General features: G+C 38.5%; 5 protein-coding genes across 5 annotated transcripts; 3 read left to right on the plus strand and 2 right to left on the minus strand.

Moving 5' to 3' along the window:
* Positions 1–9301: 9301 nt before the first annotated feature.
* On the minus strand, positions 9302–15361 carry LOC139117022 (large ribosomal subunit protein bL32m-like). Its single transcript, XM_070679825.1, has 3 exons — positions 15250–15361; positions 11126–11357; positions 9302–9731 (listed from the first exon to the last, which is right to left on the minus strand). Exons 1-3 carry the CDS (start codon positions 15341–15343, stop codon positions 9527–9529), a joined length of 531 nt encoding a protein of 176 aa, XP_070535926.1. The 5' UTR covers positions 15344–15361; the 3' UTR covers positions 9302–9526.
* Positions 15362–15543: 182 nt separating this feature from the next.
* LOC139117023 (proteasome subunit alpha type-2) lies at positions 15544–23645 on the plus strand. Its single transcript, XM_070679826.1, has 5 exons — positions 15544–15682; positions 16428–16637; positions 19039–19161; positions 19615–19834; positions 22989–23645. The coding sequence occupies exons 1-5, from the start codon at positions 15645–15647 to the stop codon at positions 23103–23105; spliced, it is 708 nt and encodes a 235-aa protein (XP_070535927.1). The 5' UTR covers positions 15544–15644; the 3' UTR covers positions 23106–23645.
* A 2402-nt stretch (positions 23646–26047) lies between these two features.
* Positions 26048–29632, plus strand: LOC139117026 (sperm microtubule associated protein 1-like). Its single transcript, XM_070679830.1, has 4 exons — positions 26048–26270; positions 26402–26656; positions 28045–28144; positions 28395–29632. Exons 1-4 carry the CDS (start codon positions 26172–26174, stop codon positions 28550–28552), a joined length of 612 nt encoding a protein of 203 aa, XP_070535931.1. The 5' UTR covers positions 26048–26171; the 3' UTR covers positions 28553–29632.
* Positions 29633–31431: 1799 nt separating this feature from the next.
* On the minus strand, positions 31432–44110 carry LOC139117025 (MKI67 FHA domain-interacting nucleolar phosphoprotein-like). The gene is made up of 5 exons (XM_070679828.1): positions 43952–44110; positions 37794–37931; positions 34518–34626; positions 33404–33624; positions 31432–31845 (listed from the first exon to the last, which is right to left on the minus strand). Exons 1-5 carry the CDS (start codon positions 44081–44083, stop codon positions 31498–31500), a joined length of 948 nt encoding a protein of 315 aa, XP_070535929.1. The 5' UTR covers positions 44084–44110; the 3' UTR covers positions 31432–31497.
* LOC139117024 (putative malate dehydrogenase 1B) lies at positions 44070–48823 on the plus strand. The gene is made up of 4 exons (XM_070679827.1): positions 44070–44214; positions 44509–44621; positions 45481–46579; positions 47609–48823. Exons 1-4 carry the CDS (start codon positions 44193–44195, stop codon positions 48067–48069), a joined length of 1695 nt encoding a protein of 564 aa, XP_070535928.1. The 5' UTR covers positions 44070–44192; the 3' UTR covers positions 48070–48823.
* Positions 48824–72089: the final 23266 nt, after the last annotated feature.

A 72089-nucleotide genomic window follows, 5' to 3' on the forward strand; every position in this document is an offset into this window, starting at 1 on the left:
GGCAAGAGTTTTAACAACCCCTGCTCCCATTGCACCATTGTGATCTATGGTTCAACTCATCCAGTGGCTCTTCACATTCCATCATTTAAATCAAGAAAAAGGGGGCACATAGTTTGCTTCAAACTTTAAGAAAGTGCCAACCATATTGTGGACCCAACATGTGAGTCAATTTGTGCCTCTGGTGAAACTTTTGAACACTGAGAAATGACTCTTTAAAAGAAAGATTCACGAGGCTGTGCATTCAGAAGTCCTGTTAATTCTACTTATACTGAGAAACTATTTGAGTGACCTGAAACTATGGCTATGGATGCAGTTAAAAAATTGAAGAAACAGATTGGGAGCACTGACAGTGCTCTTGACAAGCCTGCATTTGAGGAGCAGTATACTGCAATATGCATTTTGCAACTCCTTGAAGAAACTTGAACCATGATAGCAAAGCTGAAATACTGGATGCAATTCTTCTCGGACTTTATGATAGTCATCCTGATGTCACATTGCGAACTGCCAAGACCTTAGACAGACATAGTATCACCAGTAATTCATTGGGATTTTCAATATACACTGGTGATGCATATTTTATAGATTTTGAAATCATCTTCAAAGTTTTCTTGTTTAAGCGACATTTGACTGTCCATATAAAGAAAACTGAAATGAAACTTTTAAATTAAAAAAAAAAGAGGAAGTTCTTTCATGAAAAGTATCTGTGAATGACATTTACTTCCGAAACTAGAATTTTCTGATATTTGTTGCTACTTTTAGAATAGTATTTTTATGGTTCTGCATTTTTCTGGTTTCTGTTTCGCTGCCTTTTGCACTAAACTTTGATGCTCTTCATGGTTACTATTACATGTACTTAATTGACAAAAAATTCAACAATCCTGAATTTTAAGTGAAATCTCTGTTCTATTTTTTTTTGTGATTCTAGAAGCCTGTTGGTACTTAAACTGTTGCAAAACACAAACTAGAATTTTAAGTGAATGCCTATATTACAATACATCCAATCCATCCTCGTGCAAAAGAAACCATTCCATTGATCTGGCCATATATGTAATGTATTTGAAGTTAGTCTTTCTATATGTAACATATTTTGATGGAGAAATTTATATTTCCTAAGTTAAGTGATTTTAAAGTAGTAAATAATTGAACAAAATTATGGGCATTAATGTTACCCCAGTCTTTGAGTGGTTCTCAAAGCTGGAAAATATTTTTGATATGGGCAAACAATGTAAGGTTATTTTGTACCAGTACTGAACTATTTCATGATACATTTTGTTCTTAACGTCCACTACAACCACAGAAAAAATTTCCTGTCTTCAATTCTGATATTTGACTTCAGTAAAGATACTCTTGATGTTCAACAATTTCTGAAATAATATGATTGCTGCTTCATGGATAGTCAAGTGTTCAGTTTTAATTAATGTCTGCCTTTTCAGAAGGTATGGTAAAACGTGCTATATTTTAAGGATTATTCACAAAAGACAGTCTTGTGCAGACAAGGGGTTCGTCTGCGGTACATTAGACAAGCCACAAAAGAGTCACATGGTACCAGTTCATAAATGGCCATATTATATGAATAGCCCTACTGTTAAAAACCTCGTGTTTGTGAAAATCAGATGCCAAGAGGTTTTTGGTAAAAATGAGTCGCATTTTCAAAGTAAGGCTGGATCATATCAATTCATGAAGCTACAAGGAGATTGACATGCTTTACAAATTAACGTAAAATTGCTACAAAACTTCTCATACAAAAAATAAATTACAATCAATCAGTTGGCACTATTTCAAGATGTGTTTTGCCACAACAAATATTAATTATATGGTCATCAGTTGATTTCAGGTGACATTAGCAGCAGCACCCAGTACATCACTATAGTTGATATTGCATAGAAAAGTTTTCATTGTTGGAAACGTGTTTTCATAGTGTTGAAAGTGTTCATAGCAAACTTTCAGAGCTATTATGTAAATTTTAAAATGGTTTTTACCCTTGTCCATAAATACAGTTGAGATAAAACTTTACACAACGAAACTGAATATTGTCATTTGAGATAGGGTCATCCATCATAAAGGCTGACGCACTAGAAACATAATTCTTTAATTTTGGTGTCAACCCCTTTTAGTTGAGTCCACACGTTTAAAATCGTATACAAATACTTGTCCTGTTTTTGTATTGTAATCCTTTCTCTTCCGCCGAGTTTCTCTCTTCCGTCCTGATTTCATGTGTTGTGCTTAAAATATCGTATTTATTATGGTATCACGGTCTGATTCTTTTTTTGTTACAGCATAATCCTTATTGCGATTTTGTCACATCCAAATCAAATTTTGGTCTTACCCTTCCCCTAAACTTAAGGAACAATGCTTCTAGTGTATCAGTTTTTAATATCGACAACCCCTTATTTGGACCCACATTACAACCTAACCTGATTTAGCAAGGTTTTAACTAAATCAAGTTTTGTACAGAATTTGTTGCACAATTCTCTTGTGAGAGATTTCTCTCCTTTTAATGATGTGTTTGATCTACAGGAGTCTTGTTCAGTCCATTTCTTTATGAAACAATTTGTGAATTACATGAGTGGCATGAACAATTATACTGTAGACAATTTGATGCCTTCAGCTCAGGGGCACACTTCAAATCGTGGCAGTGCTCTAAGAAAAGTGTTCTAAATTTCTACCTCAGGTGGAAAAATTTTACCTAAAATCAGAAAATTGACCCAGATAGATAGATTATTGTATTTCTAGGCCTCCGGCCCCTATACAAAGGAGTTACATTCCAGATGAAATAACTACAAATGAACATTTTCAAATAATTATGGAAAAAACCCGCCAATATGCCAGGAACAAAACAAGATTAATTTACATAACATATCACTTCTTTACGTAACTGAAAAGCCTTATAAATATATGTGTATATCTGACGTAATAATTCTTTATCAGATGTGCGTAAAAGGCGATAAAATGTACAAAGATTAGGATGATAATAAAGTCACTGGAAGATATCTTATTCGTAAATCTGTGTAAGCAGGGCATTCAAATAAAAATGGTATTCATCTTCAACCTTGTTTGATTTACAAATTTTACAAAATCTGACACTACATTGAGTACCACTTCGTCTGCCTTCTTCAACGTTTAATGGCAGACACGCACACGAAAACATGCAAAAATTTGGCGGAATTTGAAGTTACAATTCATAAACAATATTTTTCAGGTTCTAAAGCACTCTTAAAACAAGTATACGAACGCATTTTTTGTTTTCTATTCAAATTTGCCCACCATTGCTGTTTAGCAACATCTTGGACTCTAGTAAAAAATTCATACAAAAACCTTTCCTTGTTACCCACTTCCTGGGCTAGCCATACGTAACCAAAACCGTATGAATACAAAATATGTTTTATTGAAGTTGCCCAGTTCTGCTTGCCAAGAGAATTTAAATTATAAAGCATGACGTAGCTTGGCGTGGCAACCTAGTTGGTGGCAGTTCAGTTAACTTAAGCCAAAATTTCACACAGCGTTGCAGAGTTCTGACAAAAATGGGTAATCTACCACATTCTCCAAGCACTGCTTCATTCGTTGCACTGGAAGGCAGACCCAAAAATAACCTACACCATTTACGTTGTACCTTCTCAGCTTTGTCATAGTATTGATAACCCCATATTCTGACCCATACATTAAAATGGGGAGAATCATTGAATCAAATAACTGAAAATGAATTTTAAAAGGAAAACCATTCAACTTTTTGGAAGAAGCATATAATGCCGTTAACGCTTTGTTGGCTTGGTCAGTAAGTGTCGATACTGCTTTCCCCCAAGTATTTCTAGATGAAAGTAACAAACCCAGATACTTATAATAACTTACAACATCTAACATTTGACCGTTTAAAAACCACTTTTCAGAACGTGCTCTATGGCCACCTCTGCGGAAAACCATAACTTTGGTCTTATCAATGTTTACTTTCATTTCCCATTTTTTACAGAAAAGACTTAAAACATCAATTAACTTTTGTAGATTTACAACACTGTCTGCAAAAATGGCAACATCGTCAGCAAATAACAGAGCAAATAAATTATAAATGTCTTGTGTTAACTGAATCCCCAAATTACCAGAATTTACTAGCATGTCGTTCAGTTCTTCAAAAAAAAGGTAAAAAGTATCGGGCTCAGCATACAGCCTTGCCTAACCCCTACAGGACAATCAAAATACTGTGATACATAAGACCCTGATTTAACACAAGACTTGACATTTGAATACATAGAATGTAAGATATACAACATTTTACCTGATACACACCAAGAAGTGACAATTATACAATAGCAAGGAATGATTCACTCTATCAAAAGCCTTTGAAAAATCTACAAAAAGGCAATATAATTTTCCACCAGGTCTACCAAGGTATTTTTGGGTAATCGCATGTAGAACAAAAATGTTATCGACAGTGCTGTGGTTCTTACGAAAGCCTGCCTGACAGTCAGACCTTATGTTATTGGACTCTGCCCAGATAGATAATCTTTCGTTTAAAATTGATGTAAAAATTTTTTCCAAAAACATTAAGCAGTGAGATTCCTCTGTAATTGTTAACTTCGTTTTATTCCCTTTTTGAAAGAGGGATAATGACACCTATAGCCCAGTCCTCAGGAAAATCTCCTGAGTCAAAGATACTATTAAATAAAATGAGAAGGAAAGGAGTAATAACAGCGGATGAAAATTTGAAAAATTCACCCGGGATTCCGTCAACTCCTGGAGATTTAGCAGATTTTAATCTTTTTAAACTTAACAGTATTTCATCTTCTGTAATACATTTATTTAGTTCTCCATCCTCGGCTTGATTCGGAGAAGGCGGTGAAAGTAAATTACTTATAGCATCTTCGACAGTTTCACGAAAAGACTGGTCACTTACATCAGTGTCACTACATTGTACATAAAGGTTTTTAAAATAATCATACCATTCATTTAAACTGATGACATTTAAAGTATGGCTTTTACGGTTCATACAAGTCTTCAAAATCTGCCATATGTCTGAAGAACCACCTTCCTTGAAAGCTTGTAACAATTTCTCCTTAATGGCATCTTGATAGTTTGTTTTTTTAACTCTACAAGTCGCTTTAAAAACTTTCTTTGCTGTCAAATACTCTTTAAGTGAAGAATATGAGCTTGTTTTCCGAAAGTCTTTCAACTTATCGTACATAAGTCTTTTTTTGAAATAACATGAATCGTCAAACCAACCTTGTATTTTACGACTATTTCTGTTACAATCTGAAACTTTCATACCTTCACCTGCAAACTGCAATGCACTGGTAAATTTACGAATAGCTGTATTTACATCAGCTAAGCTGGCAATAGCATCTTTGAAAGAATTTGATGTTTCAACAGAAGTGACATTTTCTAAATACCTAGATTTACTATTTTCTGACCAACGGTAACGAACAAGCTTTGCGCATTGGCCATCACCACTTGTTGTAGAGACAATGTCATGCGTGGTACTTGACAGTAAATTACAAGATAATGCAAAGTGGTCAGATTCAGTACGAGGTATAATGTCAAAGTCGTTCACACACTCAAATAAATCGGCAGACATGATCATGTAATCCACAACGCTGGCTCCCAAGGCTGTTGCACAAGTAAAATTCCCAACACTATCACTGCCAGCCCTGCCATTCAAAAAATGTATGTCCATTCCTTTACATAAATCAATCAATACCTTGCCAGCAGGTGTAACCACGTCATCCTTTGACCGACGTGGACTGTCAAAAACACTTGGGATATAATTTACATTTCCAATACCGGAATGTGTGCTACTGAATCGTCGGTTATATAATCGTCAAGTCTACCTGTTCTGGCGTTGAAATCTCCTGCCAAAATAATATTATTACCGTCACACACATTAACCAGATAATCATCTAGTTTAACTATATCTTCTAAAGAGTTGTCAGGACGTAAATAGCAACAACAAAAAGTAACATTTTTATCAGAAGAAAACAAAGAATTTTCAAACTGTAGGAAAACACAATTTTCTATAATGTCAGTTTTACAACTTATAATTTTGTTGAAAATCCACTTTTTGACATAAACCGCAACACCGCCGCTGGGACGCCCTTTTTTTGAGCGTTTGACAGCAGGATATAAGAATACTTTATAATCAGAAAGAAAATTTACTTTATCGTCTTTTACACAAAATGTCTCTAGTAAGCAAACAATATCATATTTCGCACACAAGGAAGAAAATTCTGGATTACCATATTCCTTTTAAGTCCTCTGATGTTCCATACCAACAGAGAAAGTGACCTGACATCTCTACAGTATGGGCCTTGACCACATCCCTATTCAGTGCTTTCACCTCGAAAGTTGTACGTACGTTCCGATATCTGCCCAGACTCTTCGTTGACACGAAACACGCGTTTACAGTGCGCTTCCTTTACGACAAGTTTGTCATATTGTAGATAAGCTTTCACGTCTTTATTAGCTTTGACAAGAGAACGGCGGAGATCTGATAGCTTGCCACGTATGTCACGTATTCTTTTTGTATAGTCTTCACTGATAGAAATGTTCGTGTGCTTCAACTTGTAAGCCTTACGAAGAGCCTTTTCCTTGTCTTTGTAATTTCTGAACATGGCAACGACAGGTTTTGACCCGCGAACAGATGGTGCGTTTGGAATTCTATGCACGCGTTCGAACTCCACGATGTCTTCCATCCCAAGATTATCATGAATAATTCGCTTTACTTGTTCTTCTGATTCGGCCCACGTTTCACTGTCCCCATTCTGTGACACACCAAAAAACACCAAATTGTTTCGCCGACTTCTGTTTTCTTGATCATCTTTCTCCTTCCTTATTTCGTTAATTGACTTTTTCATTTCGTCAAGCGTTGTTTTCAACCAGGTCGTAGGACTTGCTTGTGAATCTGAGTCAACAGAAACACTTGACTTTCTTTTCAAACATCTATGTCAGATTTTAACTTTTCAATTTCATTCAATTTCTCCGACTCTTCTTTCATTTGCTCTTTGATATCATTAATATCTTCTTCAACATTGTCAATCCTGGTTTGAAGTAGTGCGAAGTTACTGTTCATGGCTTTCGTATCAGCTATATGGGGTCTAATTTTTCATGTAAAGCAGTAATATCTTCTTTGGTTATTGCTTCTGAATCGGCACTTCTCAACTTTGGTGGACCGGGATTCCGTTCAATGTTACCAGAAATGACCAGTAAACCAAACAAGCACAACTTGACAGCGAGTGCCATATCCACATTGGTATGCACAGAGTCGCCATCTTTGGCAGTTTGCTTTGCCTCAATGGGTTGCCACCAGCAAAACATCCAATTCTACGCCTAAATGTTTCCAAATCCGTTCCCATTTTTCAAAATCCACGTCTATATACCTTACCAAATTTGCTTGCAAACTTCTCTAGGCTGTAGTACCAGTCACCCATCGAAAATTCGTCGAAAATAGCGGAGCTCAGATATTGAACATGCTGCTACGTGTCTGCTTACGTAACTCCCCGAAAATTGACCCAGGGCAAATTTCATCACAATGTGGAGAAATCTGAATGATTTCATCCATAGGAATCTACAAACCAAATATGATAGTGACCTGACAAGTGATTAATGCTTACAGTCTTACAGAGATATTAAGTTTTGACTAAAATGGAGCAAAAGTAGCAACAAACAATTTCATAGTCATTTGAACATCTTGTGAATGAGGTCATCTTTACAAAGACATCCCAATAGTTAATGCCACAGATTTCGGCAGCTGAATACCATTATTTGACCTAAATTGATCAAAATTCCAAAACTAAAGAAATATGATCTTGCAAAGTTTCAGCGTAAACTCTTGAAAGGTTAGAAATGAGAACTATAATAAGCCCCTGCTATTGACAGCAGTCTTCAATATTTGTTTTTAATATGCTAGGCCTTTATTTTATGGCCAAATTTCTCATATAAATCATAGTCTCCTAAAGGTATACTGTCACCTGTTCCAATTTTGCCACAGTTACCATGGAAAGAGAAAATCCATCTAATCACAGATTTTAAGCAGATGGCCGCTTTTTAAAAACGGAGCCCTCACATGGGCATTTTGAATACCAAGGAACGCCTCTTATTGTAGCCAATGGGCATATTTAGATTACAGGTGACTGTATACCTTTAAAGATGGCATTAGCCATCAATTATCACAGAAAATACTGTGAAGGTTTTCCAAACCCAGTAGGAAATTATCAATTTTGTCGTTCAACTTTCAATGGGAAATGAATAATGGAACTACCAGTAGTGCTTACATTATTTTTGGTGAATTACTTGTATGTGTCAAAAGTTACCTTTTTTCATGTGTCAACTATTAGTATTATACTAACACTGCTCTTTTATAATAGCTGACTGAGGTAACTATCATTCGGGTTCCAAACTTGGCAACAATTATACATTCAATGGCAGATATTTAATTCTAAGGTGCCAAATCCTCTACCTCTGGATAGACCTCATAATAAATTTATTTCTTAACCCAATTACCTAATATATCTAAGTATAGAGTGAAAGTAATCACAATGAAAACGCATTGTAGGAAACGCTTTGTGAGTGCCTTTGGCAGTCACTGCTCATGCTTCAATCTGGGCACCCAGTCAACTGCATGAATTAGAAAAGAACGTCCTAGCAATTGGTTTTCAGTCCTGTGAATCTTGTACAGCCTCTTACCAATGGTTACCTGTCTAATGACAACAATTTCTAGAAATACTTGCTGTATTGGCTAGAAGAAAATCGTGTATTCAAGTTTTTCATGGATTTGTCTTTCAGTCATTATGTGAAGTGTATTTAGTTGTCATATCACCATTAATTTTCAAATGAGCACATAGAATCCTAACCTTCATCAGGACAGCCATTTCTGACATTGGTCCCAACAGTTATCTTTTGTCATTATTGCATTCAAGAACTTAAGAGTCAGCCATGACGTACATACACTACTTCACATCATTCAATTACAGTGTCTGTCAATATTGTTTGCCCTATCTATCTACAGTAATCAAAATAATCAAAATCGAGTTTGAGAATGCAGTGATTTTTTTCAATATTCAACAACTATGACTCTACAAAACACTTTATGAAAAATTTATCATCAACATACAGTGGTTTCGGGCAAAGAGCAAGTGGCCATTTGCCAATCCACCATTTTCTACCCAAGTTTTGAGTTTGAAATGGCTGATAGATAATACTAAAATTTGCCCATGAGCAAACTTCCTTGAATGCCATTAAACAACTGGAATATTTTGGCATTCCAGAGAGCCGTGTCTAAAGACAAGAGTGCCATCAATAAAAGAAGACACAAAAATCATGACTGTAATTTGATTTTATTTCTGAGGAAAAGACAAAAACTTGACGATCTGCTGTGTTTGTATGATATAATGTTGATGTGAGCAGGATATACAGATTTCACTCATCTTGCAGATAGCAAAGCTGCGATTATCTCTACCATTGGTAGTCAGAAGTTCAAGGTCTTTGACATTCATGTCCAGGTTGTCACCTTCCATTTCACTCCAGTGGTTTTATTCATTCTCACTCACTGTCTCTGAAACAAGTCTTTACTGAACCATGACGGTCTTTTCTTTTTAACCTCAACAATGTGTTTCTTTTTGTCACTTTCATTGGCTCTCTCTCCTTCATACAAAACTACAGTCTCTGTTTGCGGAGTGTTCCAGTTCCATTCGTCTCCAAGTTTCTCCCTGATCAGCTCTGTTTCAGCTCTCACTTTCTCAATACAATGGCTGAAAAGACAATCGCAAAAGTAATATTTGTGAATCAGAGAGAAAGACAACATTTTCTTGCAGCTTTTCAACATGACAGCGCCTGATCATACACCAAGTATAAAAAATTTTCATTATTAGCACATCAGGGATTCAAGTTTTTGAGAAAATCCACGTCATAAGCCGTCCCCAAGTTTTTACTTCTTGGTACTACTAAACTTTGAGTCCAACAGAGAAAGCAGAAATATCGTGAGTTGTAATGTCATGTGGGGGCTGACATTGACTTTTGAGGTCACAATGTAATTACCATAACCTTGCAATGGGAGATAGACCTGCATTGTACTTGCTTTTGCAATTCATCATTGATTACCAGAAATTGATGATCATCACAAAAGAAGCATAAGCATTCATTAGGCAGAAGTGTCACTAGGTTCTGATAGCAAATAAAAGAAAATTATGGAAACATTGCTTGGAATCTGATGAAAAGTAAACTCAAAATTCAGGGATATGGAACTTTTTCCGACACATGCTTTTTTAAAACCCTTTGAGCACTGCAATTTTTCCCACCAAAATTTTAGTCAACATTCTTTTAACTTTTATAAATTTTGCTGAAATTGTTTTGATAACTTTTGACCACATGTATATTACATTTCATTGGCAACACTTTTTTATCAAAATTTTGGTAAAAATCTCAAAAGTATTGACAGTGATACATTTTATAAAGGCGACAAAAATTGACTTTGGCGCTCAAAGGTTTAATTTGAGAAGGCATCATGGAGCAGTGGCCAGGATAAGGGATTCACAATTGCAGGATGGCGAGGGTTAGAGGCAGTAAGTCAAGAGCAACACACTATCATAGGATGGTGAGTGAAACTTAAACAGGAACTTCCCCTATAAAAGCCGGATAATCGTAAATCTATGCAAATGTAAAACAGCCACGCTACTGATTGGACGTGCCGTGTTTGGTCCCAGAATCCCATAATTTTGCCATGTTTCAGGCGTTCATTGTCATTGAATCTTGCATATGACGTCTGTGAATACATAGCGACTTGAGTTGACTCAAAAAAAATTTCCATTTTTGTTGGAGAACGCATATGTATCAAAATGTGTCCCTGTACAACCATTTAACCCCTCTTTGCATATGTCAAGAAAGTGCCCATCATGATTATTCAAATTTATCATCAGAGCGATGCTGTGAAAATTCAAAAACTCCCGCCCAGTGTATGCAAATGACCGTGTCATCAGAAATGCCCCTATTGTGCGCCCACGGTCCTGTAACTTCCCGTTTCAGTGGGATTTTGCCCTTAAGCAAGGCACTTTTCTCCTCATTGTTTCATTGGGTGATGGGTAGTGGGTACCTCGTCCTGTTTTTGGGCGTTCACCTGCTGGATGATGAAATGATTTAAAATCCTTACCCACACAAGTGATATAACAATCTAGGATAGCCACAACTTTCACATGCTACTATGTCTTCTCTTGGGTGAATTCTCTTTTCAATTGCTCTTCTGCGTGTTCTTCTTCTTTCAAGTGATCTTTTAGACTTTGGAACAGCAAAAAGGATTCCACTCCACAACTCTTTCATGTCTATTCCCCTACTGCTTTGTGGTTTGTAATCAGAAGACAGGCTATTTGTAGCCAAAGCAGGTGCTGTAAGATATAACATGTAAAAATTCAGACATTACAACTAGGGTGATACAAACCTTTAGTCTTTTCTTCATATCATTTTTCAAAACAGCCCATTCATTCATTCAATGTCAATGCTCATGTATCCAAAGCTTGCATAAATAACACCTTCCTCCTATTTTGATCAGAATTTATACTATTACAACGTAAGTGACACTGCCATCTGAGGTATGGGTGGTACCACAGCAATCGATTCCAACAGGAAACATAACCGATAAGGCAACCATAACACTATGTAAGTTTGTCACAACCTGCAGTTCTATAGCCAAAATTTTCCTCTGCAAATTTTGGTGCTAGGACAGCGCCCCCACCCACCACCACCACCACCAACATTTGTGGACTACGGAAACAGCAGCAATCTTAGGGAGAGCTACTCTGTCCCGGGGGGGTGTACTCCCATAGAAAGGTGAACAGGTATGTGCCGCCCAAATGGGTCACTTTTTCGCGGAAAAATCCCTAAATATGGGTCGACTTTTCATTGGAAAAATCCCTAAACATGGGTCGCAAACACAGCGAACGTCCCTAAATTTTTTACATGGATTAGAATAACGGTATAAAATCCTCAAGACCCATCCCTCGGGCTGGCCGCGCCGACCGTGATAGGCGATGCGCGTATGCGGTGATGTGGTGACGCGACTCTCGATCGAGGACCTTCTCTCTGCAGTGACGTGACCCAGGTTGACCCCACTGAAAGACTGTTACTTAGCAACCAATGTCGTCAGTTCCTGTGCGTCTGATCCTTGGAAGTCATCTGTCATGGCGGCTTTTGGTGTTTAAGGTGTCGCGGGAGGTTTTGCTAGTGGCATTCACACATTTGAGGTTAGGATTCCAGTTTTTTTTTCAGAAAATCCCCATAGTTTAAGTTATAATAAACCCCAGGAAATAAACCTCGATCTTTTATTCAAATGTTACAAAACAGTACAAAGCTGTGAAAGATATCGGGATTTGATTTCATTCATATGTTGTCACCTGCATGGCTTCCTTGGCATGGCTTCCAGTCACATATAGCCGGAAAGATGAAATGTGCTGTGCCGAGCGAGCTCAGAGGATATACTGTGCAGTTATTGTGATTTTGCATATTCTCAAAAATGATTCAGGCTACACAGTGAAAATCCATTTCTGTTTTTTGATGACTGGTGGAAATGTGGGCTTATATAGAACAGTGGCAGTAAAGACATTGCATGCATGATAATTAAGGGACTGGTCAGTTTCTTCGGCCTATGGGGCGGGGGGGGGGGCGTGGATTCATGGGGGTCACCCTGTTTTTGATTTGGTGATAGGGGTCACCATGTTATTGAAATGCCAAATAGGGGTCAGTGTGTTTTGGATTTTGACACAGCCTCATAACTGCATAAAATGCATCACGTCAGCCACAAATTTCATCATTCAGTAATTTGTTGCAGTTTTCGGCACTCCCTTCAGGCGCATAACTTTAATAATCAGAAACATAATTTTCAGCACACGCAACTTAAATATATCAGACATACATATATCAGAGATATATCATATCTGTATGTTCAATACCCGGGTTCAATATTTTTCAGTGGGCTCTTTGAGCGCATTACTTTATTAATCTATCAGACATTTTTCACGCCCTTCCAGCTGATGACTTAAATATATAAGACATATATATCAGAGATATCAGGATGTTTCATATTTTTCGGTGCGCCCTTCGGGCGCCATACTTTAATAAATCAGAGATATATGTCAGAGATATCTTGATGTTTGCTAAGTGAAAGTGTACCATTATGAAATCTGCAGTTCATATGAAAAGCATGACAAATTCATGACAAATTCTTTTGTTTTGTTGTATGTGAGCCACGTCTAAGACACAACAAAAGTACTGTTTAAGTCTCAGCTAAATGTTCAATGAATTAGTCAGATGTCACCTCAGATGCCACCAGAGAACACCATTTCCACTCAAAAATTTCATTTTTCGCCTTGCGAGAGGGGGGACACCCCCCTCTCGCACTCTCCCCCTCGGTCGCTTCGCTCCCTCGCTGTCCACCCGTCTACTTTCTTAAATTACCTGGCTACTTTTAAATATAAGGACAACACTTTCTGAGTGTAAGTTACATGAACCTCTGAATGTAAGCACATATGTAAGTTTTAAACAGATAAATGATTAAGTGGTGCCACACCCAAATGTGGCCGCCCCATGTGAATTTTCAAACAGACAGTGAAACCAGTGCATAAACCTATAAGAATTTTACAGACCAACGTGTTTCCATCCAATAGATCTCATGGGAAGGAATATACTTCACTGAGACAAGGTATTCTCTATTTTCATTGTAATATGTGAAGTATTGGAAAATTGCGGGAAATTTAAGATTAACTTATTAGACTATGTAAAAATTCCTGGCTGTTTTGTAACAAATTATTGTTTTCATGACAGTGCAAGGTAATATCACTTTATTGGTAGAAATCAAATAATATCTGAAATTATTGGCAATATTTGAACTTGAACAAATTCAATGACATTGCAGCTCACGGCCCTTTAATACATTTGTTTGCTAGTATTCTACTTGACAACTGGTCGGCTTATTTTCTTTTTTGATCGCTGCATTTTCCATAATTATGGGTCTGATTTTGACAAAAAGTCCCTAACAGTGGGTCTATTTTTGACAATACACATGGGTAGATGTTTTAAACTTCGGCTGCACATCCCCGTATGAAAATATTGAGAGTACGGGGTCCAGACACTTCGCACCAAAACCACTTCGCACCATACCATCTCGTCCCATACCATTTCGCACCAAAAACCTTCGCACCAAAACAACCTCATACCAAAACCACTTCGCCCCAAAAGTCATGTCCCCCAAACCACTTTGCCCGAAACTTATCGCTAACTGGTAAAGCTGAAAATAACCACCTTCGTGTCATCCTGGGACTGAAATCTTGAAAGTGTACGCATTTCGCGAAATTGACATCGTGCAATTCCGCGCACGGCACCTGAGTTGTAGCATTTGCGTGTTTCTTTTTTCTTATTCTATGTTTATGGTTTCATGCAACAATAAATGGTTCGTGGTAGCCAAAATGTCCTAACACATTAATGCTTCTAAGTTGTAGGTAAAAACAATCTTATGATACGTCGTATATCGTTGTTTCAGACGAGTTGACGGTACTATACTTTGGGCGAAGTGGTTTTAGTACGATGTGGTACTTGGGGCGAAGTGGGGTTGGGGAAGTAGTACTTGGGACGAAATGGTTTTGGTACGAAATGGTTTTGGACGAAGTTGTGTGGGGCGAACTGGTTTTGGTGCGAAGTGTCTGGGAACCGAGAGTACACCCCCCCCCCCCCCCCCCCCCCCCCCCCCAGTACTCTGTACATAGCTGTGGTCTTTTCAGACGGGATTCCTGCCCGGAGAGGCAGAAATCCCGTCTGAAAATACCACAGCTATGAACCCACAGCTACTCTGTACACAGTGTAGCCCTGCGTACGATGCTGTGTGTTCCCGGCGTTATACGGCAAGTTAAACGCCGGGAACACACAGCATCGTACGCAGTCGCAGGGCTCAACACAGTGCAGCTATCGCCATCCTCCATGCTTGCTGCAGTTTCGTAGCCCCGCAACTCCCCTTGATGATTTTTTGTGTGGGGACCCCACCTCCCCCACACAAAAAATCTTCCAGGAGAGTTGCGGAGCTTAGCTGCAGTACCGTACCTCGAGGTTTTGCCTGGATATTTGGGTCGGACGGCAAGCCTCGAGCTTCTCTGCTGCAGCTATGCGGGGCTACGAAACTGCAGCAACATCCATGCATGTCACGCTCCCTTTGATGGATCGTTGATGCACTGAACCTTGTTGTCATTGCTGATCAGTAAACGCGTCAAAAGTCAAAGTTAAATAGGCACATACCTAGTGGCGGGTTAAAACTAAACATATCATGAACCTTTGCTTCAAAACACTGCAAGGAAAGTCGGAGACGTGCGAGGAGCCTGTACGCCGCCATTTTGTGGAGGGAGCTGAGCTTTTATACCATTATACAAAGGGTATACAATACATGCAATAGGAGCAAACAGCTTAGATTATCGAAATTTTTATCTTTGCATTACAAATCTATTGATGTGTAGTGAACTGAAATAAAATTAATAATTATTGTGGTCATATGGGTACTGATTTTCAATCTATAAGCTTCGGATGCAACTTAGCGGTGAAAAGCGTTGTCTTTCTCAATCCCTCTCGAATGCTTCTCTCCCCGAGTACAAAAATAGAACATACCATTCCTTTTTACCCATAATGCACATTTCAAGATGTCGGAACGGTACAGCTTCTCCCTCACTACCTTCAGGTAAATTACTTATCACGTTCTATTTCATCGTAGCCATATCACAGAAATTACATTTTGAGCGTTTTTAAATTTAGTACATTTTTCCCCAAACCTAGGCACAGCCAAATAGTGTAGAAGCTTCTCCATCCCATAGGTCAGCTGACGACTCGCAAGCATGTTTTGAATTTGCAAACTCACTATGTATTGTACAGCATGATGGACAGACTAGACACCGGTCGTCTAATACACGTTTTTTGGAAACCCAAATCAGAAAATAGATCATGCTCACTATTCGACCGATTTCAGTTATAGTGTTCGGTACGTTGTCGTGATCATTTCAAAGTTGTGTCTCTCTTCTAGCTCCTTGGTAAAAGTTGTATCGCATGCGGCCATGATGCGACAAAAGAGTATTAACCGCAGACTATAGACCTTCGAGGTTTTTCTCGAAGGCCTATTGGATTGCACAGACAGAAAGGCAGCAATCTTCCGCTCTATATCAATGGCTGTCTTATGAAAGTATAAGCGAGAACATGGAAGTGTCATCGAGACCTCTACCGCTTTACTAATCCCATGTAAGCTTGTGATCTTTGAGTTTGGGTCATGAGTTAAAATTCATCTCAGCAGTAGCAAGCTGATGAAGACAATTTACTGATGAAGTTTGGCTCATAAACTGCGACAAAGGTATTACCTTTCTGTGAATTTTTTTGTTTCATGATTTATTCATATGTCTTTGTATTTGTGTTTTTCAATCACTTATGGATGACAGCCCCTCAGGTAAATTGGTACAAATAGAGTATGCTTTGAATGCCGTAGCTGCTGGTGCACCAAGTGTTGGTATTAAAGCATCAAATGGAGTTGTCGTGGCAACAGAGAAGAAGCAAAAGTCTGTTTTGTATGATGAGCATAGTGTTCATAAAGTTGAAAGTATAACAAAGAATATTGGGATGATATACAGTGGCATGGGCCCAGACTACAGGTGAGTTATAAAACTTTACCACAGGTATTAGAATAGGAAGCCTTGGTAATTAAAGTTGGGCCAGACAACAGACTTAGTTAAATACTTGACCATCACAGTTTCACTGCATCAGAATACTTGAGTTGCAAAAGTACTAAGTAGTGTTAAGTGACTTGATTGCATACATACTAATGCATGTATTGGTTTCCTAAATTGTGTGAATCAGGAATTTTAGAGTGACATTATAGTGTGGCAAGATTAATTTCAATTGGAATTTAGTCTTCTTTCTCAAAAGGAGTTGAATTAGCTGAAAGGCTGCCATATTTGCTCACACTTTAGTTCAAACTGCCTTCCACTATATTTAAGCAATAATGCACCCCCTCCCGGCTCATAATGGACGAAAGCAAACTTTGCACGACATAATGTACGAGGCGAAGCCGAGTACATTATGGAGTGCAAAGTTTGCTTGAGTCCATTATGGGCCGGGAGGGGGTGCATTATTGCTATTATTTTATAGTTTTGGCAATGCCAGTGAATTTGTAGTTGTAGAAAACGAATAAAAAAGGAAATTTTAACTGAGTTTGAAGCCAGTGAGCGTTGTCCAGCATGATCGGCCCTGACTCTGTACATATTACATGCACTCCACACTGCACAGTGCACTGCACTGAACACGCACGTTCAGCACAAAAAATGACCAGCACTTTCACGGTTCATTTTGAATTGAAAAACGATGTATTTTCGAGGGAAATGAAAAGTAACTGCATCCCTACCGTCTATATCAAACTTGAAACATCACCTTTAAATATCATGCCATTCAAAAATCGACACGGTGAAATGCCAGAGATGAAGAAAACCGAATGTTAATGCATCGACATCAGCATGATCAGCGAGCTGCATGCCATGGTATCAGCTGATCAATACGATCATTATTATGTCGCTAGTAGTACAGCATTCATTGCAAACGATATCAACAGAGTTCAACATTGTTATTCAAATGTTTATATTTCAATAATAACTGTGTCTATAAATTTAATTTTCGATGGCTCCTTGAGAAGAGCTATTTTATTTCGGCGAACGACAGAACTTGACGTAAACGGGTGCTTGAAAGGTACAGTTGACAAACATACTAGAGGGTTTCGGTACCGTCGCGATATCGAGAACAAGGCAAGGTAAAATCACAGACATGGAGAAAAAAACGATGAATGAAAGTTGTCTCCGATTACAGTCAGTGCATCAGAATTAGGTGGCCGAGATGTTAGATCAACGGAGAGTCCACGGTCGTCATGATTGTTGGTAGTAGCTGACCTTGGACCGAGACTTTGAATGGCTCCGTAGTAATTTCCGTAGACACTTCCGGTCAAGGTTGATGACAGCAAGCTGCCGTTGTTGGCCCGTTTACGGCTGGTTCGAGTAGCCTTTCACGCTTGCATCGTTTACATGGCCACTGACATACATAATATGCCATGTGTCAAACCCAGTATCGTCTAGGAGTTTGCAAACATACTGAGTTCTGTTTCACCTATACGGCAACAAGCGAACCATGTTGTAAACAAACGTAGTAGTACAACCAGCATCGGACGGGGACTGCATGCTGAGCGCCAGACAGACGGCAAGTGCGTGCGTGAGGACTCAAAAAATGTAATAAATCGTACAGCAAGACATTATTATCAATATTGTGAACCATTGTCAAGATTTATAGTTTTGTGTATTACATGGTTTATCCGATATTTTCCCTCCTTTTAAACGCGCAGTCCTATTTTCGTTTTCCAAAAAAAACTTGCTCGCTATGGGGCCGCAGTGCTGAATAATGGAATACATTATCAGTAATAATGTATGGATATGACGTCACAAAATTCACTGGTATTGACAAAGCTATAATATAATATCTGATATGACAAGTCATGTTTCCCATAAATTAAAATAATACACATGTGAATGTTTTTTGTTTTATTCTTTGTATTCAAATCATGCTCATTAGTTATGTCTTTAACTTGAATAATTTGCAATGTTGGCCAAAAGATGAAAATGTAAGAAGTTCCAATTTTAGGAGAAATTTCTCATGATTGTTTGATATTTTTGAAATAATTTCCAGAGTTTTGAATTCACTAGTCTATCAAAAAAAATGACAACAGGAAGAGCTATCAATATCATCATTCAACATTTTCCTGTAGCATTCGGTTGATATATGCATGTCAGCCCAAAAAGTTAGATAAAATCCGGGTCTGATGGAAAAATTTACTCTATCTACCTCTTGCAATGGGCAAAGGGAATGACAGATTTCTATGCGACTGTGTTCCAATGATCTTTTTTCTTCATTTCTGGTTTATAAATTAAAAAACAATGGAGAAAAAAGTGAAAACAAAAATCCAGTTTCCATATGCAATGGTAATTTCTTTATTTTATTTTCTCATGGTAATCACAGGATTTTAGTGGCGAAGGCAAGAAAATTAGCACAACAATATTTCCTAACTTACCAAGAGCAGATTCCCACATCACAGCTTGTACAAAGAATAGCATCAGTAATGCAGGAGTACACTCAATCAGGGTAAGCTGAAGAATTTCTGATGATGAGAAATTGCACAAGACATTTGTTTTAAAAAACAGAAAATGTTCACAGACGTTACAATTTCAAATTATGAGCTGGTTTAGGTCTTTTTGGTCATTTGACAAAAAATATGTTGTAGTTCTTCAAACATTGACACCCTTATGAAACACTGAGAAAAAATCTTATCAGTTATCTGTTTACCATGTGTTGTTGCAGTATTTTGAAACGTTATTACAGCAAGAGAAATAATTTGCAGGTTCTTTTACTAAGGAAGGAAATGTATATCTTGACTGTAACACTGATATTTTTTATCAAAATAGAAATATGCTTGAATGTCAAAGTTATGAAGCCCTCCACACACACTTCAGATGAAGCACAGCTATTTAATTTTATCGATGCATTTGTTCACAGTTGTCTCATTAATCATGCAAAATTTAAACATTTTGTCCACAGAGGAGTGCGTCCATTCGGTGTATCATTATTGGTAGTTGGTTGGGATGAAGATGAGAAAAGGCCATATTTATTCCAGTGTGATCCGTCAGGAGCTTACTTTGCGTGGAAAGCCACAGCAATGGGTAAAAATCATGTCAATGGTAAAACCTTCCTAGAAAAAAGATACAATGAAGATCTTGAACTGGAAGATGCTGTCCACACAGCTATACTCACACTCAAGGTTAGTCAAGTGTCTTTTGTAATGAAGCAGTAACAAATGAAATCTGTATATTCAAAAATACAAACGCCATCATCTCTTTGTTGAGATACTTAGCCTGTTCACCCCATTTCCTAGTAGATAGATCCACATTCAGCAAGTAAAACAATAGAGTTTGGCCAAACCATTGTGGTGAAAGTGTTAAAGACAGGTGACAATGTTGCATTCTGAACACTTTTCATGAAATATCATTCAATGAACGAAGTGACTTTGTAATGGTGTAAAATTTTGATGCTATGCATGGTCAGCTGATTAAGTTTTGAACTACATCACTTTGCAATATGTTAAGGTGGTATGCGCCTTGAAAGTGAAAAACTTCAACTTTTGCTAAAACTTTCCTGAATGAAACTTTCAACCATTCTCTTACAAAATCAACAATAAAATTCAGGGTCACCGTGCAAAGTTTGGAACTAGCGAAACAAATTACCCAACGTTTTGCGATATTTGAAATTCAAAATGCCCACCATTCCTGTGTTAAATCTATGGCGAAAAATTAAACTTTGGATTTTCAAAAAAACTATGATGGTGACAGTGTTTCTTTCTCCAAGAGCTTCAAAATGAACCCCCACAAGTGGTAGATTTGAAAAGAATTGTAGAAATTTATGAGTCCAACTATCTGTCCCCGAGGCGCATTCTACCTTAACAAAAGAACCCGTATGGAGTGGCCTTTTGGTGATAGTTTCCACCAAAGAACTTATTGTTGAAATTAAACAAAAGTTTCTGAAATGGATTTTGCTCACAAACTCATCTGAATATCTGTCAGTAGTTTATTTTGTTCAGACTTAATTGATGAAATGATTTGTAGTTACAGAAATCAACCCAATGACATATGCAGTTACAGAAATCAAGCCAGTCATATTTGCAGTGACAGAAATCAACCCAATCATATTTGCAGTTACAGAAATCAACCAAACTATATTCGCAGTTACAGAAATCATTCCAATCATATTTGCAGTTACAGAAATCAACCCAATCATATTTGCAGTTACAGAAATCAACCCAATCACATTTGCAGTCACAGAAATCAACCAATCATATTTGCAGTTACAGAAATCAACCCAATCATATTTGCAGTTACAGAAATCAATCCCAATCACATTTGCAGTTACAGAAATCAACCCAATCATATTTGCAGTTACAGAAATCAACCCAACCATATTTGCAGTTACAGAAATCAATCCAATCACATTTGCAGTTACAGAAATCAACCAATCATATTTGCAGTTAAAGAAATCAACCCAATCACATTTGCAGTTACAGAAATCAACCCAGTCATATTTGCAGTTACAGAAATCAACCGAATCACATTTGCAGTTACAGAAATCAATCCAATCACATTTGCAGTTACAGAAATCAACCCAACCATATTTGCAGTTACAGAAATCAATCCAATCACATTTGCAGTTACAGAAATCAACCCAATCATATTTGCAGTTAAAGAAATCAACCCAATCACATTTGCAGTTACAGAAATCAACCCAGTCATATTTGCAGTTACAGAAATCAACCGAATCATATTTGCAGTTACAGAAATCAATCCAATCACATTTGCAGTTACAGAAATCAACCCAATCATATTTGCAGTTACAGAAATCAACCCAATCACATTTGCAGTTACAGAAATCAACCCAGTCACATTTGCAGTTACAGAAATTAACCCAGTCATATTTGCAGTTACAGAAATCAACCCAATCACATTTGCAGTTACAGAAATCAACCCAATCATATTTGCAGTTACAGAAATCAACCCAATCATATTTGCAGTTACAGAAATCACCCAATCACATTTGCAGTTACAGAAATCAACCAGTCACATTTGCAGTTACAGAAATTAACCCAGTCATATTTGCAGTTACAGAAATCACCCAATCACATTTGCAGTTACAGAAATCAATCCAATCACATTTGCAGTTACAGAAATCAACCCAATCATATTTGCAGTTACAGAAATCAACCCAATCACATTTGCAGTTACAGAAATCAATCCAATCACATTTGCAGTTACAGAAATCAACCCAATCATATTTGCAGTTACAGAAATCAACCCAATCACATTTGCAGTTACAGAAATCAACCCAGTCACATTTGCAGTTACAGAAATTAACCCAGTCATATTTGCAGTTACAGAAATCAACCCAATCACATTTGCAGTTACAGAAATCAATCCAATCACATTTGCAGTTACAGAAATCAACCCAATCATATTTGCAGTTACAGAAATCAACCCAATCACATTTGCAGTTACAGAAATCAACCCAGTCACATTTGCAGTTACAGAAATTAACCCAGTCATATTTGCAGTTACAGAAATCAACCCAATCACATTTGCAGTTACAGAAATCAACCCAATCATATTTGCAGTTACAGAAATCAACCCAATCACATTTGCAGTTACAGAAATCAACCCAATCATATTTGCAGTTACAGAAATCAACCCAATCATATTTGCAGTTAAAGAAATCAACCCAATCACATTTGCAGTTACAGAAATTAACCCAGTCATATTTGCAGTTACAGAAATCAACCCAATCATATTTGCAGTTACAGAAATCAACCCAATCATATTTGCAGTTACAGAAATCAACCCAATCATATTTGCAGTTACAGAAATCAATCCAATCACATTTGCAGTTACAGAAATCAACCCAATCATATTTGCAGTTACAGAAATCAACCCAATCACATTTGCAGCTTCAGAAATCAACCCAATCACATTTGCAATAACAGAAATCTACCCAATCACATTTGTAGTTACAGGAATCAACCCAATTATACTTCTTGGTAAAGAAATTAGTTCTGTAACCAACATTCCATTTTATGCATCTCAAAGCTTTGTGTATCATGTGTTAAGTTCTAGTAATGTCATTTCAGTTCAGAAGCTGCATAACTTTTGTTGACAAGAAAATTTAGGCCTGTATCAATTTGTAGCAGATGAATCCAGCTAGATTTGTACATTAATATTCAAAAAATGTAAGAACAAGAACAAAAGACTTAGAAATGTCCAGTTATGCATCCACATATATTTTACAACTTTTTTAACCTGCAAACAGCAGTTGCAATAAGTTCTACATGTTCATGCACACCTAACTCTCCACTTGTGTGTTACTTTATTGCACAGGAGAGTTTTGAAGGACAGATGACAGAAGACAACATAGAGATAGGCATTTGTAACGAAAATGGATTCCGTCGACTAACACCTGCAGAAGTCAAAGACTACCTGGCGTCCATAGCATAGATTTAGAACACCACAGAAATGTTCCACACATGGTTTTGTATGAAGGAGGGGCCAAAAGGTGCCTGGGAAAAAGACTCTGTATGCTTTCAATAGTCTTGAAATTTCCATTGCATCAGAAAACACGACTTACCAGCTGTATCAAAGTTGCCTGTTACAAATTAAAATATCAAAATACCAGTGTAATGGTATTGCCATGTATTGTATCTGTAGTTGAAAAATAGACAAACGTTTCATCTGAAAGTCCATAATCATTTGATATGTTCTGTAGAAGTTTCCTAATTTGGTGACCAATATGAACCTCCCTGGACTGCAAATGGCCTTTTAGATAACACAAAACTGAGAGAAATGTAATGGAAGGTGTTAAGTGTTGTGACTGGCTCCAAGGTTATGCTATATCAAGTTTCAATCAATGAGTTGTGCACCGAACACCAATGTACAAAATCTCAAAACATCCTTATTCATGCATCTGTCTTTTCCTTTTTGCCACATTAGTACGATGTACTGATTAAGTTTTGTATCCTAATAAAATGCCTTTAAACACTGCTTGCCATGTTTTCTTTTAATTGCTGTATTATTATAATCTCTATTTTCACAAAACTGATAATTTTCTAAAGACAATAAAATTGCCTAATTACAGTGATATACATGTTAATATGAGCTTTTGAACTTTTGCATATACTTTGCTTTCCTTTTGTTCCCTGTTTGGAGATCTCAGCAAGCTGTCATAAGACAAGTACTTAGGGAAAATTTACATAGAAGCCCTTGCAATGTGCAGTGTCTCAGCAGAATATAGTTGATTGGTCCCATGAATATTATTGTCAATATTGAATCATGTCAATGCAGCCAATCAGCAACTTAATAGCTTTAGTTACCAACTTAAGTTAGTACCGTATGTGCCTCGAAAGTGAGACTTGAACTCGCTTAAATTTTCCTTATGGAATCTTTCAACCGTTCTTCTTTCAAAATCAAGAATAAAAGTCTGGGTCACCGTGCAAATGTTGGTACTAGAGAAACAATTAACCCAAGATTTCCAGATATTTAAAATTTAAAATGGCGCCCTCCCTGAGTTAACTCTGTGGAGAAAAATTAAATTTTCGAATTTCAAAAAACTAAGCCAGTGAAAAGTTTTCTTACACCAAGAGCTTTAAAATGAACCCCCACAAGTAGTATATCAGAAGATAATTGTAAAAGTTTGAGAGTCCGAATGTCTGTCCCCGAGGTGTATTCTACGTGAAGTTGCTGTAAATGATTAAACTATACCGATCTGATATAACCTTCCAATCCTTTGGTGACCTGCGTCAGTGGATTCAAAGTGCTCTCATTATCCAGCTGTGAAACTCAGACAAAAGGAGTTAATTTGAACAGCTCTTTAGTGTGTAGACCCTTGAGAAAACTGGACTTGTTTTCTCGAGGGTGTATGGTTAATAGTGATAAACAATGTTAATGATCATGCTCAATGCCTGGGATTGAGAAATGCCTCTTTTTCCTGTTCACACAACCGTCCATCGACAGAAGTGTCTCCACACTCAATATACCCTGCAAATATGTCAACAGTTGTTGCACATAACCATGCAAGTGCAGAATACAAATTAGTGGTCACAATGCAAAGTTTTAGATCTGAGTAAATTCCAAATGTACCGACGCTTTAATTTAATGATTTCCACCATCCTCTGTCTTGACCGATTTTAAATTTTACATAAAAAATGACCGTGTAATTATAAGTCTATGCTTCAAAGTGCATCAACACTTGTAATTTGTAGACCAGTTTTAAAAGACTATGACCCTGAATATCTCCCCCCCCCCCTCCATTGTGCCTTGGTACAAAGACAAGGTGATGTTCCTCAAATTGAAGATTAATAAATGTCCTTTTCATAAAAACAAGTAAATTGTACTGAATGAAAAACATATGGAATGAATTTCATGAAATGTTCAAAGCCAAAGCCTGTCGAGTTACTGCAATAATTGTCCTCTCCTGTCCACTAGTTTTCCCAACTTCCCACAGGGAAACTGCCATGCTGGTCCGCTTTTCCATTTTATTTGAGACATAGATTTATTCATCAATAAAATGGAAAGCCAAATCTTCATAGCTGTGAATATGTAAAGCACAAAGGATCTGACTGGAAAGATGAAAAAAATATCGATTAAGTATTCAATATCATCATAGAAATGCGACAATATTTTTAAAACAGTGTCGCTGCTCTCACGCAAAGTGTGCCACCGGTGGCTGGGCGCCTGCGAGGTCTTTCTTTCCGCATCGCAAGCGGCGCACTTTACCACGCGCTGACTTCAAATGACTTGAAGAGACCAGGTTGGGAAAGCGAGTTCCTCTCCCCATTTAAGCTCCGCACTGTCCTCCCCAATTTTCATGAATGCCCATCTCCACATCCCGCCAACGACTGAAACCCACTACTGCAGTATATATAGGTGTATGATTGGGCGCCCCGAAGACTGGTGTCTGTACCCGTTTAATAAATGAGTTTCCCAGTACCATGCATAAAGGAGCTCAACCCATATGAAACACCAAAAACGATTTTATTGATAATATTAACATTCCATAATTTTGATATAACACCATATTTCTAGACTATATATTCCTACTTCGCGTGCGTTTATCTTGGGCCATTTAGCCCACAAATAAATTTACGAGACCGATAATGTTTTCTCTGGCCTAGAAAGGGGCCTGATCGTAATATGACTTTGTTTAGGAATCTGGGCGACTCCGAATGTGACCACTTATTTAACCGACACGGAGCGTTGTATAAATATTGGTCGTGTTTTGACCAGGTGCACCGATGAATAGAAATATGTGGTTCTTCAACATACAACGGGAAGCAACATGTACAGGGGCCTGCACCGCAGCAAATCAAAATAAACAAATGAACATCTCAACACACCTGAGAGCGCCATCGCAACGGCATGTATAATAGAGTCGCATGCATAATTAACTGGCCGTTACTATGGCTCGTCGGCAACCTGTTTGTATTCCGAACCGCCGCCACTGCCTGCTGTGCTTAGAGCCCATTCCAGTCATAATCGCAGTGATCCTTGGTGCTTGACCGACTCAAAATGGAAGAGGAGAACGAAAACAGACCAGAAGATCAAGAACAGGACGAAGATCAGGCAGAACAGGACGCCAAAGAGGAAAAGAAAGAAGACGAGAAAAAGGTGCCCAGTTTATTTTCTTTTCTGTGTACCTTGTGTGGTGTATGTGCATGGTGGCAGACATGTCATTTTGACCACCTGTTTTGGTTGTTGTAGTCTGAACAGTTATACAAGCTATTTATTCTTCTCCCCAGGAAAAGAGTAAGAAGTCAGAAAAGAAGAAAAAGCCACACAGGGGTCCCCCGACTCCAACACCCGAAGACCTTCGAGAATTAGAACAGGGCTTCATACTTGACAACATAGCAGTTAATTCAATCGCTAAAGATTACTCCCATACACAGCCAAAACTTGGACCAGCAATACCTCCATACAATTCTCAAAAAGACAAACACGTCAAGGAATACTTTAAGTTTATACAAGTGGACGGTACACTGGAAAAAACGGAACAGGTAGGATATTATTTAGGTCATAAAAGGTGTTTTGACATTTCTTTACGCTGTGAATGGCGGGGTAGCGTTGGGTCAGATTTGTAAAGTCGGGCTATTGCTCGCTTGTCAAAAGGCCTATTCATTGTAAGTCCCGCTGACCTATTAAAGTCGCCAAACATCACCCATAAGACAGAATTCGAAAATGAAAGTGCGGGATACATGGTTGTTTGGCTGATTTGAGAAAGGGCAATTACTCGGCCCATGGATCTATTTTTTACATCCATGCTCGGCCTTGACTCGGTAAGCTAGTAACTGGAGTCGTTGCTTGTAATGTCCATGATCAAATTGTGTAAGCCGGGTGAATACGTACCACGGCGTTCCACCGGTAACCAGGATATTTCTAAATCAATCAAGGGGCGACGTACACTATACCACCTATCTTATAGGTATTTTTTACCTCTATGCCTTTCTCCAGTTAGTGTGGGAAGGACTGACTGACACCTTTGAGTTCCCTGTTTGTAACGGGACTGTTTTATTTACATTTGAATTGATTATGCGCGCGTCCAAAACAACACCTTTTAGACAGGTACATTTACATGTAATGAGAGTTGTAGGCAAATTACAGGATGTCTTTCTCAACTATGGCTGCCTTGTTTTCTTAATGTATAACCAACCTCATATAAAGTAACTAAATGTTTGCACCCAGTATTCTGTGATGGGGAAGGCTTTTGTTCTTTTGTAACAATTGAGTCATTGCTTTGTACCGCAGAGTGAAGTGTTAGTTCCAATCAACTGTTTGCAGGAAATTTTCAAGTGACTGGATTTTCCCTGTAAGGCAAAGAAAAGTTAAAAAGTTTGTTTCTCATCCTAGACTATAAGACATATTTCAAAAATGATGCGGTGATACGTTTTTTTTCTCTCAAATTTTTTTATTCTTAGATCAACAAGAACGTGGAAAAAACATGAAAACAATATAGGAATGCACACAGAGATAAATGCACAGCAGTGTCTTATTATTTTTTATAGCAACAGTTCTGCGGTTTGACTTTTAGTGCTGCACTGCACAGTCTTGACAGTGTAATATAACAGTGACATATGTGTACAGTTCTGAATGGAATGTTAGTGTCAATTATTTTGTTTACGGTTCTGTATTATGTATATATAGCACTGTGTTATGTACTATCGTCGCATATTTTTGCGTTTATTTTTTTGTTGTATTTTATTTTCTCATGAGCAGGAAAAAAGGTTGACGTGACGGGTCTGAATTGACGCGTGCATGGATGAGAAACAAACTTTTTATTTTCTTGGCCTAAGATCATCTTCAGGGAATCCAAATATCAGGTTGTGAGTTGTAATACCATCATCGAATGGCATTTTTTAAAGTTTTTTTTTTTCTTTCTTACTGACAGCATGATGGAGGATGTTCAATTGATGGTCCAGTCATTGACAGATTTATAGAATCAGGAGCTGGCTATCAGTATCTTTCAAGACGAAATGCAGCCGGTGCAGGTAAGGTTTTTTCATAAAAATCACAGAATTTACGAAGGTTAAGTCCCCATTTGGCAACTATAGCATTGTTTTGCCAAACATATTCTCAAGGCTCCCTTGTTAGATCCATCATGTTGTGAATAAGCACAAATGCTACGACTAAAAGATTTTGATATCAAAAATTGAGAATTTTTATTGAATTGACCTTTGAACTGCATCATAACACAGCAGCTTTATTGGCGTATTGATTTCATATTTTGCAATTTTTCAGGACACTCAACGGATGAAGTAGATGGACATGCACAGTTTATGCAAGATGCCAAACCAAATTTTGGATGGCACGGCCAGTTTGGATATAGACGAAACTCTCCATGGCTTCGGAAAGACCCTTCACCCTTTGGTGTTGATTCACGATCTCCAACACACTGAATCGCCGCCTGTACTGACCCCACAGTTTAACGTCCCAATACCTCTTCTTTTGTTTCTACATATATTGCCGATGCTTCCAACCAAAGTCCTTGAACATACCCGTTCTTTGTGTTAGAAATCATAGATTCAGACAAGGCGCCTCCTCAGTGGAGGGCCCATATTTCAGACAAACAAACAATTGTATAGCAGCTGTGTTGCATCATCTGCAACTCTCACTTCTACTTTGTTTTAGTCAAATGTAGCACTGCATGTGAATGTGTGACCATTCAAAAAGATGTGTACAAATGAGTGACAAGGACACAATTGGAACTTAGCAAGAAAGAAAACAAGATATAGACTCAGTGATCAGTTTGACAAAACCAAGATTTAGATGATAAAATTACAATAGAAAGAATTTTTCAGACCAAAGAAACATTATGTTTGTTAGGTCTCTTCCAAAATTGCATATTGATGGGTGACATGTTTTTTTTTTAATATTTTTTTTTTGAGCTCACAATGTCCAACTATTGATGTGATAACAGAACAGGAATTTTTAATGCAGCTGTGATTCCTGTCTCCCAGCGAGATAACATGTTCACTGTTCAGAATTGTACATAGCATGTACCGGTATGTTTATGGTACAGACATCGAAATTTTCTACCATGTACAGCACTTTGTTTAAGTTGTTTGGTTAATTTTAGCAAGTGATCACAAAAAAAAGGCTGCTGCATCTAGTGTAGATTGACACAAGCGAGGATGAGAAAAAAAATCCTTTTTGTCTTTTTGGCCATAATGTTTCGATTTATGTTGCCATGTAAGTAGCCCAGTAACTACCTCTATGATGTTACCAATGAACTTGACCGATATGACCATACATGGCAGTGCTTTTGCTTGAAAGCTTATTTATCAACAGTTCACCATTGTTGTATTTACACTGAGAGAACAAACTCCATGGCAACATGACTCTCTTTTGTGGCATGGAACTTGTTTTTTAACTTTACAATAAATCCCGTGAATGAAAAACAAATAAATGGTTTTAGGGTGATGTATATTTTCATATTGATTTGACAGGAATAAAGGCAGTCACTTTTGATCTTGTCATTAATTTTGTTCGGTATAAACAAGTACATTCTGTTAGGGTATGTTGCAAACACAATTACTTGTGTGCTATATGCAATTTTATTGACAAACAAATTTTAGTCCAGACTAGAATTCATTTGTACACAATAACATTGAGCATCATACACATGCAGACTGTGTTGATCAATTATCATGAAAGGTAAGCATTTTAACATAATTTTGAGAGAAAATGGAAAAAAAATGTATTTTAAAAACAGTAAAAACACTGCACAGTAGATTAAAAGTAAATAGCTACTGACTATTTCATTTCCATGAGGCAAATACAGGTGTGTAGACAGGTTATTACCCCAGTCCGAGGTGATTTCACATATCATGTATTATCAAATCGTAATTTAGGGTTTGTTACAAATTGATGGATGACAAAGGTGACTGGACAGAAAAATTGCTAATTTTCTAACTCAATCGTAATATACCAGTAAGTCTGCATAATGTGTTATAAAAAATGCGCACTGTACTCCACAGACAGCATTTAATCATTGCACAAGCACAAATGCACACAAACACACTTTTGTCATTGCTATCAGCTTAAAGAATTACCCAAAGACAAACTGCTGGGTTGAGATGAGACTAGAAGATATTGAGCTGTGGTTTACAATCAAACCCTGCTACTACCCTCACGTCAGGGTCTATCATAGAACCTAAAGTCACTGTGGGCTAAAGAACACTACCACAGCTGCTGTAACAATGTAAAGCGGACTCCTCTGAACATCACAAAGTCTTTGGTAAAGTTAAGATTTGTGTCAAACTATTGAAACAGTGTCCTCTACAGTGATAGGTTCTCACTGCACTATATGATTACCTGTAGTATCTGGTAATAGTGTGCCATGCAAAACATTGGTTAAATCTTCTATTAGGTCTCTAGGATGGCAAATGATCACCATACCGTGACACGAGACACTCAGCTACACTGTTTTAACCTGCTAAACCCCATTCCCATGTAATCAGGCCCACTATCAATCATTGATAACAATTGGTTTGGGCCAAACCATTGTGGTTTAAGGGTTAAATAATCCCACATTTGGAATTAATGAATAATGACAGACAATAGTCTGAATGAACCAGTGGTGGCTTTCACACATTACAAATTAATGGCCATATGGTATCAGCTATGGAAACCAAATGTAATTCCGAGACAACACATGAAGCTACTTCTCAGACTCAGCAAACCAGCAAATGAAGATAATTTATACAACCTTCAGACTGTTGTTTCTTGTTAAATTTCTGCAATGTTAATCAAGTAAAGTCATATTTAACCAGTGGTGCATCATAATGGGCCAAACCGGAATTCGAATCGACCACGGTACAAACAAAGCCATGTGCGCAAACGCGCTTAGACGTATGTGTATTGCCATATGCGTTCAGTACACATGTGGGCTTGTTTGTACCGGCATCACGTGATTATTTGGGCGTACCAAGTCTGTATAACGCATCGCGTCCTTTTTATTCCGGAGTAGAACCATTAGAACACAGAAAAATCCAACAGGGACTTCCAGTTGTATATATCTCTGATTTGTAATCAAAAGCCTTAGTCTAATATATGCTACATCATAATAGCACACAGGAAAAAAAAAACACCCTCCACTGACCATGGACTTAAAATTTTGATGATTTGCCTTGGGGAAACACAAGGTGCCTACCAAATTCAAAGGTAGACTCAATGTTCTTTACAAAGATTACAAGCAAGTTGCTGGATGCACTGCGTTAACTGTTGTCACTCTATACCACACACACACAAAGAAACACAACCACAGATCAATGTGTCCTGTGTAACGTAAAAGATACTATGATTTTTATTTTAAAATTACAGATTGTAACATCAACCAGCATCACTCTTTAACTCTCCTTCTTTTCCTTTTTTGACTTGTACTAACAGTGGCTATCTGCTCACTACCCAGTTTGCTTTTTGGTGTTGACATTTTCTTGGCTGATTTCTTGGAAGCTGGCGTTGCCACTGTCTCTGACTCCTCTGATTCTGACTCCTTAACAACGGTCTCTTTCGTTTCCGATATTCCTGTTGTGTCGGCAGTTGCTATGGTAACCTCCTCCACTGATGATCCCTTACTTGTTGATTTCCGTTTTTGTCTTTTTGGCGTTGTTACGTCGGTCTCCTCGGCTTCATCTCCTTCTTCAGCAGCGGGTTTCGTTTGTTCATCTTTGGAGATCGCTTTCTCGGCCTGAAAATACGATGAATAGAGAGATTGAATTTTCTGAGATGTAAAAAAGAATGCCACAAAAGCCAGTCTTAAAGGGAAGTGGTCGTCGGAACTGCGCGTGTGCAATTTTCTTGTTTACAAACAATGTATTTCATGCACTATATATAGATGCATCATGTCAAAATAGCTGCAACATTTAAATTTTACAATTATATTAAGACAAACATGTTTTAACTTTCATCAATCGCCAACGTAGCTTGGATACAGTATTTATATCGGTTGTAGGGGTCCCTAGCGACCTTTGAACGCCGTTCCGACGACCACCGCCCTTTATTTAAAGTGCCAGGTACACACAATTTTACCAGGGTATTAAAATGTGGGAACCAAGACACACGACACTTGGAACTGGCGAACTGATCAACATAGTAATAATGTCAATATTTATTGTCATGAATATCTGTCCCTAAGGTGTATAATATTTAAATATGAAACACATCATGAACTTCTATTGAAGAAAAGGATGTTTATCTTTTGAGAACACAGTCATATTATTAAGTTGAATAACCAAGGGATCAATTATCCTCTGATTGTATTAATTATCCTCTGATTGTCATTGTCTGTTTTTGTTAAATCCTGATTGTGCAATTGAACAAGATGATGACAGAAACAGGACATATTACGATGGAGTTGGTACAACGTTTTTATCTCATTATTCAGAAGGCTAGCATTGTCAGGTACAGCGACTATGTGCAGTCAAATACTGTACATAGTAACATAGGCTGGGAGTAGAAATAAGGTAGAATGCGCCTCAGGTAAAGAATTCAAACTCTCAAATTTTTTCAATTCTTTTCTGATCTACCACTTGTGGGGGTTCATTTTGAAGCCCTTTGACTAAGAAAAACTTTACCGTCTTAGTTTTTTGAAAATTGAAAATTTTATTTTTCTCCGTACAGCTAACACACAGATGGCAGCCATTTTGAATTTCAAATTTTAGTAAATCTTGGGTAATTTGTTTCTGTAGTTCCAAAATTTTCATGGTGACCCCTGATTTTTACTTTTGATTTTGAAAGAGAATGGTTGAAGTATTCACTGAGGAAAGTTTGACCAAAAGTTTAAGTGTTTGACTTTCGAAGCGCATACTACCTTAAGTAAGTTTGTATAGTAGGTGAGAGTAAGACAGTTTTTTGTTTTGCATCTCTGGGCGTGAAGGTTTTTAGAATTTTCAGGAAAAAACTTTTCAAAACTTTTCTTGTAGAATTTTTCACTGTTGGTGATATTTTGCCGTTAAACAAAATCATGACTGTTACCTAGCAACAAAATACTTCCTTACAGCAGTCATAATACAACCATAGAACTATGTGGTGAAATATTATTATCCTGTAGAAGCATATTGTTACAAGAATGTATGAGAAAATTGTCAAATAATATCACATTGATTTTCTGTGAAATTTCTTGTGTTATGACAACTTACCTGCCTGCTTTTCAAAATTTTGAGAGGGCGCAAACGGAGAACTTACTTACTCAGATATTACTAAGATGGAACACACAATATATGACATGGGTAAAAACATGAACCTACATAACCATGAAATTCCCATTCAATTCCCCGATTTTTCAATCTGTTCTTGGTTCTTCTCTGTTTATTCAGAAGTTTCCTGGTTGTATTTTTCATCCTCTTTGGATCTTTAACGAGAGCATTGTGTCTCTCGAGTGACAACCTGTGAGCGATTGGTTTCTTGAACTTTCTGTCGGATCCCTTGAACAGGTCTGGCCACACTCTTTCCTTTGGAATGAATTCACCTGAAATAAAAAAAGCAGCAATGAGCAGCAATGACATCATCATAATCACTCTGTAGGGAGGCAGTCTCCTTCATATAACACTGTTGCGTACTCCTCTTTCTCATTTGTAGTTTTGACAGTCTCATATACTTGGAGCATTTTTAACGTGTTTCCTATCAGGTTCATCTGTTGTTATCAGGTCAAGTTGGTTTCCACCAGAAAGCACCATATGTCCTGTATATTTTTGCAGACAGGACTACTTGGAGACCCCTAAAAACATACATAAACATTATTTTCACAGCCTTTTCTTACTACAATATATATCAACATGATTTAAAGGTAGAATGCGCCTCCGGGACAGATATTCGGACTCTCAAACTTTTACAATTCTTTTCTGCTATGCCACTTGTGGGGGTTCACTTTAAAGCTCATGGTGTAAGAAAACTTTTCACAGTCTTAGTTTTTCGAAATCGAAAATTTTATTTTTTTCCCATAGAGTTCACACAGGGATTGCGGCCATTTTGAATTTCATATGTCAGAAAATCTTGGGTATTTGTTTCTCTAGTACCAAAACTTGTTCGGTGACCCCTGATTTTTATTCTTCATATTACAAGAGAATGGTTGAAAGATTCCTTAAGGAAAGTTTGTGCAAAATTTTAAGTCTCACTTTCGACGCCCATGTTACCTTAAATGACAAAGGCTGGCAGCTGTAGTGTGTCTCAGTGATCTTTTGGGTTTGCTCATATTTTCAGATTGAGTGATTTAGTGATTTAGGATTACTTGACCTGGAGAGAGTTAATCACATGTATGACATTTGAAGGCATGAACGATCTGAAAAGTTATTGACTCAACCCCTATCACCCTAGACAATATGTTAGTAGTCACATGATAATGCAATTATCAAGAATACTTACACTTGAGAAGTTTGTGGTACATCAAGTAGTTGTTCATAGTCTCTGCGACAATTTTGGCAACTTCTTCATACTGAAACTCAATATACGCATACCCTTTGGAATTCCCGGACTGTAAAGAAAGACCAAAAAAATCAAATTGTTACAAAGTCCAGACACTTACTTGAATCAAATAAAGCCCTCATTTCCTATGACTTTCAATGCTTTCCCTGTTATTTCTTTTCTGCATGGGAGATGAAATTTGTTTTTCTACTCTAAAAATCAGGTCATGATATCTTGTGTTAAACCTGTCAACAAAACCTGCGTGTGATTTCAGGTGTTATTTGTGACTTTTAAATGCTGGTCAGGACAAGAATTCACTTGTAAATACTTTCTGTTACAGGTGAATTCTGGGAGAAGCAGCGTTTATCTTCCCAAGAGTCTTGGGGAAGATAAGCACTTTCAGCAAACCAGGGATCTATCCTTCAGTGGATTTTTAACTGGTACCCTCTATAAATAAATGCAAAAATAAAAAATTCTTTTCTTGAGTTAAAAAATGGAAACACTATCAAAAGTTCAGAAGTTCCAGCTATTGACCTTTTAAAGTCATATGCAGTGACTGTACCTTATTACAGATAACAATTGTCAATCATAGCAGACTACTGTGAACTACATTATTATTGTTATGACTGTCAAAATCATCTATAAAACCAGGTGAAAATCTATCATTAACTCATGGTTTCATACTGTCTTCAGAACTTGTTGGGGGTACCTGTAATGATTCAAACTTGAAATGATTACATGAAAATCGACTTCACAGACATAACCTGTTCACCCCATTTCCCAGTACACAGGTCCATCCTCACTATTGAAAACATTAGATTTCGGCCAAACCATTGTGGTGAAAGGGTTAAGATTTGCACTGCATTATATGTGTCCAGCATAAATTTTTCATCAAAAGTTCATGTTTAATTTAACCAGTATTTTCTGGACCACTGGGCTGGTTGTGTGACAAAATTATTGCTGTGTGCAGATTCAGGGTTTACATTGCTCACTCTGGTGCTGTACTTTAAAGGCCTGTGTTGGCACCAGATTGTCTCGTCAGAAATTTACCCACCAGATTACAATTTCAATGGAAAACAAAAAGCTATCACACCTCCATAATCCTCTTACAGACTAGAACAAAGGCGATCCCAGGGATTGCGAACAGTGCCTTTAACTGGAGATATGTCAACAGGGTTCATACACTCCAAGTAAATTAAAATTCCAGGACTTTCCAGGAGTTTTTTTGCCATTTTCCAGGAGTATTTGTGGTTGAAAAATGCCATTTTCCAGGAGTGTTTGCACGATAAAGCTTGCAATTTTAATAAGCATCATACACTAATTTTTTCTAAAGTTTTCATTGTCCACAAAAACTTCAGCCCATAAGACATCATTTTGCTGACAAATGTAGTCAATGACGAGTTGACAGGTTTTGATGGTGACAACATCTTGAATAACATCAATGACGACTGAGAGAGTTGTGAGTTGTGAGTGTGGTGTCAGGAAAGATAACTCGGGGAAGGCTTAGAATTAGTCGATGACTTTACATTTGATGAAGATCGGGCAAAGAAATCATTAATTTGTGATTTACTTGCTCCTGTTTTTTTCCTACCAGAGCTCGATATTTTGCTCCTTTAGCATGATGGCTTTTCATAGCCTCGCGTACAATGCTGTGTGTTCCCGGCCGGCGTTATGAAGCCTCCCACTACAGCCCTGCTAAGGTCCATAGACATGCGGTCCCAATTTGGACCGCACACGAAAAACTATTTTCTAATCTAATTTTGGCCGAAATTGACTCGATTCCGATCTACGCCTACCCGAATAACTCAACCGCTCACAGACTCAAAAAAAAATTGTTCGCATGATGTCCAAAACCATTAGTTTGCTGGCGATGCATGGTAAGGCCAGCGATATCTCGCATCAATGTACCGAATGGCGAGCCAAGGGAACACGGAGCATCATACGCAGGGCTAGGCTTTTCGATACAACGAAAGTCTTTTCACAAAGTTTGCATCTTGTCGCGAATTTATCTTGTGCCCGCTCCAGCCATCCTTTGTATTCAGGCTGTTTCAACCAATGATCGCTAGACACGTTCCAGGAGGCATTACTGTGACTGATGACCCAAACAAACTTAAAATTTCAACACGGTCCCTCCACAAGCAACTCATGCCTACTTCGATGTCACTGTACGTGCGTGCAAAACCATGGATAATAGCATACACACAACATGGTCTTGCCCACGCTAGTGCAAGGTACCCCTTTACCACATTATAAGAAACACTACTACACTTTCCAAATTTTGTCTCAGGAGGGCTCCCCACCTGTCGCAAAACAACTTTTTGCATTTTACGATTTTGACATTCGACAATTATACTGTTTGACATTCGCCTTTACGATCTGGCCGTTCTCGACCGTGTGCGATCGTAACTAGCGATTTTCCAGAAGTTTCCAGGAGTAAATTTTGATTTTCCAGGAGTTTCCAGGAGTGGTTTTAAATTCCAGGACTTTCCAGGAGCGTACGAACCCTGTGTCAAAATTACAAAGTTGTGAAGCTTCATTTAATCTGTTCAACCCTTATTCCCTATAAACTGGTCAACAATCACTTTTTAATAATAATGGATTTGGACCAAACCATGGTGATGAAAGAGTAAAAGGACATTTTGATGGCCACCATGAGTGAGATACAAGTTCCACAAAACTCTCTGAATACTGTTGCATTTATTAGTAATATTTTATTTAGTAAAACTTGATAATTGGTGGATAGATAGATGTTTCCTTGTGCGTTTGCAATGCAGATGAGTTATTTCACTTTTTTGATTTGGCCAACTTTTACATGTAGCTTCATCTTTGAAGGTGATCACTGACCAAGTCGTAGTAAGAGTTACGCATTTTGTCAGTTTTCAGACACAAATTCCTTTCTGGCTGCAAGAGCTGGATTGTTGGACAACTTCATCACCAAAAGTGCACAAAAAATTTGACTTTGCTAAAGTCAAGTTTGCTGCCACACTGACTTTTATCTCAGTAAAAAACAACTGATAACTTAGGTTAAATAATTGTTTTTTTGAACTCAAAATTTTGCAAATATGCTCTTTTAAAATGATATTTGGCTCAATTTTTTTCACAACATGAACTGACTGATGAATTTATGGATTGGTTTCAGCAGACCTATACATGACAAGATAATACCAGAAGCATCACAAATAATTTTCTTTAATCTTAAGTGACTGACATTGATCTGAAGACAGTGAAGTGACTTACCCTTTTACTTCTGCTGAGTCTTAGTCTGGTGACCTTTCCAAACTGTGAAAAGAACTTTTTCATCTGTGGTTCAAAAAATCCATGTGGTATGTGCTTCAGAAATACAACACCCTTGTTATCATCTTCACTGTCAGTGATCTTAAAGGCGAAAAAAAACATGCAGATGAGAAAGTGGATGTCATGTCTTGATTTACAAAAAATATCATGCTTAGACTTTCTTTCAAATTATGTCAATTTCTTCCTCTTGGTAAATGCTGCCAACTTGTCCAACAACAAGTTTGCAAAACTAAGCTGTGATGAGTTGCTCTACGAGGATTAAACGTGGTTCAGTTCAGTCTACAAGAGGGAAAGACATCCAATGGATAACAAACTCCTCTAGCAAAGTGTAAACTCTAGTGATGGCCCACAATTTAACAGCTGCTGGAGTCTGGAGTAGGAGTTATACACACACTCAAGAATACATCAACACTCTCTACACATGTATTAAAAACCCAAAGAGGCAGGCGGTCTCATTCTTTAACTACTCTATATACTGAGAAATGTGACACAGGTATACATGTAGAGTTGTTCCTATTCTAATTTGAATTTATCATGGTCGTCCATGAATTTATCAACACAACTCAGATTCGAATTCTGTTGTATCAAAATCGACATTGATGGTATGACTAACTGTAGCTCTGAATGGCAGGGCTGTGTGTTACTGGTTATCTGGTGGGAGGCTGGTAACACACAGCCCTGCCACGCAGAGCTTGACTAATTGTAGCAGTGGGTCCATAGCTGTGGTGCAGCTGCAATTAGTCTAGCTGTGGGTCCATTGCTGCGGTGTTTTCAGACAGGATTCCTGCCTTTTACGGGCTGGTTTTAACTTTTACTGATTTAACCCCGCCACCACAGCCAGGGGTTTCACTAAGTTTTGACACAGGGGGCCATATGAAAATTACAGGCGGTCAAGCCATACCAACCGCCAAGCGTGTGGATGTTTATGACACATAACCCCTCCCCCCCCCACCCCCCCCGGCCAAAAATACATGGTTCCAAATTAGCTATAAAAAATTGGAAAAACAGTTCATCAATCACAAAATGGTAAATTACATTTTTATTTCCATGTATTGCTTTCAGAAATATGTCATTATGATCATCTACAAAGGAATCTGGGATCCCTTAGCGATACGTGTAGGCCTAGGCTATACTATAGCGACCATGCCATGGCCGGTTAATATTCCAGTTTCCAACTTCCTGCATTGCCGTGTATGACGACTGTGCTACAGCCTACCGCTAAACGTCACAGTCTGCTTAAGTTTACACCTTCAATTTATTCAGTTTTGATATTCAGATGCCCAAAGAGTTAAGAAAAGTCAAACGTTAAGCTCCCATACAAAATCATAAAAATCCGAGAACGAACGTCAACTACGGTAGGCGATTGCTGATGCATTCAGAAGAAACATTTCCCGATAAATATTCATAAAACGCCGCATAAGTATCAATATGATCTGAGAAATTGCCATCGGCTGTACCTTTCTTCATCAACCCGTCTGTATTTCTCCATTTTGACCCAACTGAGTCGCTTAACCCACATCTCATGGCCGACGCAATGTTGCGTTACTGCACACGCTCAATGACCCCTAACCTCCAACCACCCTGTGTACGTTGTATAGACGTGTTCTATGCTGTACCGGTACCTGTATCTGTAAGCAGTTAGCGAGGCATCGTGCGATCAACAAATGCGAGCAAACGAACACAATTTTTTCACTAAAACCCCACAAAAGTGTTGAAAACAAGTAATTCAGCATTAAGGATACAGATCATTGTAAACTTTTGCCGATATGCTGTTTTGTTACCAGCTATTTATTCCTGTAAGCGGCCAACAATTACATGATTTTCAGGTAATAACAGGCAGCCATGATCGCCTTACAGCCGGCCATGTGGCCGGTGGCTGGTTTTTAACGAAACCCCTGACAGCTATGGAAAATGCGTAGAATAGCGTCCACGTTATGCCCGACAGCACCCTTGTCGCAACTTTGTTCGGCGATATTTCGAAAAGTTTCCATCCAAATTACAACTTGCCAACACTCATCGACAACTTGATTATTAGGGACTCACCACGACCAGAAATCCGCTTAAAATTCACTGAAATATCGCCTTTATAGCTTCAACCAACATGACTACCCGGAGACCGCCATTTTGCTAGCGTAAAACTGTTGGTCGACGCTCTCTGCAGAATTAGAACGTCACTACAGTGACATAGGCAGTGCATCTCAACTTATAAACACAAACTGAGAGATTATGGCCAGCATCCGCGCCCCATGAACAATTCAGGACTGAACTTTTTTTCCCAAGTTAAAGTTTGATTTCAGTTATGAGAGACTGGCAATGTCCATAGGATGGGGACGAACGATGGTCATCGATATCACACGGTGAATTACTTACTGAAAACACCGCAGCAATGGACTCACAGCTGGACTAATTGCAGCTGTCACAAAATACAGCACAGCCACTCAATAGCTGCAAAATTGTAGTGCTACGGTGAGGCAGTCGGTGAGTTTTGGTTTTTGCGACCTCGCTCACCAGTACGGCTACAATGCCAACGGCCCTGTAGAGTTCCAAATAAGCACATCGCACTGAGTGAGGCGTGTTGATTTGAAAAGCTACATATTTACTACATTTGGTCATACCGATTTATCACTACTGAAGACAAAACACTTTAAGAAACTAACCTTTGCATTTATGGGGTTTGGAATTTGTTCAAACATGTCGAGCGCGTTCCATAAACATTGAATGGGGGCATCCGTGTTTCTGGGCGCCGCCATTACCGGAAGTTGGTAATGGCGGCTCCCAGAAATGTTTATGGAACGTAATCAACGTTTGAACAAATTCCAAACCCCATAAACGATAAGGTTAGTGCAGTAAAGTGTTTAGTCTTCAGTAGTGATAAATTGGTCTCTTGATATCCATGTATCAATTGTGGAAATAGATGAAATTACAACAAAAATCACACAAAAATAGCATCGCATACACGATATGTGGTGTTGATCCTGATGTCATATCGGCCATAATGCCTGTCCACCAGTGTGCCCTCTAAGGGGAGGTGAAAAAAATTATTTTGAGTCAAACTGAAGAAAACTTGACTTGGTGTGCGTCACCTCATGCATGAAAATGGTTATAAATAAAAGTCAGTACTTGTAAGTGTAGCACCCTCTATGGTAGTGTGTCTTTCTCGATTCCTCGTATTCTCGTGTGAGTCAGTGAGAAGACAATGAAAACAACAATGGCTGCCTCCTTCCCCATCGATCGATCGGCAAGACAAGTGTACAATCGGCACGTAGTATCACTGCAGAGACTTATAGAAATGACATATTCAGCTACTTTTTCGCCCAAAAACTACAAGGAAACATGTTATCTGTGAAAATTATGAATCTGCTTAGCATTTCTAGTTATTGGCAGGCTTTTTACAGCTGTGTCAGTGACGCATCAGATTACTTGTAATTTCAATGCGTCAGGTGGATTTGCTCTGCGTCATGACGCGTCAAATTGGCTTAGCAGGCACACTGGTTACGATCTGAGTTACCATATATCTCAATGGCCGCTCATTTCTTTTTAAAGTTTGACACAAGTGATTTCATCGCTCACAGCATGGTCAAAATGAATGTTTTTTTTATTTCGAAGAGTTATATTGATGACTACATCGAATTTCACAGCCATATTGTTTTTATTTTGATCTTTGAAAGATCGTTTTTTTTCATGCTGCAATTTATCCACTCCGCATAGTACATGATCCATATCATTGCAGTTGATTTTTTACATAGATGCTTGACATTTTCATGCATAATTTTGTGGGTTTTTAGATAAATTTCGAGCTGCAATTTCTGATAACTACATTTTTATCCAGAATTGCATGATTTCTTAATTTTTGAACCTTATACAGCGTGTTCATTTTTAGCCGGATGCCGGCCAAATTGACCGGCTACTTTCGTATTTTGGCCGGCTACTTTTCAGCACTGTTTCACTCTCTGGCCTGGAAATTCTGGTTTTGATAACAATATTTTGATTTTTTTTGGTTGTCTTGCAAGCCGGAGATAATATTTCAGAAGTTTCGATGTGGCTATATCATGTAGTCTAGCAATTTACACGATGAACTTGTTGCTATCACTGTAGTACCGCGATCGTCGAACATGCTTTACTCATACTGGGAATCGCTCTCGAGGTCAACCTTGCTTGCCCGATCACAGGCCGAATAATTCCGACGTTCACACCGGGTATAGCCGAAATTGGACTAACATACAATTACGTTATGCCTGCGGATAGCCGACCATTTCCGAATACAGCCGAATTTTGTTTCGCTCAAACGCGGAAGAGAAAGTCGACGCTTGAGCGCTTTGGTTTTCTGCGTAAGAGTAGGGCCGTGTCTGATGGGTTGGGTAGGTTTTTGATCGAATCTAAAGCGACCAAAAGTTACTGAGTCTTATTTTTCATACTTTGAAACGCCATGTCAATTCATCCATGGTCAATCACGATGCCAATATTCAAGTCGATCGACATCGCGTTTTTTGGAGGGGCCGTGGTTGTGTGCATCGCGGAAGAGAAAGTCGACGCTTGAAAACTTTGATTTTCTGCGTAAGAGTAGGACTTTGTCTGTTGGTTTTGGGAGGTTTAGATCAAATCTAAATAAACAAAAAATTAGTTGGTCTCACTTTTCGTACTTTTGAAACGCTACGTCGATCACAGTGTCAAATTTCAGGTCGACCGATGTGTACTGTGTTACAATTGACTGCCGGTGCTTTGTACACATACGGTGTAGTACAGGCTGGCGTTCGGTGTCGTTAGTTTGAGGTTTTATCAAACATGAACACTGAAATTTAGCTCTCTTTTTCAATTATATTCAACATCACCAAAAAATCCATAATCAGCTCTCAGATTCGTTTTATTGTGAAATTAATACAGTGAATTAAAATCACTGAAAATTGTGTTCCTATAATTCATTGAATTGAATAAACTGATTTTACTGTATCTTCAGTCAAGTTTATTTAAATCAGTAAAAAACTTTGTATAGCCAGGCTGGTCAGGATTCTAGCGGATCGTTTTCTAGGTTGTGAAAACCCCTATTCTATGATGTATTTCAAAATGTTTGTTCAAGTCATGAGCTAAACAATCCTACACAACAGTCTGGTGAAATTTTGCTATTATCCTTGTCAACTGAATGCAGTTGACAGGCCTGAGTGATCTAAAATTAATTTTACTGACGTTTTTTAAAAACTGTATCCCTTGAAAACATGTTGTAATTGACAATGATAATGATTATTCTGTATGCTGAAAAGGTCTTTAATACTGTACAAGAATGCATAAAATTATTCCAAAGTGTCTTCAAAATTTAAAAATTTCTTGCCCACAGGGACGGACCCCATCCCTGAAACTCTCCCCCTTTGTGTATGTGGAATAGCCTTTTATACACTGTATAAGAATGCATGAAATTGCTCAGAAATGAATTCAATTTAAAAAAAACACTTAAACTCCCCCCCCCCCCGCCAAGGGAACCTGGTTGCACACAGAAGCTAACCGCCTACTTTTCTGAATTTTCCGCCTACTTCAAAAATTTTTGAGAACCCTGCTTAGAGAAGAATGTTACGTCAGTTAGGCTTGGCGCAGAGCAAGACTCTGTTTCTTGCTCCATCATCCATGCAATAGATAACCATACGTCTTCGTGTTTGCATTGCTTCTGTATATCGTTTGATGCTGATTGAATTTGCGACTCTCCTAATTTACGGGAGCTTTCAGTTGCTTCACTATCTGCTTCAATAGCATATGGGACATGTTTTGCTTTACTAGTTTTTAAACCAACTTGACCTGATGGGGGTATATATGAACTTGGCAGGAAAAGTGTTAAATCCGCCTTAAAAATCATGTTCAAATTACGAATAGGAGGTTAGGAGGTGATCGGAATAGCTCGTCGTACTGTATACGTTAAGTGTAGTTCTAAGCCAATGTCTACTTCATAATACATCACGCTGTGAACTCCAATGGAAAAAGTTATATTCAGCGTCGACGAGTTTGCTTGCCCTATGTTGATGCCATGGTGAACACGTGTTCGTGAGCCCTACGGATCACTGAAGACATTTAATGAACAAAACCTGTGATCGCTGAGGAAACAACGCCAAAATACTTACATTTTTCCCAACATTCTTTTTGATCTGCTTTATTTTATCTTCAAAATCAGCCTGTTTTTCAGCATCTAGTGCCAATTCTAAGTCGGGCTTCTTTCCGGACGTTTTCGCCTTACGCTTTTTGGTGGCCGCCATGATGGATTATTCTGTTGAGTAAAGACGACTCCGAACAAACGCCCCCATGCTTGAGTAAAGATACTTCCGAACAAACATATAGCCTCATAGCAACAACCTGACAAACAAAATGGCGAAGTTTGTTATTGCAGGTGAGTTTGCCCCATGTTAGAAGCCAAAAACTGTCAGATTTTCACTGTCTTCGATTGCCTATGTCTGCAGTATGCTACTTTAATGTTTCTGCTATGTGAAATTTCCCTCCAAAGTTAAATTTGCCTTCCTTGGACACAGATGAGCGTAGTCAGTCGCATAACAACAGCATGCAGCAGGAACTCTCAGTTCAGCTGCACGGTCTATGCAACCTGATCAGGCTGATGAACCATAATGATGCTAGTGGTGAATTGCTTCTCATAGTATTTATATTCTATGTTTGTTCTGCCGAGCAGGGAAGGCGGACTGCCCATACTACGCCAAGGCAGAGCTTCTCGCTGACGACCTGAAGACCAATCTACCAGATTTTAAAATCCACAAGATTGTGAAAACCCCGGATGAATGGCAGGTATGGTGATGCACACATACGCGTGAATCTTACACGACTCGGCAGTGATGATATTAAATCCTAAATGGCTGTCCCATGGAAATTGTGAACCTGGCAAAGAATGATCTCCTTCCTTCAGCATTTGTTACACTGAAAATTACTTTTTATGACTGTTTGCATTCTTTATTATCATGCCTTTCATGGACTAACCTGGCTCTGCCTGGCAGGGCTGTGTGTTATCAGTTATAGGCCTATAGCCGGTAACACACAGCCCTGCCACACACAGCTAGGACTAACCTACTTGATAAGAGTAAAGAACAGTCCCTACACCAACAGTCCTTCCGCCCATTGTGTGTAAAGTTACTAAACTCTAACAATTAATGTGTTCAGCTCCGGCCTTCTCAACTAGAGGCTCCATCCTGTATTAAACTTTCACTGTTTAATGCTCATTGTCATAGTTTTGTTCCATTTATCAGCTACACGTATTTCTTTTCGTCTAATGTTTAGCTAAGTCTTTCAGTTTATGCTTGCTCTACCCAAATCTATTACAGAAACATAAACATTTGAATTTTCTGTTTCACATTCCATATCTCAGCAACTCACCTGTAGGCTACTTGCAATCAGCAGAGAACCATTTACTTTCGGGGGGGGACTTGAAGAAATAGGTATGGCAGCAAATTTTTCTTTCACGTCACTGTGGCAGCAATTTTTTCCAATTTTCTGTTATTACTGGACATTAAGACATTACTGGATCAATTTTTTTCTTCTTTTTTCTTCATCTGTCAACAGATTTTTTTATAAATCCTCCAGCCTCTCCCCCAAAAATTCACACGGTTCTCCCCTTAACTGATAGGTATTTCTATTTTGGATATTTGCATAGAACTGGTTGTCTGAGATGTGTACCCATCATGGATGGATGCACAATAAATCTCCGCTAATATGGAGGGAATTGGTTGATCGCGGCGGCAAAGGCATGCTGATTGGTGGCGCTAATGAGTTTCAAGAGTATGCCAAGGGCTACTATGGGATCCAATCAAAAATGGCCAGCAGTGACATGAAGAAAGTGTCCGGAGAAAACCTGGATACCAAGCGTGTCATTACAGAAGAAGAGGAGTACGTAAAGAGCCTTAGCAAACCGCTCCACGTCTGCATCACACACGCTTCAAGTCCTGTGGCTTACTATATGGTGAATGTAATAGCAAGAGGTGATGTGTTTGGAAAGGAAACAGAAATTTCCCTGAGATTGTTCAATGACGACGAAAACGAGATGAAGATGGTAGAAGGACTGAAGATGGAAGCGGTAGACCTGGCTTATCCTCTCCTCAAGGAAGTGATCATCGAAACAGACATTAAGAAAGCCTTTACGGGAATTCATGTCGTGATAATGCTTGACGAAATTGAAAAGACTGAGGACATGGATAGGAAGGACTGGCTGCGAAAAAATGGAGAAGTCTTCACCTCCCGTGGTGAGATTCTAGATGAGGTCGCACATCGTGATGTCAAGGTCATTGTCGCTGGCAATGGCCCTGTCAATCACAACACTTACATTCTTACAGTATCAGCTCCGTCCATTCCTAGGCAGAACTTTGTAGCACAGGCAAGGCTACGTGAAAACTATGCAAAAGCCACTATTGCTAAGAGACTCGCTGTCAATTCAGCAGGTGTGGTGGATCTGCTTGTGTGGGGCAATATCAACGGTACAACATACACGGACGTCAGCAGGGCAAGAGTCCACGGCTACGACGGTGCCATCTGGGGGCCGCCTTTCTACTCAAGACCGATCATTGACATGGTTCACGACAACAAGTGGTTGGAAACAGAGTATTTGGAATCGCTGAAAACTCATCAAGAGAGCATCGAGGGCGCCCTTGGTCACACATCGTCGATGTCAGCCGCTGCAGCTCTGACCACCATCTTAACTGATTGGTGGAATGGTTCAGCTGAAGGAAGAATATACTCACTTGGAGTTGTGTGTGAAGGTCAGTTTTCAATCTATTAATACAGTGTCAGATTGAAAAGTCATGTTTGGTTTCTCTGCCATTTCTGACCCATACCATGACTAAATGCGCAATGTTGAATATCTGTTCCCCTACAAAGTCTTGTTTGAACCTATCACATTGTACAGTTGAGTTTATTGGTCTCATATTAGGCTGAGAAGACTACATGTACCTACATGGCTTCTGGAGTGGATGAGAAAACGGACTTGATAATATTTAAATTTGGGTAAACTTCCTTTTAGCATGTTTGAGAAGCCTGCTGTGTCAGTTGTGGAGGGTACTTCATTTCTTTGAGTTCACCACCATAACGTGGACTGTGCCTTCGCTTCAGTCATGTGGAGGGTTGGAGTTTGTAGAGACCCACACATGCTTTTATCTTTCAGTCTAATATACAGTGATAGTGTCTTGACAATGTCACAACTTATAATCCAGCACTTGCCCAGAAAGGCATATTAAAGCAGTCTATCACCTGTGGTAGAATCATCATGTGTTTCTAGTCTTCTACTTTTTCCTAAGTATATTAGAAGGAACAAAATGTTAAAAAAACTGCGCAAATACTCATCAATGAGGTGTTAGATTGCAAAAACTACTATAATTTTAAGTGTGACATATAAATAGTAAGATATATTTGATATCACCGAATATACTGTCACACTATATGTAACAAAACTTAACTAGTAGATTTACACGATCTCAGATATTAAAATATAAACAATTTGTCATTCAATCATGTAATACAAGGTTGCGAACTCTCTAGACATCGCTTTTAAATATGTACACAGTGAGGGAGCTCTGGATATTACATCCGCTTATGATGTGTGCTGTCAGGGATCTCTTGGTATGAATCCATTTCTACACATTTTCCTTCTTGAAGGCTTTACAGAACAAGTCTCCTTTACACAACAGAGTGAGTACAGTAAGGAAAATTGGATTATACACAGGGCTGTCTAAGTAGTCACATTAAAACTTTGCAGAACTAACACTCGGTGTTTGTATCTTTTTTTTTATCAGGTTGGTATGACTTACCAGATAGCCTTGTCTATGCTCTGCCTGTCAAGTTTCAAAAGGGAACATGGGAAGTCTTACAAGACTTGGATCTGGAAGACACAGTCAAGATCAAACTGCAGGAAATCGGTCGTGAATTACAAAAAGAACTTTACGTGATGTTTCCACCTCCTTTCACCGAGACACCCCCGCCGTCTGAAGAAGACGGTGAGAAAGATGACGAAAAGAAGAAAGTGTTCGGCCAAGATGGTGAGGGCCCTGACGGCGCGACAGCAGATGGTGAAGCCAAGACAGACGAAGTGGGTGAAATTTCCTCGGAAACGCGGCATCTGGGAACAATCAAAGAGGAGATCGAACCGGAGAGCACCGACACGGAACGAGGGAAAAGTCAGAATGCGACCGATACGGAAGAAGCGGCGTCCAATGCACCTGCAGCAACACCAACACCACAGCCTGAAGCAGAATAAGATCTTCACCACAAAGTGCTTGCTAAGAACATCAAACACTCCTTTTGTGATCAGAATGCCATCCAAGTATTTGATGGTCATTGATCTTCTTGATATGCAATGGGCGCTATATTTATTTTCATTGATTGGCATAAATTGTATCTATACTTTTTGGGCGAAATATACCTCATCAAATTTCTTTCCAGTCAAACCTGATACTTAACCCAGTTGCAGAGGTTTCTTAATCACTGTCTATGAATTTCAAGTCATATTTGTATCTTGTAATGACGAAAAACCGATTTCAAACATGGCAATAATTGCAATTGAATTTACAGTATGTTTCGCTCTACATTTTTATTACTCTGATATTTAAAAAAAAGCTTGGCTAACTTGGGAGCTGTATGCACCACAAAGTGTTTTGTAGTTGTTGCATTATTACAAGGGTTTGTTGTAATTCAAATTTCAGTGCACCACCTCTGGCCCATGTGTTCTGTCTCACCAAAATTATGGAAAAAGGAAAAACTCCGTAAACAATGAATATTACACGTGTGAGCGTAGTGTCCACAAAAATATAGTAACCCTTGTCAGAGAAAAGTTTTGTCCTCATTAAATATTAAACTCATGGAATATTACCAAGCAAAGTACATTCGCTGGTCATTATTTTATTTTCTGTCATAAGACTCATTTGTGGACATTTTTAGTGTAGACCGTGCTGTTATTTGTATTCTTTGTGAATATTTGCTCCATAATAAACTTGTATATTGTTGAATAGTTATTGACTGTGATTATCATCTTGTAGATTTTAACAAACATTGACTTTTTTCACTATTTGTGTTTTGTATGTCAACAGTTTCTTATTCCATTCCCCAAAAGTATATTGAGATACTCTGTGTTTAGTTGTTAACTCAGTCTGTGCATGTATAGATTACATTCGTTATCGTTGACAAGTGAATTCTGGTCACGAATGGAATTCAAATGTAAGCAATAACAGTGCATAGAAGATAACACCTATAGACACTTTGATGACGAGGTAAATAGTTGGTGTTTCAACATGTTTTGAGGAGAAGAACAAGTTCTTGCTACAGAAAAAAAAGTTACTGCTACTGGCCCTTTGAGCACCAAAGTCGATATTTGTCGCCTTTATAAACTCTACCCCTGTCAATATTTTTCAGATTTTTGTGAAAATTTTTGTAGAAAACTGTAGCCAATGAAATGTGCTGTCCATTTAGTCCAAAGTTATAACAAAAATTACAGAAAAATTAGTAAAAAGTGGTAAAAGGTTGCACTAAAATTTTGGTGAGAAAAAATTACAGTACTCAAAGGGTTGAAATGATATGCCCAATTGGGAAAATCAATGATTTCTCAAATTCAAAACTATAAACACAAATACAAGTTGACTTAGTTGTCACGGTGCATCCCTTGCACCCCAATAGGTAATTTTAACCCCCTCCTTACCACTTTTGTTTGATCCAATACAATTGTTTCCATGGTAAATTTGGCTCTGTGACACAAATAAATGGGCTAAAAGAATTTCCTTGATATGGCAAGTCGGAATGAAATAGCGTTTATGTTTACCACTGAAATTCACTTTACCTTGACTCGCGAATATTTATGATTTTCTGGGGTATATCGATTCTGCGAGTTGGCATTAGACTGGGCACGGTCCCTCCACAAAAGTGGACTGGGCCCTCAGTCGCCTGGCTTTTCTCGGTAGGTGAGTTACTGACTGGCCAAGCAAGGTGTTCACCCCACGATCTGCACAACAGCCTACCAGTAAGTGCGACAGTCTGCTGAAGTTTAGTCTTTCAATTTATTCTGTTTTGATATTTAATATGACCACAGACTCGAAGCAAGTCTAACTTGACATGTACCTGTCACAGAGTCATAGCCCTTATAATCAGGTGCAGCCAACGAACAATGCACTTTTAAAGGGGTCCTTACTATGATAAGATATATTGTACATGACAAGTAATGTGAACTGACTAATTTTAAGTCATGAGGGTAATTAATTAGCTGTTCATAATTTGCCCTCCCACTGAAAATTTTTCGACTTACCCTGCCGCACTCAAACTTCATTTTTACCCGCTCCCCACATATTTTTGCCTGTTTCCCCTCCCCACTGTGAATGTTTGAAGCTCCCCTGCCCCATGGCGAAAAAAACTTGCCGATTTCCCCTGCTGTGGAAAAAATTCCCCTCAAAATTTTGTCATTCCATTTCCCCTGCAGACATGAAGCTACCCTACCCTGTGATGAAAAAAAATGTCGATTTTCCCCTGCCCTGAGAAAAAAAATTCCCCTGAAAATTAACATTCCCATGCACACACATACTGCAGTGGCCTTGTATTTGGTTTCCATCTCGCAGTACATAGAGTGAGATGTGAGGTCAATCGATAGGCTAAGTAGTCTGGGTAACCTTTAAAAGGTATAAGTACTTGCACTGTGTCCCCATCCCCGGAAACACCATGGCTGAAATTCCCCTGACCCCGTTTTAAAAGTAGCTTCCCCTCTCCTCGTTTTTCGCCAAGCCCTGTCCCCAAGACAATCAACCAATATCTGCCCTGCCCGACAAAAAAACCTAAAATTTGCTCCCCTGCCACCTAAAAATATGTCCCCTGCCCTAGCAAAATTAAAATTTCCCCTGCCCTCAAAAATTACTGCCGGAATAGCTTTTTCAATGAATAGCTCCGATGGCTGCACCTGTTATAATGAGCCTTGGTATGCGTTGAGGCGCTTCGATACAGGAGGCACGACGAAGCACGCCATCTAGAGGTAGTCTTCAACAACCCTGTAAGGCGCCGCATATTTGGCATTTTGATAGGAATATTGTGAAAACGTGTCACATGACGAAGCGAATATCGATTGATGTGTGCTTGGTTGAGTCAGCTGTGCAGTCTTTAAGTCAAAAAAGGAGCGATGTGATACTTATCATTGCTTGAGACAAGATCCAGGTACTTGAGTAGCTTGATTAATTCAGACTCATGAATGCATGGGTCGGCAACTATCGGGTTACCATGTCAACGTGCCTAAATCGCCTGAATATGTCGAATACTTTCTCTTGACAAAAAAGAGGTAATGAAACAAAATCGTGACTCGCGCTCATCGATTGTTGGGTTTTATTGATGATTGTACACCACGTTTCCTTTGATGTAAAACTGTAGGTATCCACTGGCTTCCAACTGTTTGGTGGGCATTAATTTATTTCATTATTCCCTGACATCGTAAGTTCACAGAAGTGACAGGGATACTAGTAATAAAATCTATGGATAACAGTTGATTTACAAGTAAGATTATAAATCGAGCAAGTGGAACTTTGTGCATCCTTTATTTTTCTCTCGAAGTCGTTCAAATATCCACACGCCCTCCAGGTATGCAGACGACAAATCCGAGTGAGCTGCACAATATAGCTTTCGCATGGACTGGGGCGCTGCCATCTTTAAAAATTCAAAGGCTTTCTAGAAGTTTTAAGCGGTCTCATTACCGCTAATAATAAATTCATTAGAAGGAAAAGGATTGATGAAACGATGTGACATTTACATCGGTAAAGTTCGATCGATCATGGAGAATGATTGTATCAATATGATGTTCGACGAACAGCCACACGTACACGTATATAGCCCACAACTGACGTCATGGATTCAGCGTGCTGCCGGGATAGGACCCCAAGCCAGTCTCAGAAACACCGCCAAGATTCATTACACGTTCCAGCAATACCGACACGCAACATCACCTTTGAGCGCCGACAGTGACACATTTGTACTCTCAGAAATAGGAGCTTCAATTCACACTTTCGATTCCTGAAGATGCGACCGTTACAGCTAACAAAGCCAATCAAATGATCATAACCCAGGACAGCCTCAATACCAGATGGTTTCAAGCACGATTACTGGCAGTGCAGGAAAAAAAAACTGTCGACTTCATCCAATTTATTCAGAAAAAAAATGTCGGAAGATATTCAATATTCATGGAGTTGTGAAATCTTACAATGCGATATTTCGACTCTGCTTATAACATGTTTCTATATTTTACTGAATAGCAGTATGCGCTGAATGTGATGCGCAGACACAAACTTTGTTGACAGGCCTTCCTGTACATAGACACGTAACTTACACTTTTCTCAACAACATGGATCCTGAGACGACATTTTATTTTTAGTTACATTGGTGTCATCGTGGATTTTTTTTCTCCTTGTCCGTGCTTTCACCGTTCGTGATGAAGGGTTTTAACCTGTTCAACGGTTTATTCTCTGGCGCCGTCATTCACCTTGTCTCCTTGGTAACGAAGAGTAAGGACAAGTATTTATCAGTTTGACCACTTGACACACAAAACCACGCGAGATCTAAAATTATGAAAGCATGCAATTTACTTTGCGATCATTTTTATTGCAAAATGGGAGTCAAAGTTTAAGCGTCACTCAGTCGAGCCTACTTCTTTCCAGAGCACTTAGTGGCCTGTACAGAGGGGATCTTTTATGAAATGTCGCGCCGGTCTGATAAATGCGAAATTATGCCATCAACAACGACCCCCCCCCCCACACCCAAAAAAAAATCCTGGTTAAGTTTGTCAATCACTCACTTTCTAGAACACTTGGTTACTGCGGTGCTTCAAGAAGCATGAGACTTCATAGCTGTGGCTTTGATAACATATTTGCCTTGGTTTTTGTTCCTTTTGTAAAAAAAAAACAGTTTCTCGTTCTACTTCTGAAATCATACTAAAATGCTTATTGTCAACAAGTCAAACGCAGCTAAATCCGTGTGCCGTCCGATGTTACTGTCGACAGTTGAATTTCGGTCCGGGGTAGAATTCATTAGTCAACAATGACGTCACAGTTTGTACATTATGCATCGTTGCTGGCAATGCTCCTATTTTATATTTCAATCGCAACATGAAGCATGAGAAAATGGACAGTCACCAAACAAGATGACGAAACTTATTAAAACTTACAGCCTTTGTCCCTAATTCAATTCAACCACTTGAGCTGTTTCCTTCAAATTAAAGTTTACACAAGTAACTATTACCAGAGGAATATTGTGTTTGATTTGGAAAACGAGGCCTTGTTGATTCAACCGCACACATCTCAGCGAGGGGGTGGAACGCGGATACTGCAAGTAGTGAATTATCCCGCACTCGTGAGATTCAGAGTAATTGAGAGTGACCGTTGGGAAAAAACGCTGTCGTATACCCGAGACTGTGAAAATCATTTTATTTGTGAGTGTATACTCATACATCCCTTTGGTGTATACAAGTTACACTATGACGTTAAGCCCGAAGGTCTATTTTTTGTAAACGGGCAAGCTCATGATGGCGATACCAGAGAGGTGAAAATGATTATATTTTAAACACAGAGACGAGGCTTTGGCATAAGCATCGGAATGGAGAAATGATTGAAAACTAATGAGAGTATATACTCGTGATCGAAATGCTCCGGCAGCAGAATGAATTAACACGGTCTTGAGGGCTGATTCCGCCGGGTATAGTAGGATTCAGCGAGTTTATAACGGGCCCAATTTATAACGGACTCGAGGCCATAGGGGCTAGATAAGTGATGATTGCAGGATTTCCCGTAACTAACCTTAGTGATCGCACGATGCTTTGCAACCATAAAGGGACGTAAATATGTGGTGGACAAAAATGTGTATGATATAGTGATAGAGAAAGGTGCTATTAAAATCAATATATGCTGCTGATTGTTGTGAAAGGAGATAAAATTACCATTCCCGTGAATTTTGAAAACCGATACTGTTCAGTAAAAGTGTGAGGTATGCTGAAGTAAGAAATGATTGGGGAAGCCGAGGCAGAAACCGTTATTTTCGAAAACATTAACCACCTTAACCCTTTCACCACCATGGTTTGTCCCAAATCCATTGTTTTCTATGGTAAAGTTGGACCTGTATACAGGGAACTGGGGGTGAAAGGGTTAAATCGACCAGAATATTTGAGTGGTGTGAAGATACCTGCGTCATGCGGCGCACGGTTCACATTTTGCCAAAAAGATGCCGGCCTTGTTGATCAAGTGAAGATGATGACAATGAACGAATCCTTTGAAGGCTTGAACCTCATGACTGCCGAGGAAGTTTCAAATTCGTTTCAGTAACTTTGAACATGGAACAGGATGTGAGGGGATATTTTGCGCCAAGTACAGAAAATCTCAAGTTGTGTGACTCACTTTTACCATTGGATCGAGTAACGTCGTTTATCATGTGCATGCCTTCAGAACTCGCCCCGATCTGGTATGGTTGCAGTGGCTGGCTACGACTGCGCGGGCGGGCGTCATAGAATGTGTTAATTAAACATTTATCAATACGTTTGGAATCTAAGAGGCTCTATCTAAACATTTATATAGGATGAAAAAAGTGAGTTCTTTGGAGGGAAATTTTGAATGAATAGTTTTCAAAAGATCGAAATGGTTTATTTTTCAAAATTTGTTCCGAATGAACACGTGAAAGTCATTTTGCATTTTCTTGCACTCCTTCCGTTCAGTTTAAGGGCATAATAGCGTTATGATTTGTTCTAAATACGTCGGTGGCTTTGATACACAATTTTAGGAAATATCTCGTATATTAAATACGTGAATGTTGTTGGTTTTCCACACAATACTGAACAGACAAGTAGAGTATGAACAAAATCTCGTTCTGATGGAATATTACCGTGTTCGTACCAGTGGACACTTAAAAAGATCCCTTTTTCAAGCTCTCGTACATGTTCTAGGAAAACTCAAACGCATCTTCATGTGAACGAGATTCTTCTAACCCAGTGTTTTCAAAATCAAGGTCACTGTCACTTGTCGAGCAAGATCTGAAACATAACGAAATTTGCCGATCTCTTCTCTAACCAAGCTTCTTGCTCTGAAAATCGTATCTTTAATAACTCTTTTCTTTTCTGAGAATGCAGTCGATGAAATCAATTGCGCCGACGTTGATGACGTCAATAGCCACAGTTTGCCTCATAGGCTGTCACAAATATTGCCACATTATCTGCTTCGCTGACAGGCAACCTATAACAAGTCACGTGATTATCTGCTCGGTCGACTTGAAACCCGATACAACCCACGTGACCAGTATTCTGATACACACAAAATCGAGAAATAGACGAATCAGAGAACGGGGTATAGAGGAGATATGTATACACCAACAAACGCATCGAAAATGAGTTTGTGAAACACTTGCTTCGGACCGCGTTTCCACTTGGTTACAGTATTTACAACTTTAAGTTTAATACCCACAATGCCCTATCACAATGCCCAATAAAATAGTACGTTGACAAGTATGACTCTGGGTACGGGATTGATGATTTTTAAAGTGTGGTAACGGTTATTTGCAAACTGGAAACTAACTCCATGGCTAATCCTTAGCACTTCGTTGACTCAACTTTGGTGTACATTGAACCGGTCTGGCTGTCTTTCATTTGCCGCCACAAACACCGTCACTAACGACGTTGTCATTGTCGCCATCATCATTATCATTAACATCATCATCGTCGTCGTCGTCGTCGTCGTCAACATCATCATCATCACGGCACCAGTACAAGCACTCAATTAGTGCCACAACGATGCTCCTTAGACAGGAACACCTTCCATGGGTAATACGTTTAGTATAACAAAAAAGACACCAAAACATCTTGAAGAATCATTTCAATCAGTGCAGCTTTTATTTATAAAACACAGTCACACCGAGGTAGAACTTTCAGATACAACACAAGTCCCACCCGTACCTCTAGCAATGCAACCCATCTAATAATCTAAACCCTTTTGTTCACAGCGCTGGGAGAACAAAACCAGTCCCGTTTATCGTTTTACAAATGCCAAGATGAGAACTAATGCTTCGTGTATAGCTGTGATGTCATTACTACCGGACAATTCTCTTTCAACCTGTCGCGTTGAGGTAGAGCGTGCCTTGTGACAGTTTCTCGGAAGCCCAATGTTTTACTAAACCCTGCTGATTTGCTGATAAATATGGACTAATTTTGACATCTGTACAATAAATTAAGTTTATTTGTTTCATTAATGGCAAGATTGGACGGTGACCCCTGATTTTTTTATTTTAGATAATCAAAGAGAATGGTTCGGTACTTTTCTTGAGGAATGTCAGAGCTTGAAGAGAGGGGTAGTCGGAACTGCGCCCGAGCGACTTTCTTTTCACAAACACTGTATTTCATGGGCATTATCTGGACGCATCAAGTATCAAGTCAACGTAGTTGCAACATTTCAATTCTACAATGTACATTATCACAAACATGTTTAACTTTAATCAATTGCCAACGTACCTTGGATAATGTGTTTTCATTGGTCGTATCGATCCCATATGACCTTTGAGCGCAGTTCTGACATTTTGAGAGTCCGAATATCTCTGTTCCAAAGGCGCATTCTATACCTTTACAGAACTTATAGCTCTGTATCTGTATATACAGTTTCCCGGCCGGTCACCGTGTCCCCCTTCTTCGATGGTTAGTACCATCATAAAACCAATATCTTTGTTAAAGCACCGTGCTGACTAGTGTCAAGTTGAACTATTCTCTTGCATAATCGAGGAGAGAAACCGCTGGTCTCTGTGCAAAGTTTGGATTAGAGAAACTATTACCAAAAATATATCCTTTTTTGAAATTAAATACAAAGTTGCTGGTATTCAATGTGTTAACGTTGTCGGGAAAAATTATTTGTTTTAATTTTCACAAAACAGCAGGATGAAAATTCATTTACCCAAAAACCTTCAAAAAAGTCCCCATAAGCAGCATATCATAAGATATCGGAAAAATTTGGATGTCAGTAAAATGTCACTGAGGCGGCGCATTCTACCTTAAAGGGATACAGTCGTCGGAACTGCGCTCAAAGGTCGTATGTGACCCATACGACCAATGTAAACACTGTATCCAAGGTACGATGGTGATTGATGAAAGTTAAAACATGTCTGTCATAATTTACATCGTATAATTTAAATGTTGCAGCTATAATGATGAGGTGAGAATATCTAGATACACCTCATCATCATAGCTGCAACATTTAAATTATACGATGTAGATTATGACAGACATGTTTAACTTTCATCAATCACCATCTTACCTTGGATACAGTGTTTATATTGGTCGTATGGGTCCTATACGATCTTGGAGCGCAGTTCCAGCATGCATATTTCCCCAACACTTTCACTTGTCTTCTGCCGACCTTCATGTAAATATGTATAAAAGCTGCAAGTTTTTAGCAATATTTACTGTGCTGATATTCATTTTCCGGGGTTTTTTATCACGCTTCTCACAAGATCTAATGGGTCATCCCTAACCAATAAATTGTGGTTATATATATGCAACCAACGCAGTGTAAATTCATCCAACACCCATGACAATCATATTGATGTCCTTTATTACGTGATATCAAATATTGACAGCATTGAACGCCACAAGGAAACTCTTTTTATACTTTTATTCTTAGGGGTGGACCATTTGATATCCTGGGGGGGGCTTGGAAGATTGGTGGAGAGCCATTATTTTTTTTCCCATCTGCTTCACCATGAATTATTTTTTTTTCTACAGGGCATATGCTGGCAACTTTTTTTTTCACTTTCCTTCTTCGAGATATATTTTTTTTTTACCAAATTTCGGTGCAATGTTTGTTTGCTTGGTTTTCACACCCAGTCGCACACAGACTATATTCAAGAAACTAAATAAAGATATGTAAATACATGTACATTTTTGATTCACTTTACAAAAATATCAGTTTATAGATCTTATTTATACCATGGGTAACACACTGAAAATACAAACCAAACAACCTGATTACTGAGTTCTACATTAAGCATTAACAAACTTACAGTGAAAACTTTTCTGAGAACATCACTGGTGTCATCAGAAGAGATGATGGTATCCTACATATATTTGTAAAATCATGTACATTTATGGCATTTACTTGTGCTTGAAAAAAATATGTCATTGTCTGACAAGTGTCCTGGTTTGAGTGATATTAGCAAGTTGAACAGTCCACTTGACTGACTGAGTCCACTTGACCCAGTTCATGGCAGGCTGTCTCTCTTCTTGTGGTATTTTGACAAAATCCATACAATCAGATTTACACATTTCTGGGAAAACACTGGTGAGCAATTTCAATTTCAGCATATTTCCTCTAATCAGAAGGTCATGTATACTGTACAATTGTTCATATTCAGTGATTTAGAATATAAAGGAGATGACTGAGAGAAAAGCCGTCTGAAATAGTGTGAAAATCTTCCTCAATGAGACCACTTCAGACGAGTTCTTGTTTTCAGTTGCTGAAAGCTACAGTGATAGTAGCTGTAACTTTTGACAATTTTTCAGTGTTTTTGTTTGTGTATTTATTTCAGTTCCTCGTTTAATAAATTCTAAGTTATTGTTCCTCAAGCTTGAAATGGTTTATGCTTTATAAAACTCCAGAGCTACTGCTTGATTTTTATTGATGCTGCAGTGTGCATCGAACAATTGCCAAGATTTTTTTTTCCGAGTCGCAATGGTCCATAATTGTTTTTCCATCAGCCACTTAAAGCCAGATTTTTTTTTCGAGCAACTCCACCTGGCATCTTTTTCCCCCCCAAATCTTCCAAGCCCCCCCAGGATATCAAATGGTCCACCCCTTATTCCAAATCAAGGATGTGAGTAGCGGGAAAAAATGAATAGTATATCGGAAAGAGAAGATATGCAGAATATTGCGAGAGAGTAATAAAGAAATAGGCAGTTAACAGACATGAGAACGTTATGTTGAATTTGAAGGGATCGGCAGCAATGTCAATTTACAGCGATTCAATTATTGTATATCGTAATCCACTCTCCTTAATGATTATTTAAAATCTTGTGGGCGATTGTTATATGTCAAACGGCTTTATTTATCGGAATTTTATTTTCATAAGGTCGATACTTCTGAGGCAGAAAGGATTAGACCATTAAGTAAATGCTTATACAGGTACGAGGCAGCAGCCAACAAAGTGCCGTGTGCCGTAGTTCACCGTCTTTCCCGGGTAAAATATACGAGCAACGATCAATACAGATTCGTGTATAAACATTTATTTTCTCTTGTCAGATTGATGTAAACACGATCATCGACCTGTGAAGCACTCTGAAATTTATGGATTCATGCCGCTGGGAGCTCGCAAATAAATAAAACTGCACTGAAAATTGTCGTGTCACTCTCGATCTGTGGTTCTCAAATCTCCGACAAATCGCGACGCTTTCTTTTAAGTTAAGGGAGGACTTTGATAACTGTACGGAGCTGTAGTTTGAAAGATGCATTTCACTAGGTGAGGATAACGGGACAGGGCGGCGGTGTGTATATTTTCAGTGTGTTTAGCATTACATGTAGTACTCCTATCTCATTTCTCAATATACCTAACTTGACAAAGTGAGACGAAGAAATAAGAAACGAGATGATTTATCGCACGCAGACGGACGGACACACAGACAAGAATGCTTGCAGATGCAGATGGAGGACAGGCGTGCTGACTGACTGTGAGGTATAAAACTCAATAACTGAAGATCTCGAACACGTTTTCATTCTCTGACTATCAACTTTAGGGAGGAGTGAGCTTAGCTTTGTAAAACGTGTTTTAGGCAGGCTCAATTTCAAATATTGCACTTTCCGAACTTAAATACATTTTGAGTTCACGACTGACGACACACAACTTTCAATTCAGTCCCCCTCGCTGAAAATAAGCCTAAGGCGCGCAGAATTTTCGAACCAATATATGTATACTTTGTTAACTATGTTTCTAATACTTGATAACACCTGCCTTTCGCCATTCTCCAATTCAGGCAGCTTCCTTTCTCATAAAATTCTAATAATGACACTCAGTACGAGCAGAAGTGTGATATTCCATACGCTGTTGTCAAAGGTCACATAGGTCACGAAATCCAAGGCTAATGCGTGTCATAAAAACCTTCAGTTACTTTACAGACATGCACCATACTTTTAATGTGGTTGCCTCGTAATCCATGGTTGTACTAAAACTATTGAACTTTACTATGAATTGGATAGTGTCGTTCATCTTCGGCCATTATTTTGTCAGTATCGTAAACAATCTCCAACCCGACACATAAACTGAGTAGAGAAAAAACTTGAAAAGCGTTTGTATGATTTCTGGTATCGAGAAAAATTGCTTTAAAATGAAATAGTAGCCGCTCTCATGACCTGCAACTCAAAGAATTTCATTTTTATCCAAATACAGATAAACTACTACAGAAAGCTGACTAGAATCATTGTGCTTGGATGACACACAGAAGTTCAAACACTTATTCCTACTGTGTTCCCAGAATACCGAAGATATGGGGACTATTAGCACGTATTTTCAACACTATGGGATTTCATTGTCGATTCTCAGAATATAGTCCATAAAATAGGAAAAACAAAATAATCTGCGAGTCTATCCCTTAGTAGCGCCAGGGCATAGTGACGTTTGACAAGAACGTCTTCTTCAAAACGAAAACGCGAAAGTGTGTGAAATAGCTCTGCTGAAAGAAGAAAGTGACGCCCTACCGAACCTTCATCTGAACAGGACGTAGTATTGTGTGCGTCATTCCAAACTTAATCAGACCAAAAACTCATTCATTTACAGCTTTTATACACATCTCAACAAATTTGCCATTACGTCCAGACAGTCCAGTGTTAGAGTAATATTATTTTACAGAAAGACAGACGGACAGACGGACGACGACTATAGCACCGGTGGGGTACTATTCTAGTTTTCGGTGCGGGGGATCATTCTAAAGGAATGTGCATTGCCCTTTGCGGAACAAACTCTTTGTTTTATTTCGTAAATTTCCATTTCAAAGGAAAGTGAAACGCTTTCTAAGGATCAACGATGTCCATAAATGATACCGATATAACAATTGATCCGAGTCAAGTTCAACCTTGCTGTACTGCATTCAGACTAGGGACTGATGTTTGTCCAAACACTTGGACATAATTTATGATTGGTAGCAGAAATCATGTTACAGTTTCATTTCTCTTGTCCGTCTGTTAGACTGAAGATTGTGTTACGTGAACCACACTTCCAACATCTTGAAAATTCAACATTATTAATAGGCAGACTGTTGTTTTGTCCAAATAAGGCCAAGGACAATGAAAAAAAGTCACTAACTCTGACCGGACAGGACGCAAGCGTATCTGCATGGTGATGACGTTGCCATCACCAATATTTTTTGACGGTAGTTCATTTTCTCCTATTTCATTCTGTAAATGTCAAAAATCTGCATCACAAAAATGACAATTTGTAAACTTTTAGAGCAATCGTTATTCGAAACAGCAGAAGTGAACGAAAAACCGTTTTCTTGAACTGATACAAGCCGACGTAGTGGCCACTTCGCCGTATCATCTTTGAGTTGGGACCATCCAAGCGCCTTAAATCACTACATTCCGTACCGCCAGGCTGTAAATTGCATTAAAGTGTGAACAAAATCAGGCAAACGTGTCAATCTTTTTAAAATACAAAAGTACCATTTGACAGGCGTATCTTTTATCTCACCAAAGTGTCTTTTTAATTCAAGCCACTCTTGATAAAGTCATTTATCGAACAGTTAGCCCGAGAACTGCAGAGTATTGGATGCAAAACGAGCACCTTTCATCTTCAAGAATGTCTTGAAAAAACTCACACAGAAAGGAAGAGGCTCCCTTTGAAAAGCAATGACGCAAATCGGTAGTTCTCCTTGTAGGACACTTTTCAGAACAAGTCTAGCCGAGAGAAATAACAAACGCATTTCTCGTTAGCATCCAACTGCTGCCAAACCTATAATATATATTTAAAGTCTTCTTCCAATTTCCATGGCAACTGCAAATTTGAGGCATGCTGGTTCTTCGGCGACGTGATTTCACGTTACTGCGTCGTGGCAGCATCGAATCGTTCAACTAAGCTTGTCATATATTATTCAAGGCACTTTGGAGTCAAAACGTATGCTTTGATCATTATCGACACTGTCTTATCACTGACCTTTGACCCTTATCTCGGAATTACGTTTCCTGTCAACTCCCTGGTGACCTGTTTACTAGCCATCCTGATTTCGTGCGCAAATCTTTCGAATCCCGCCAATTATTGCTGTATCGATCTGTTTTCATCAAATGAGGGTTCAAAAAGTCGACTTCTTCACCAACGAGTCTGCAATTAAATCCCGTCGAAACGTTTTATTTGAGAGAATTTAAAGTTTACGATGCTTTGATGTATTTACGGATTAAAAGATGGACTTGGAAGTCTCGCCCAATGAGTAGTGACTAAGATTTCACACCATGAGCATTTGTAATGAAACTTTGAGTGCCTTGGGAAATTATGACGAATTACTTCGTTGTCGCTTCTCTAACTGAAAACGTTTTCATTATGTGCAGTGAGACATGCAAGAAGAGCGGGTCATAGGAACATACGTGTCAATGACATAAAACATTGATTATCAATTCTCCTGAATAAACAAAAGTACGAGATGTTTTACGTTTTTCACACAGGTTGACATTTTAGAATACATACAATATGAAAACTGAGAATTAAACCTTGACTAAGAAATTCCTGCAGGCATGATACGGTATAGCTTAGCACTGTTTTTATGGAAGAAGATGCTATTATTGGAATATCACATATTTTTTTTTATTCCTTTTCATTTTCCACAGTAGTTTATGTGTCGTTGTCAAGAACTTATTCCCATCCCGCCTTCCAAGTTTAACCCTTTGAGCGCCAAAGTCAATTTATGTCACCTTTACAAAATATACCCCAGTCAATTTTTTTACATATTTTTGTCAAAATTTTGATAAAAAAACTGTAGCCAATGAAATGTGATGTCCATTTGGTCTAAAATTATCAAAAAATTACAGAAAAATTCATAAAAATTGGTAAAATTTTGCACTAAAATTTTGGTGGGAAAAAATTACAGCGTTCAAAGGGTTAACCTTCTGTCGTAATTTTTTTACAATACATTTCATATTGGTGGTAATACGAATAAGTGAAAGTCCTGGCAGCTTCTCAGCGTTATTTATATTCCCAGTCCTAACATCAATACTGTTAAGCTGAATGGAAATCTATTCCATATCACAACGATGCCCCTTTCATATTTTACTGCTTGATGCATAAATTTATGAGAATACGAACCATTAAATTTCCGATCAAGCGACAGCGTCCCTCGTTCAGCTGGATATAGAAAATAACAAGGGACAAACTGTGCGTCGTATTATATAAACATATTCGTTTTATTTAAGACTTTTATTTCTGTATTTATTTAATGGTGTGATGTTAAATTGATCTGCAGTCGCACAGTGTATCGTCATTATCGATTTTATTCCGTCGAACTAGAATGAGTGACCGATGACGTCACACGTATATCCATTGCATCGTTTGCACCCGACTCCAAGTTCAGCTTTTTTATTTACATCATCGTCGTTACTATTTCAACCGAGTGTATCAAGTATTCCGGTGCGCTTGATGCAAATCAGAACTTTCAACTATCTATCCCCAGTATCTTGCTTCTGTCAATTAGGTTTCCAAATTATGCAAACTCGGACTTGTGTAAATTCCATTGTTAATTATGCATATAAAATTTGTGCACTATATACATTGAACCTGTGAATTATGCAGAAGAGATAAATGTTAATAATGCATCAACAACGTCATAAAACAGGAATATCATGGACTTGATGCAGTTCGCGCCTCGAACTTGAAAAACAAACGTTTGCTCAAAGTTGCCGTTCGGAAACTTTAACCACCCCCTTTCAAACTGGAGAACACGAATCAGGGGTCACCGAGCCAAAAATGGTACTAGAGAAATAAACTACCCAACATTTACCGGTACTTGAAATTCAAAATGGCCATGCACCATCCCTGTGTTAACAAAATGGAGAAAATAAAATCGTTGATTTTAACAAAAATGAGTCGGTTAAAACTTTCTGTGCTCAAAGAGCTTCAAAATGAGCCCCCCACAAGTGGTAGACCAAAACAGTATTGTAAAAGGTGGAATTTTTGAATATCTGTCCCCGAGGGGCGTACCACCTTAATTTCAACTGCGTGTCCAAGAAGTTTCTTTGGTTTTGCAACGCTTCGTTATTGAAAGAGAAACCAGACGATACCTAGAAATACCCACAGTCGCAATTCACCAACCCATGTATACGATTCCAGCACAAGTTTGCTTTTCTCAGCAAAGAATTATTTTAAAACCTACAGGTGTAATAGTGCACATATAACGTTTAGCGTATACATAAAGTGTAGTGTCATTATTTTAATGGTCGGGAGACGAGCTCTCCAAGGGGTCGTTTCAGCGTCCCCTAAACATTGTGCTTACTATCTGAAACCTGATCTGTGAGAATACGTCCCCTTGGATGGGTTGAAAGTTTGTTAGTGATTTTTCGAGCACGTCTCCTTTGATTTGTTTGTCTAGGTCCAATACTGTTGCAAATCCTTAAACCCTATAAACAACTCATAAATCTTAAGGTAGTATGCGCCTCGAAAGTGAAAGACTTAAACTTTTGCTAAAATTGTCCTTAAGGAATCTTTCAACTATTCTCTTTCAAAATCAAGAATAAAAATCGGGGGGTCACCGTGCAAATTTTGGTGCTAGAATAGCAAATAACCCAAGATTTACCGATACTTAAAATTCAAAATGGCCGCCATCCCTGCGTTAACTCTATGGAGAAAAATGAAATTTTCGATTTTCAAACACCTAAGCCGGTGAAAAGTTTCCTTACACCAAGAGCTTTAAAATGAACACCTACAACTGTTATATCAGTAAAGAATTGGAAAAGTTTGAGAGTCCGAATATCTGTCCCCGAGGTGCATGCTACCTCAAACGGACATATTACTGAGAGAAAGCAAATTGTTTCAACAGATTGAAACTCAATAAAAAAGAAACTAGGAAATCGATAAGCCCATCGACAGAACACTAGGAATATAATGTTTTTATAATAAAAGATACCCAGAAAAAAACATGGATACTTTCAAAGGATACTCCAAGACTTACGTACGGAAAAAAATGTCATCGAAAGGGGGATGGCATATGGTGCGTGACAGACTAGCGATATTCATCTTCACACAGTTCAATTGTCCTTTAACAATGGTGATTTGTTCAGACGTTTCGAAGGCTTGTTCGTTCATCAAGCCCGTATACTGCAATGTTCATAGCACATATTAGACAAACCATTTAGTTGTACAGAATCCGAGATGATATCACTCGAAGTCCATTAGTTTTGAGATACTCCTCCTGCATAGAGAAAGGTCAAGTACATGTATGTTACGGCCATAAGGGTCATATTTTGAAAGATTCTACTCACTATCTGACTTTCGTCTTGCCTATACTAGGTACCTTCACAACATGTCTTACGTGTGTTAAGACCTCTGAGGTGTCCCTGACTTCAAAGGTATCCCCATGCTTAATGTCTAGTAAGATAGTCAAGTTACAAACTTCTACAAATTTATACCAAGATACGAATAAAAAATTAATTAGACTGCAAGGAAATCAAGTTCATCTGAAAACATTGGGACAACTTTGAGGTCAGGGACACTTTTGAGGTCTCCACATACGTGCACTAGGTGATGCTGCACCGAATGTCCCGCAAATGTTAGGATGCATAGAATATCGTTGACAATGTGTTGACCCCAATACGACAAAGAACTTAGTTTTCCGCTCATCAGCAAATGGCTCACGAGATTCGAGAATAAAATCTCGGTTATCGTTCGCAATGACAAGTGCTTACTTCCGGTTCAGCGAGCGAGTTTCTCAATTTTCTCGGGTTTTGCGAGTTCTGGCGAGAAAAGTTGAGACAGTGCAAATTACACGCAGACTACACTTCGTTGAATTTTGTCAGATTTGTGTCTCCTATCCCTGGTGCCATCAATGCAGTAACAATGACCTTAATACATCATGCTCAGATTTGATTTGCCTCTCGGACGAGATTGTCAAATCCCATGCCCAGAAAACAAAAATAACTTAAGAAATCATGAAAAAGTATACAATTCAACGATTAATCTAAGGCATTCTATCACATGTTTGTGTTTATAAGTTTGCAGTCCCTACTGTGATGATTTACCGAGAAACACTTAATGTTATTATGGGCCAGTAGCGGAAATTTTGGATATTTTTGGTTTTAGTGTTTACTATACTAGTATTTTCTTGTTCTTCTCCCGATCGAAAGCATCAAACAGCCACTATTTAGCTTGTCATCACAGCGTCTCAACTAAACGTGTAAAAAGCACCGTTAAGGTAGTATGCACCTCGAAAGTGAAAGACTTCAACTTTTGCGCAAACTTTCCTTGATAAAACTTTCAGCCATTCTCTTACTATATCAGGAATGAAAATCGGGGGTCACCGTGCAAAATCTGGTGCTAGAGAAATGGCCCAAGATTTACCGATATTTAAAATTCAAAATGGCCGCCACCCCTGGAGAAAAAATAAAATTGTATATATTTTCGAGGCGTGTTCTATCTTAATTTTTATACCTGAAATTAATTTAGTCCGGATTTTAATTCACTTGTTAACAATTAACGGTGCAGTCTACACATGTACAGATACAGGCTGACTTGGCAAGCTGAATACTGTGTGATTTGGGAAATAGAACAAGAAATTGTAGTTAGAAAACAAAAAAGTGAAAAAAAATCATCAAAAGTTACAGCTACTGTCCATTTTTTCTATACTTTCCCGCGCAACACACGTAGCAAATGGCGTACCGTAGCTTGAGTCTCAGCCTGATGGCTCTGAGCTTGGACTGATGACAAGCAAAGATTATCTTGACGAGACTGACAGGAAACATGATGTGACCAGCGAGACAATTGACCGTATTTTTAGTGCTCGATTAGTCAGTGATCAACATGGAAATTAAATGACTTGAAACACCGTATAGCTGTACCTACGCGCGGAGATTTAATTTTACAATTCGCTCAGTGAAGGTCCATTGATTTGATTTCACATTTACAGCCATAAATAGAGTTGCTGATGTCTCAGTCACATTTCCTTGGTGAGATCACTTCTCGATCTGTTCTTGTCAGTCGAAAAAAAGCGAAAGTTGATGCGTATGCTTACTTAAGACTCGTTCTACCGGTAAAATTATTTTTATTTGAATTCACGGTGGCAGTTTCCATTTCCATGCCAAGGAAAACCTGATCAGTTCTCTTTGACAGTTCATTTCCACATGCGACAAAGCAGAATAAATTAACGGAAAAATTTGTTTTGTAACTTCTCACGAATTCCTTTGAAAGGCTCGATACAATATAATAAATAATACAGCGTGGTTTTGGGATGTCAACCCTATCATAATTCGGATTTTCTTCTGACAACCTGGACTGTGGTTTCTCTGTGTTTAATCAATGGAAAAGTACAGGTCACGTCACCGTCTGCCTACATCAAGGGAGTTCAAGCTCGAAGTTGACTGGTTTATAAGTGTACGTCAATGGTCATGGCTTGTGCAAACTATACAGTAACCCGACGTATTAACGCATCATGCAAGACAAAAGTTTAATGAGTTTTGTGTTAATTAAACCAGAGACGTCTTTGTAGAACGTCTTCTTAAATTCGAAGTTTTTAAAAGGAATCTGGTTATACAGACGATCCAGTGACAGGATCAGTACGATATATTTATGTACTGCCAATTCGTAATACCTGCAACATCTGGGCGGAGAGGATTAAAATTAAGCTTGACCAACTGTGTTCACGCAATGCTACGTTCCGTAGAGTTACTGCGGGAAATCTTCTTGGTTGCATCAGACACGACATTCTTGTCATTTCATATTTCAAATTCAAGAGAAGAATGTTTGAATCTAATAGTATAACCTTATTTTTTACGTATTGTAAGACACTTGACAAGTACATATTATATATATATTCTTTACAAAAAGCGACCAGTTATTCTGTATTTTGATACCCTTTTTGTACGTTTTGGCCGGACGCCACAAGTACTGAAATAAACGTCATATATATATATGTCATATTTCAAATTCTGCATAAAAATTGCATGTAAAAACCGTTTCCCGCCAACCAGAAACGCTTTGTGCGCATCATCACATATCAGTAGATATAACAATACGTGCATATCTAGCTGTAGGCTATTTTGATCGTCTTATCTGAATGTCCCCTTGTCTTTGTGAAACTTTGTCTCGTCGTTGACTTGAAAAGGACATAAATTTTACACAACTTTAGATTTTGGTTGACGTGTATTCTTGGCCGATTCTTTTCAGATAATTATACTTCGACTTGATTGCGAATTTCAATTGTTTATACAGTTAATGAAATAAAAGAATACTTGATAAATTGTAAAGATGAAGTCTAGAAGATTGAACTCACATATAGATCGTACGAGAACACATATATTTTGATATGCATAAACATTTGCATATTGATCACCTGGTCGCCCTTAGATGGCAATGAAATATCACATCGCAAAGTCGTTTGGTCAAATGCCTTCCATTGAATAGTCTAAATGCAACCATATGGCACCTGCACGTCCTACTCACTGAAAGGAGCCACTGTCTGTGACTATCGTATTTGCCTGGACCATGGAGGTACAAGTTAAATTAGCACCTCCATGATGGTAAGAGCCCCGGCGTACGCTCAGGAGCTGTTGACAAAAGTAAGATTTGCACGTAAACGGGACAGACAAAAACGGTGACATATCCATGAGAAATATTCTAATGAATCGACGATTGCTCTGACATGGAGTAGAGACACTCAATGAATGATCAGCATTACCCGATGACCGATTTAGAAAGACGCACAGAAGCAAAAAGGGGTAACTTTCCTTCTATAGCCTGCAAAAGATATCTTTTTCCAACCAAGTGTTTGTTTGTTCGCTGCTATTTTTCCGATACTACTTCCAAGTGACCAAATTTTGACTATATTTTTAAATACTGACAAGTGTATGTCGAGTCACTCATGTGACGTCACGTACGAGTCTCTCTAAACATTTAAAATGTTCAATGTTACTCTCAGAAATGACTCATTTTCCCGCCTTTGCGTTTATTTATGATGTTCGACTTGCACAGTTAAAGATTGACTTTAACTTTTATAGCAGTCATAACCTGTTTAGAGCAGTGAAAATCATGAAAATGTATAGTTCAAGAAATAAATTGTGAAAAGAAATATTTTAACCTCAAAATAAATACAGGGAGTTGCTCACATGTCCTACCGTAGACTCACCCTGTCGTTATCGGTTCAATTAATCGTTCTGGTTTTTTAGGTTTTTTCATATTTTCACGTTAACAAGCAAAATTATTCCTGCTGTAATTATTAGCCTAGCGACATAAAATATCGAACGATGATTTTATATTTATATCGGTCACATCAATCGACCTATTCCCAGGACTCGCATGAAGGTGTTTTTACGATCAACCTTATGAATATCTCTCAACCATAAATTGGTCTCCAGAAACTCCAACCTTCCTAAGTGCCATAAAATGCAAACAGTGTATTCACCATAATGGGCAACATCAGCGTGCATATCTTTCTTTACAGAAGCGCAAGCTCTAATATGACAAAAAACAATGTCATAGAAAACGGACTTTCTTCTTCAACACGACAATATTTTCCGATGTGTAATCGTTCACTAGCGTTAGGCATCTCGCTGAAACAAGAGTACCTCTTCAGTTTAGTCATTATGTCACATCATAAGAAGATTCATAAACAAAAATCTCGCAAGAAATCACCTGACTGGATAACTCGATTCGGGAAAACTGTGGTTTCACGTTGCCATGCAGAGCAAGCCAAAAAACTAAACGAACATCGTTGCTATTAATCAGCAATAAATACAAACAAACAAACATTAAGTCTTTCCGATGGCATTTCTCAGCGCTATGGCATTTGAGATCAGTCATACTCGGAGAAGCAGCTGTAAAAACCTTGAACAGCCAGACACACGATGAATAACTCTTACATCAATACACGGCGCTTGTAATTAAACAATTAAAGCCACTTAGTCTATCCAGGACATTTGTTCGAATACTTTGACACACTTCTTAAGACATTACACCAGAAATGTGTCTTCTCATTAATCATTGTTTCGTTGTTTGATTTCAAGATCGTCGGCAGAGCACGACTATGTCCACGGGGAGTCGTTCTCAGTTCTTAGCGGTTTCAAAAAGAACATATATCAATGGTACAGTGTTTAGTGAAGTGTTATTGATCTTCCTTCAAAATGTTAGATACCAATTGATACATACAAAAGTGAATAACTTAAGTGATTCAGTATTACGAACACAGTCACTTTACACCACCGTTTCATCTTCTTCAGCGCATTACACGTAACTGATTCTTGTCATCAAAGACTCAAATGCCCCATTACAAGTTCTTGGAAGCAAATTACACAGCCAGGTCGTTATTGATGCTAAATTCTCGATATATCCACATCTCTGAACAAGCGACATTTTCGAGCACACTTCAACAGCCGCGCAAACTTGGAAGGAAGCGCTCACTCTTTGCAAAACATCGAGCATCACTTCCGGTGTTCTTTGGGATATTTTGTTGAATGAGAAGACCACGCATGTTCATTGACATGTTTTGTAGAGTGTAGTAAGGCCATTTAAAGAAAATTCTTTGCTTGCCGTCCTTCGATTTTTGAAAAACCTACCCGCCAGCCAGGGCAAAAAACATATACACAGACAAAAAACGCAAGTGTATTAACATATGCTCAATTTTGATTTGTAATAATGTTAACATTGTGTTTGTTTTCTTAATTTTCTCTGAAAACCTACCAGCACGCGGACGGAAAAGAAAGATTTTATATAAAGTGCCTATTCATACATAGACTCGTAACGGTGACACGTGGCTCGAGAGGTTTTTAAAATCATATTTCAAAGGCAGATGCCCCGAAAACATCGTGTGGAATAATGAGCTACACTGTATAACTCATAAGCATAGAGTCGTCCTGAACGCCATTCACTCGAACATCGCCGTAAATTATGAACTAAGATTTGCGTGTAAACATAAGCTTAAAAAGCTGTAACCTTTCACAAAAGCAAATCACAAATTTCGAGATATCCTTTCTACATTTGCCAATATGATCCACATTTATCCAACGTCAACCTGACCGTAATCATTCTGATTTAATAATTATTTATGTTAGAAATCATACACAAACATTTTGTGTGGTTGCTAGTCCAACGCCATGTTTGATTTTGTAGGTGTTTGCCGACAAGGAGCAATGGGAATCCAGTGTGATCATGACATGCGCAGACGGACGATCAGTGTCTGAAAATTGTCATAATCATTGCGAAAGACCGTGACGGTATCAGAGATACATTCGATAACTTGGAAATTATTTTCTCCCTGGAAAATTTGGCATAAGTGAAACCGTACCTTAACACCGTACAGAATGCCACGAAGACAACATCAATCACATCCCCCTTTTAAGAATTGTCAATCTGAAAACTCTTTCATTCTCGCGAGCCAGAACCATAATTTCCGCTCCGCTGACCTACGCAAAAATCAAGCGCTGAGCTGTTGCCGTAAAGAGGCCCGTAGTTTACGACGATGAACTCTTTCAGAATATTGCCAAGTGACGGATCTCTGAGTTGACTGGATGGGTTTATGCTGTCAATCTATCACATCGCGTGTCTATTTCAAAGAAGGCAAGTGAAAAACAGGGATTAAAGTGACATGTATCATACGCCATCACTGCTTTGTACATGTATCATGCAATTAAACATTAATGATGGGAGAGTGTGCGGTCTCGGATACAACAGAGAAGTTCAACAGCTCTCTCTCTCTCTCTCTCTCTCTCTCTCTCTCTCTCTCTCTCTCTCTGCTCAGCTCTTCGTGTTCAGTATGCATGTCTTCGTTGATTAACATTCCCTACCTAACTGACACACACACATACACATATATGTATACATACATATATATAAAATATATATATATATATATATATATATATATATATATATATATATATATATATATATATATATATATATATATATATATATATATATCACAATTTCCCTTTCTGACTCAAGGCTGATTGAAAACACAGAAAATGTCACAACCTTCTTTGTATCTCGCACGACTTCCCCAAAAGCATATAGTCAGCAATAAAACCCCAACACAGTCTCCAGTACAGACGAGTTGTAACTTGGCAACGAAATGCTGCC

Source organism: Ptychodera flava, chromosome 18, assembly GCF_041260155.1.
Source record: "Ptychodera flava strain L36383 chromosome 18, AS_Pfla_20210202, whole genome shotgun sequence".
NCBI classification, from domain to species: domain Eukaryota; kingdom Metazoa; phylum Hemichordata; class Enteropneusta; family Ptychoderidae; genus Ptychodera; species Ptychodera flava.

Bases quoted from the DNA above. Each gene is read 5' to 3' on its own strand.
- LOC139117024 (XM_070679827.1), top strand. From the start codon at position 44,193: ATGGCGAAGTTTGTTATTGCAG. The intron at 44,215-44,508 runs GTGAGTTTGCCC...TCTGCCGAGCAG, and splicing joins GGCGAAGTTTGTTATTGCAG to GGAAGGCGGACTGCCCATAC. The intron at 46,580-47,608 runs GTCAGTTTTCAA...TTTTTTTATCAG, and splicing joins ACTTGGAGTTGTGTGTGAAG to GTTGGTATGACTTACCAGAT.
- LOC139117022 (XM_070679825.1), bottom strand. From the start codon at position 15,343: ATGGCGGCGTACAGGCTCCTCGCACGTCTCCGACTTTCCTTGCAGTGT. The intron at 11,358-15,249 runs GTATGTGCCTAT...TATATCTTACAG, and splicing joins TAGTTTTAACCCGCCACTAG to CACCTGCTTTGGCTACAAAT. The intron at 9,732-11,125 runs GTAAGGATTTTA...TTGTCTTTTCAG, and splicing joins TTGTTATATCACTTGTGTGG to CCATTGTATTGAGAAAGTGA.
- LOC139117023 (XM_070679826.1), top strand. From the start codon at position 15,645: ATGTCGGAACGGTACAGCTTCTCCCTCACTACCTTCAG. The intron at 16,638-19,038 runs GTGAGTTATAAA...TGGTAATCACAG, and splicing joins GGCATGGGCCCAGACTACAG to GATTTTAGTGGCGAAGGCAA. The intron at 19,162-19,614 runs GTAAGCTGAAGA...TTTTGTCCACAG, and splicing joins CAGGAGTACACTCAATCAGG to AGGAGTGCGTCCATTCGGTG.
- LOC139117026 (XM_070679830.1), top strand. From the start codon at position 26,172: ATGGAAGAGGAGAACGAAAACAGACCAGAAGATCAAGAACAGGACGAA. The intron at 26,271-26,401 runs GTGCCCAGTTTA...TCTTCTCCCCAG, and splicing joins AGAAAGAAGACGAGAAAAAG to GAAAAGAGTAAGAAGTCAGA. The intron at 28,145-28,394 runs GTAAGGTTTTTT...GCAATTTTTCAG, and splicing joins ACGAAATGCAGCCGGTGCAG to GACACTCAACGGATGAAGTA.
- LOC139117025 (XM_070679828.1), bottom strand. From the start codon at position 44,083: ATGGCGGCCACCAAAAAGCGTAAGGCGAAAACGTCCGGAAAGAAGCCC. The intron at 37,932-43,951 runs GTAAGTATTTTG...TTCGCCTTTAAG, and splicing joins AAAAGAATGTTGGGAAAAAT to ATCACTGACAGTGAAGATGA. The intron at 34,627-37,793 runs GTAAGTCACTTC...CTTTCTTTACAG, and splicing joins GACTCAGCAGAAGTAAAAGG to TCCGGGAATTCCAAAGGGTA.